Source organism: Thalassophryne amazonica, chromosome 11 (assembly GCF_902500255.1).
Source record: "Thalassophryne amazonica chromosome 11, fThaAma1.1, whole genome shotgun sequence".
NCBI classification, from domain to species: domain Eukaryota; kingdom Metazoa; phylum Chordata; class Actinopteri; order Batrachoidiformes; family Batrachoididae; genus Thalassophryne; species Thalassophryne amazonica.
The window spans coordinates 66,558,556-66,620,499 of NC_047113.1; the positions used below are offsets into that span (position 1 = coordinate 66,558,556).

General features: G+C 41.7%; 2 long non-coding RNA genes across 2 annotated transcripts; one reads left to right on the top strand and one right to left on the bottom strand.

The window, feature by feature from the left end:
• Positions 1-18,162: 18,162 nt before the first annotated feature.
• On the top strand, positions 18,163-37,421 carry LOC117520388. Its single transcript, XR_004563631.1, has 3 exons — positions 18,163-18,174; positions 18,265-18,268; positions 37,355-37,421. It is a non-coding gene; the product is annotated as an uncharacterized LOC117520388 (long non-coding RNA).
• LOC117520387 lies at positions 25,108-47,892 on the bottom strand. Its single transcript, XR_004563630.1, has 4 exons — positions 47,882-47,892; positions 46,247-46,256; positions 32,897-32,901; positions 25,108-25,177 (listed from the first exon to the last, which is right to left on the bottom strand). It is a non-coding gene; the product is annotated as an uncharacterized LOC117520387 (long non-coding RNA).
• Between the last annotated feature and the right edge of the window lie 14,052 nt (positions 47,893-61,944).

The window sequence follows — 61,944 nt, forward strand, 5'->3', positions numbered from 1 at the left end:
TTAAACACGCAAAACTTTATGTTTGTCCGTTTATTTCTGCAAAATCACTCTTTTGCGCGCGTGCTGCTGTTGTCCTTTCATGGACAGCCGCCTCTGTGCTCTTTCTAAGTGGCTTCCTTTCCATCCATGGCTTGCTGGCTTTATTTTTTCCTTGGCTTTAAACACAATCATTTTTACAATGTGAATCCAATTTTAACTTTGTGTTCGTTTATTTCTGCAAAAGCGCTCTTTTGCATGCGTGCTGCTGTTGTCCTTTCATGGACAGCCGCCTCTGTGCTCTTTCTAAGTGGCTCCCTTTCCATCCGTGGCTTGCTGGCTTTATTTTTTCCTCGGCTTTAAACACAATCATTTTTACAACGTGAATGCACTTTTAACTTTGTGTTCGTCCGTTTATTGTTGCAAAAGCGCTCTTTTGCGCGCGGTGCCATTCTGCATACAGAATGAGGTGGCCGTTTTATTATATACACCTGTGGATCATTTTCAAAAAAAAAATATATATATATATATACTCAACAAAAATATAAACGCAACACTTTTGGTTTTGCTCCCATTTTGCATGAGATTAACTCAAAGATCTAAAACTTTTTCCACATACACAATATCACCATTTCCCTCAAATATTGTTCACAAACCAGTCTAAATCTGTGATAGTGAGCACTTCTCCTTTGCTGAGATAATCCATCCCACCTCACAGGTGTGCCATATCAAGATGCTGATTAGACACCATGATTAGTGCACAGGTGTGCCTTAGACTGCCCACAATAAAAGGCCACTCTGAAAGGTGCAGTTTTGTTTTACTGGGGGGGGGAAACCAGTCAGTATCTGGTGTGACCACCATTTGCCTCATGCAGTGCAACACATCTCCTTCGCATCATCCGTGAAGAGAACACCTCTCCAACGTGCCAAACGGCAGCGAATGTGAGCATTTGCCCACTCAAATCGGTTACAACGACGAACTGGAGTCAGGTCGAGACCCAGATGAGGACGACGAGCATGCAGATGAGCTTCCCTGAGACAGTTTCTGACAGTTTGTGCAGAAATTCTTTGGTTATGCAAACCGATTGTTCCAGCAGCTGTCCGAGTGGCTGGTCTCAGACGATCTTGGAGGTGAACATGCTGGATGTGGAGGTCCTGGGCTGGTGTGGTTACACGTGGTCTGCGGTTGTGAGGCTGGTTGGATGTACTGCCAAATTCTCTGAAACGCCTTTGGAGACGGCTTATGGTAGAGAAATGAACATTCAATACACGAGCAACAGCTCTGGTTGACATTCCTGCTGTCAGCATGCCAATTGCACGCTCCCTCAAATCTTGCGACATCTGTGGCATTGTGCTGCGTGATAAAACTGCACCTTTCAGAGTGGCCTTTTATTGTGGGCAGTCTAAGGCACACCTGTGCACTAATCATGGTGTCTAATCAGCATCTTGATATGGCACACCTGTGAGGTGGGATGGATTATCTCAGCAAAGGAGATGTGCTCACTATCACAGATTTAGACTGGTTTGTGAACAACATTTGAGAGAAATGGTGATATTGTATATGTGGAAAAAGTTTTAGATCTTTGAGTTCATCTCATACAAAATGGGAGCAAAACCAAAAGTGTTGTGTTTATATTTTTGTTGAGTGTATATATATATTTCTTTATTTCTTCTGCAGCTTACAAGTTATTATGATACAACTTTTAATTTTGTGTTATGTCTTCAAAATCGGTCTTTTGCACGCTCTCCACCTGTGTTGCCGCACAGCTCCTGCTCTTAGCGGCTCCACTGAAGTTATTATCTTCCATGGCTTTAAACACACATCCACTTTCACGCAGTCACCCAAATTTTAACTTTGTGTTCGTCCAATATTGACTGAAATATCACTCTTTTGTGAGCTGGTGTTCTGCCTAAATGCTCGTTTGAAGCATGATGATGAGTCACTGCGTCAGTGCGCACACACAGCGGAGCTCATGTGATCCATTAACAAGATATTAAATCAACATACTTTTACATACATACAACAGACATCAACATACAGACATACTTTTACAGCAAGGAACTGTTTTATCAAGCTATAAAAAACATTACAAATAATGACCTTAAGCTGTTCAAAATACATTCCACATGGAGCAGGAAAGAGAGGAAAAAAAAAGCGTCCAGATGAAACAGTCCGCTGATTCTAGTAGAAGAGGTGTTTTCAGCATCCAAGGTTTGGCAGAAAATGATTAATCCACTACAAAATAATTATTTTATATAGAGTCCAGCGCACAGAGCAGGTGGAATTGTGTGCGCAAGAGGAGAGCTGTTCCAAAAATAGCCTCTCAGGTCCTGTGAAGGTGCCAGGCGCATGGATAATGGACTTTTTGCAGACTCGTAAGCACCACGCAAATGCCTCTAAGCCGTCGCAGTAACTCAAACACAAATTGCGCCACGCTGTTGCTAAATTTTGAACATCTTGAAATTAGTGACACGCTCAGAGAGGAGCCTCATTAACTGAAGATAATGCCTCTAAGAGCCACTCTGAGCCACTATACTGCCACGATAGCTCACAAAACAAAAAAAACAGGGTGCGTGGCTCCTTCTTCATCCTTCATTATTCAGTGGGACCGCGGCTTAACAGTGTCTCCTTGGTGTCTTCTTTGTTGTCTAATGGTTTATCTGACTGTTATAGGTCTAAACATGATACCATGGCAAGAAAACCGGCACTTTGGTGCTCGCTAGCCGCATACTTGTACTTCTGCTTCAACCTACCTTCATACCTTCTGTCCGTTTACATGTCATGTTTTCTGTTTACATGTTCTAGGCAACATGACATGTAAACGGACAAAGTTATCATTTCAGCAACGCACAGATAGTAGGGCTAATTACCACTGCTGTGCTGTGTGTACTGCACAGCATCAACTAGGGGCAATTCTCTACTGAGTTCCCACAATTTTCCAAAGGACTCGGAACTGCAGAGACAGTGGGTTGTTAAGATCAGGAGAGACCATTTTATCATCACAAGTACTTCCCGAGTGTGTTTGTGACACTTTGTCACTGCTGATTTGATCGAGCCTACCACTTCTGCTGGACGACGACGACTATGACCTGGAGCTGTGGGCCCTCACTGTTACCTCGGTGGCCTTCTTTTTGCCCGATACTTCAATCAAATATACAAATATACAAAAATGGGCATTTTTACAAACATGGTTAACCTGAAACAGGATGGTTATTTGGTTCATGACCAAAAAACAACAGTGAAGTGCTAGCTCCCACCTCAGGCTAACTTCAATTAGCATCAGCGACTTACCTTCAAAACTACAGAGGTAGGACGAAACATAAAACTTGAAACCTTTTTCAAGTTTATTCTGTGGCGTTGTACTTGATGCTCTGATGATACGACGCACATCATTAACGGTGAACTTTGGTAACTCCAAGAGACACCTAGTGAACTTCACGGGCTCAGCCATAACACCAGCACTTCCGAAACCGGAAACAGTGTACCATCCTAGCAACAAACGAAGTGATGCATGCACCGAGGCAATTCATGCTGCCATGACGAAAATGAGGCTCTTTTCATCACAATATCACAAACCAATAGATTAATGTATATTTCGTGCTGCTCAATCACGACTTTCCGTGAGACCAGGTTGCACCCACCACACTATGGCAATGTCTTGACTCCTTGATGGTAATCAGCCAGGCAGATAACTGGTCCATCCCTTGGGAAATCTGCTTTATGGCCAAACTATCATAGCTTATGTTATCACGCAATGTGATAACCATTCATTTGACAAAGTCATTCCAGCAAGCCCAATCATCAATCCTGTTATCACCTTAAGACACGGGTTAGTCCCCGGGTCTCACAACCATACAGTAAGACAGGAAGCAGTATGACCCTAAAGACCTGGACCAAAGTTCTCCTGCAAAGGTATCTGTATTTCCAGACACCTCCAGACAGACATGGGCAGAGGCTTGTACAATACCAAAAATCCCCAAAAGGTATGATAATTTGGCATGGATCTTCATTTCACACAAAGTTACTATGGCAACAGTGGGATTTCTCATTTAACAAAGTATGACAGACACAGAAGACGGACGTAGGATCTCCCTGATCTATCAAATCATATTATCCCAGATCTCCCCTTTCACCACATGTCAGAGTCCTGATGTACGACACAGTTACAAGCTTATCCACTGCAACGCAAATGCTGTTCTGGATGGACCATGACTCTGTTTGAATTACTGGTATTTCTGAAACAAAAACTGTCATTTTGGAGTTTGACAAATATTTTAAAAATTATATTAGTTACAGTAATTTAGTTATTACACATTAGCAATAGTTTGGCTTTGGCCACCATCAGCATCAACAGTGAAACATATTCAGGTCTATACAGCCTGTCTGAACCATAAACTCTTTATAATCTCCAAATGATAAAGAATTTCCATATTGGCTTTGAGGCCCATTGGTGCTGCTGCTCATCCCTGGATTACACAGCATGAAGCGGATCAGAGTCTATGACTCCCCCTGGACGGTGGACTGAGACAATGCAGATTAAGTGTCTTGTCCAAGGACAGACAGGTAGCATGACCAGGACTCGAACGCAGGTCTACATCTCGATTTCCCCAACTCTATCCACTGATCTACCTGAACATATCCCCTCTAACAAGTGATTGCTGCTTAATTGAGTTTTTTTCCTTGGACTCAAGAGAACCATTTGAACCACATTCAGAGTCAACGACGGAGTGTCTTCAAGGCCGAAGTGTCCAGCAGCTTCAATGGGATCAGTCAACTCAACTTTATTTATAGAGCACTTTCAAACAGCCAAAAACTAAAACAAAGTGTTGTACTTGAAGGTCATAAAAACAACAAAGCAACCCAACAACAATAATAACAGCAATAAACAAGCAAAACAACTAAAACAGAGCAAAGTCTCATATTGTGTTAAAAACCAGTGAAAAAAAGTGGGTTTTAAGATTGGTTTTAAAAACAAACAATGAGGAGTCCTGCCTAATGTGCAAAGGTAGACCATTCCAAATTTTTGTAGCTGCAACAGAAAATGCTCGATCCCCTCTGAGCATTCGCTTGGACCTCAGTACCTCAAGGAGCAGATGACCAGCTGACCGGAGGCACCGTGCAGGGGTGTAGGGGTGAAGTAGCTCAGAGAGGTAGGGTGGGGTGAGGACATTTAAAGATTTAAAAACAAAGAATTTTAAAATTAACTCTAAAGTGCACATGCAGCCAGTGGTGGAAGGCCAGGATCGGTGTAACATGCTCCTGCTTTCATACTCCAGTTAGCAGAAGAGCGGCAGCATTCTGAACTAACTGGAGACGTCCAAGGGCAGACTGGCTAACTCCAAAATAAAGTGCATTACAGTAATCCAGTGGAGAGGTAATGAAGAAATGGATTACTGTTTCAAAGTGCTGATGTGTGAGAAAAGGCTTCACCTTAGCAAGCTGCCTAAGATGAAAGAATCTTGACCTAACTACTGCACTAATTTGGCGATCCAATTTAAAAATCTCTGTCCATCTTAAAACCCAAATTAGTAACAGTACTCTTCGCATGAGCTGCCAATGGATCCAAGTCAACAGGGAAGGGGACACCAGACCAGCTAGGGTCATCCAGGCCTTAATATCCTCAAGGCATAACAGCAGAGGTTTGAGAGAAAAGGCCTCACTTTTCCTCAGGGGGACATATAACTGGCTACCATCAGCATAACAATGAAAAGCAACACCATGTTTTCTGAAGACAGACCGTAGCGGAAGCATATACAGGGACAAAAGCAAGGGTCCTAAAATTGAACCCTGTGGGACCCCGTGTAAGACTGGAGCGGAGGAAGATTCACAAACCCCAAAACCAACGTTCATAGTCCTGTCTGCTAAGTAGAACCTGAACCAGTCCAGGGTGCTACCACCAATGGCCACTAGCTGCTGCAGATGATGTAACAAAATACTGTGGTCTACAGTGTCAGAGGCAGCAGTCAAGTCAAGCAAGACAAAACATAGTTGCCACTATCATTTGACATTAAAATGTCATTAAAAAAATTTTAAAAGGACAGTTGCCATGTTATGCAATGTTTTAAAACCAGACTGGAAAACCTCCATGATGTGTTCATCAAGGAAAGTTTTTACTTGTGCATAGACAGTTTTCTCCAGAATTTTAGAGACAAATGGCAGCTTGGAGACTGGCCTGAAATTTGCTAAAACTGGGTTCTCAAGGCCAGGCTTCTTCCAAAGGTTGCATTACCGCATGTTTGAAGCTTACAAGGACAACACCAGAGGACAGGCTGCTATTTATAATAGTCAGACCGGACTGCCTTAAGGTAGAAAAAAAAAAGTCTTTAAAGTAGTGAGGAGGGACCACATCACAAAGGCGAACCTGATGGCTTTGTATGGGCCACCACATCCTCCAACAGTGAGAGTCACAGGTTCAAATCCATTTAAGACCCCTGGGCAAGGAGCAGGGACAGAGGGGTCAAAGGTGGGTGGAGAAATGAGAGCTTTTGCAGAAGCAACTTGCTCAGTGAAAAAGTACAGAAAACTATTACATACATCACTGGATGTTTCCAAACATACAGGATGTGAGACGTTCAGGACAGAGTCAGTTGTTCTGTACAGTACACGAGGGTTCTCGTAGTTTTCTGTAATAATGCTTGACAGATACCCTCTTTTGGATTCCTTAATGTTTTGATAAGAGCACCAGCGGTCCTTTAAAATTTGAAATGAAACCTGCAGCTTGTCCTTCTTCCACCTACAACATTCCCGTCTGGCTGCATGTGTTTTGTCATTAAATCAGGGTTCAGGCCTGGCTTTTGGAGGAGCCACAGAGTCTATCACAGACAGGCAGGACGAATTAAGAACTGGAAAACTTTCATATTTCTGCATGTCAGATGCCGATTCCTTATGGAGCAGGGAGAAAGACAAGAGACAGAGGAAGGAAAATGGAGTGAGAGAGACACGAGAATGATAAACTGAGGACGGAGAGGGCGGGAGAGACAGAGTGGAGATGGAAAATGACAATATAATATGATTTGATTTGTGGAGCAGAATGGTTTCTCAGTGCCCATTTTTTCCATGAGAGGGGGAAGGCGATGAGACGAGGGAGGCACGCAGAGACGGGGCAGAGGGGGTGGGCGGAGTGCGAACAGCGGGGCCGTGGAGTTCATTTAACAGCAGGGCCGTGAAATGGCTTGACAGCTTGCCGTGCAGGTATGAGGCTGTTTTTAGTCCCATTTTGCTTTCTTTCGCTCTCCGAATCGCACTTTTATAATAGCCGTGTTTGTCAGACCTACACAGTACATCGCATGCGGGCTAAAGATTTGGAAAACACAACTCAATAATGACAAAACAAAACCACAACTCATTCATGGCCACAGAATAGCTGCAGGGAAGTAACATTTAAGCTTACAGTTCGAGAAATTCTGCTGCCTTAAACACTGAAGAGAAAGGCAATATCTGTCAGAAGAAACATCAACTCTGACTGGCAGAAAAATAACCAATTCAATTTAGGTGAATTCAGTACAAAAATACCAATGTGGAAAGCCAAACATCTGTGCTCCAAAGTGAACAAGAGACAAAGCGGTGAGAGCGGTGCACGCACCTGATGCTGCACTCTCATTATTTTAAGACACTGAAGGAGTGGTGTAATGAGATCAATGCACCAAACATTGCTAATCTATCCCCACTGGCTGCAGATGTTCATGAAATGCATATTGTGTATTTGCAGTATGCAGTATCACAATCTATCTATAAAGCAAGAAACGTCTGTGTGTGAGTATGTGCCTCGCATATCTTTCTATTTGTCAGATCGACCTCAGCTTTTGAATACGGCCAACACATGGCACGATGATGTGCATCCTTTATTATGAAAATTTTGGGGATTCATTTTCAAAACGTTTATTTTGAAACCTTTATTTTGATTAACATTGTAACATCCATACTTCCAAGATGGCGTGGCTCACTGATGTTACTGGTAGCAAAGTTAAACAACATCAGATAGTTCACGTGTTGCTCACACTCATGCACAAAGTAATCTTAATGCCAGCATCCCAGTAAATGCTTTTACTGTCAGTGTTCCTTGAAACTGAGTTTAACTTAACACTGAGGCAACGTTGGCTAAGATCTGTTTTTTGATGACAGCAACAAATTTCTCACTATTTGTACAACGTTTCAGTAAATGCATAAGCTGAATAAAATATTATATTTTCCCACAATTTGCACAATGTTTCATTAAGTACATAAGCAATGACATTTGGAGTAATATTTACTTGGAAAAAACCCAGTAAAGTTTTTTCACTCAAATTTCAAGTAAATTTTACAAGGGGAACATGCAGATCCTGCTGTGGCAACCTTGAGTGAAAACAAGAGGAACAGCTGAAAAGTTTTACTTTTTATGAATAAAGACAGAGTAAAATTCAATGGGCAAAACTGATGCATAGGGCTGCAAGGGAGGTCTGTGCACTGAAAAAAAATACACACACACACACACACACACACACATATAGATAGATAGATAGATAGATAGATAGATAGATAGATAGATAGATAGATAGATAGATAGATAGATAGATAGATAGATAGATAGATAGATAGATAGATAGATAGATAGATAGATAGATAGATAGATAGATAGATAGATAGATAGATAGATAGATAGATAGATAGATAGATAGATAGATAGATAGATAGAGAGAGAGAGAGAGAGAGAGAGAGAGAGAGAGAGAGAGAGAGAGAGAGAGAGAGTAAAGACAGCATATTTCTGCAGATTTTACCCTAAAGAGTAAGCCATAAATCTCGGGTTGCAGTTTGTTTTCATTCCAGTTGTAAGTGTATCAAGCGTTGAGCCCCGTATCTTGTATTGAACTGAATTGTGAGCTGTGTGAATCAATAAACCCCCACTGTGGAATATGGACTACAACTCTGCTCTGAATCAAAGTGAAGCCATTTTCAGGGTAGGTGCTTCAGCAGAATGACAGTGGTTTTTACTAGGGGCTAAGAAGCAGCCATAATTACCTCTTTCAAGTCCCTGAACCGTCTCAGCGAGCAGCAAAACAACATTACCTGTCAACAAAACTGTCTGCCACCTTCTGTTTCTATCTCAGCCTCTTTTTTTCTCACTTCTCAGTTCAAAGAGCATTAATGGCTGTAAAAGCTGCACTCTAATTTCAGGAATACTCAAAACACTGATACAAGCAAATCTTATGCACCTTGACACTTTGTTTCTTTAGAAACAAACTCGACGAGTTAACTCAACAAGTACGATGTTCGTTCTTTTTTAAGATGGGAAGGCATCACGTCAGCCGTTGGCCACCAGTTGTAAACTTTGGAGATAAAAGAACCTGACAAACAAGCTGATTTGAAGCTACATGTAAATTCAAAATAACATATCAAGAGCAGAGTCGCCCAAACTCTTCCCCTAGACCACCAGCCAAAACAACACCAGCATATGACAAGGTTCAGCCTATTCTCACAAACAAGTTATAATAAAATGTACAATAAAATGATGCACAATTTTTTTGTATATACCAGTTTTTAAATTGCCTTGATAGGCCTAGTAAAACCTGAATCATGAGGGTGTGAGTTTCATGCAGAAATGTGCACCAAGCAGGAGTTTCTCTTCCTTTTTCTCTCCTCTCTCGCTGGAGTACTTGCAAGGAAAAAAACATGACCTCTCCTTTATCATGGATGGAAAAATGCATGACCTAAACCAATCAAAAATTATCATCAACCCACATATTTGGTTGCTGGGGAAAGATGTGAGTGATGGCGCAGAAAGAGAGACAATGGAAATGTGGAGCCAGAGAGTCAGGATTCTGATGAAGTGGATGATCCCTCTCTTGTTTTGGAAGAGGAGCAAGAGGACGAGGAATCACCGATGTGTGCACGGAGTGCTACACAGAGGTCTGCACGGAGGTTCGGACAGCGCACCTCTGCTTCCAGGTCCAGATCTCCGCTGGCACATGCTGCAGAGCCACAAACTGCATGAGAGAGGGTGCTGCCCAGGTAGGTGAAACTGTCGACTGCCTGCAGGTTCTGTCCCTTCACTATGACCGTTCTGTAACGGCATTGAGCGCACATTCATCAGAAAACAGTAGGTCTCTGATGACGCTCTCTGTCACCTTGGTGACAGCCTGGAGGTGCCTGAGGTTGAACAGCCCACCGTCAGTCCTATATCTGAGGCTAATGCCGTCCTGGCAGTCCTGGAAAGTGTCAGTCAGTATGGCGGAGAAAACCATGCTGATTAGCGTAGGGGCAAGAACACAGCCCTATTTTACACCGTTGGTGACTGGGAAGGCTGCTGACCCGTCTCCATCGTACAGAACTTTGACCATCATGCCACAGTGAAACTGTCGCACAATTGTGATGAACATGCTGGGGCAGCCAAACTTCTCCATGATTTTCCACAAGCCTTCTCTGCTGACCATATCAAAGGCCTTCATCAGAATTGCTCCTGGCACTTTTCCTGAAGTTGGCTCGCAGCGAATATCATGTCCACAGTTCCATCTTCGGCACGGAATCCACACTGACTTTCTGGGAGGAGGTCCTGCTCAAGGTGTTGTAATAGATGGTTGAGCAGAACGCGAGCCAGAATTTTTCCTGCAATGGACTGAAGGGAGATGCCTCTATGGTTGTCACACTGCTTGCAGTTGCCTTTCCTCTTGTAGATGTGGACGATACTGGCATCTTAAAACTGTTGGGGGACCACGACTGTGCTCCACAATGACTGGAAGAGCTTGGTCAGTCTTTGCAACAGTACTGGGCCACCTACCTTGTAAATTTCAGCAGGAATAGCGTCCAATCCTGGTGCCTTGCCACAGGAGAGCTGTTGGATGGCATGCGTTGGTTTATATTTGCATTCTACAACCCCAGTTCCAATGAAGTTGGGGCGTTGTGGAAAATGTAAATAAAAACAAAATATGATTTGAAAATCCTCTTCAACCTCTATGTAATTGAATACACCACAAAAAGAAGATATTTAATGTGGAAACTGATAGACTCTGTTGTTTTTGTGCAAATATTTGCTCACTTTGAAATGGATGTCTGCAGCACATTTCAAAAAAGTTGGGACGGGGCAACAAAAGACTGGGAAAGTTGATGAATGCTCAACACCTACATGGAAACAGGTGAGTGTCATGATTGGATATAAAAGGAGCATCGCCAAAAGGCTCAGCCATTCACAAGCAAAGATGGGGCAAGGATCACCACTTTGTGAACTGCATGAAAAAATAGTCCAACAGTTTAAGAACAATGTTTCTCAGCGTTCAACTGCAAGGAATTTAGGGATTCCATCATCTACAGTCCATAATGTAATCACAAGATTCAGAGAATCTGGAGAACTTTCTACACGTAAGCAGCATGGCCGAAAACCAACACTGAATGTCCGTGACCTTCGATCCCTCAGGTGGCACTGCATTAAAAACCAACATCAGTGTGTAAAGGATCTCACCGCGTGGGCTCAGGAACACTTCAGAAAACCATTGTCAGTTAACACGGTTTGTCGCTACAGCTACAAGTGCAAGTTAAAACTCTTCCATGCAAAGCAAAAGCCATACATCAACAACATCCAGAAATATCCCCACCATCTCTGGGCCCGAGCTGATTTGAAATGGACATACGCAAAGTGGAAAAGTGTGCTGTGGTCTGATGAGTCCACATTTCAAATTGTTTTTGGAAATCATGGCCATTGTGTCCTCCGGACAAAAGAGGAAAGAGACCATCCAGATTGTTACCAGCACAAAGTTCAAAAGCCAGCATCTCTGATGGTATGGGGGTGTGTTAGTGCCCACGGCATGGGCAACTTACACATCTGTGATGGCACCATCAATGCTGAAAGGTACATCCAGGTTTTGGAGCAACACATGCTGCCATCCAAGCAACATCTTTTTCAGGGACGTCCCTGCTTATTTCAGTAAGACAATGACAAGCCACATTCTGCACGTGTTACAACAGCGTGGCTTCGTAGTAAGAGTGCGGGTACTAGACTGGCCTGTCTGCAGTCCAGACCTGTCACCCATTGAAACTGTGTGGCGCATTATGAAGAGCAAAATACAACAAAGACCCCGGATTGTTGAACAACTGAAGTCGTACATCAACCAAGAATAGGAAAGAATTCCACCTACAAAGCTTCAACAAAGAGTGTCCTCAGTTCCCAAACGCTTGAGTGTTGTTAGAAGGAAAGGTGATGTAACACAGTGATAAACATACCACTGTCCCAGCTTTTTTGAAACGCGTTACAGGCATCCATTTCAAAATGAGCAAATATTTGCAAGAAAACAAAAAAGTTTATCAGTTTGAACATTAAATATCTTGTCTTTTGTGGTGTATTCAATTGAATATAGGCTGAAGAGGATTTGCAAATCATTGTATTCTATTTTTATTTACATTTTACACAATGTCCCAACTTCATTGGAATTGGGGTTGTAACTTATAAAATTGGTTTGTTAAACATGTTTGTGGTTCACAGTAAAAATATATATATTTTTTTTTTCTACTCAGATTTTATGTTTTTTGTGTGGATTTAGGTCCATTGTGTTATTACAGTATGTAAGAATGAAAGAAAAACTGTAAAGTCACACAGAGGAGGTTGTGCTGAATAAAGCGAGGCAAGGCAAAGTAAACAGTTTTTATGGTAAATTATAAAGGGCAAACCAAAGTAATCAAAACTGCTCATCATACTTTAGATCAAACAGAGTTAAAGTGCACTTTTTGCTCAGAGAATGATTTCTTAAGCTACAATTTTGCACAGTGAGCAAACACACACCTGAGGTAAGACAAGCTTCCCAAGTCTGAATATGAATGAATGAAGGCCGTGCACATTAGTGTGTCTGTGTGCATGCCAGACTCACCAGCAGCTCCTTGTGAGCCTGAATACAGATCAGCAATGTATGTAGAGGCACTGATTCAACTGCTCTTTCTTCACCCGGCCTACAAATAAAACCATAAATATTTAACATTAACCTATGAAATATTAAAATCACGTTCCGCATGTTACAAGAAATCAAATCTGTCAACTCCCCTGGTCTGCCTCCTACGTTCGATTTTCCACAGTAAAACAGCAATTTCATGTCTGCAGAGGAAACGCAGACACATGAGCCAGTGGGAAAAGGACATGAACTGCCAATAAAAAGAAATCAAATGTGATGTCTGTTTTTATGGAGCTAACAGCCAAACATGCTGAAATTGAACTCTGACCATCTGAAACTGTAAAGAAAGACTTTCACCGAAACAAAAGTGCTAGTAAAAGCTGAACCATCCTCATCAGGGCTTTCTGTCCCCCCCCTAGAGAATGTGCTTTGATAACTGATAACAAGCAGAACAAAGTTAACAAAATCAACAAACATTACATACTTACTTTTGTAAAGTCGCTGTTTTTGATGAAAAGATCCATGGTACTGATCAGTGATCAGCACTAGGGTCATCACCAGCATTAAATACAGCAAGGATTAGTTTTATTTTAATTTTTTTAATAACCTGCAGGGCCATTTCCTCACTTTGGTATATGAACCAGAGGAGAACTCATGACAGTACTGTACATATCTCTGCCACCAACCAACAGCCAGCTGATGCTTATAGTGCATATCTCTGGTAACTGCAGTGTCAAATGAGCTGACTATACAAAATTCGCTCTTTTGACGTATCCCATAATCCCTTGCGCACCAGAGAGACACTGCAGTCAAAAAACAGAGAATCCACATGATGACAATTGTAAATGAATATTATACTACAAAAATGTATTTCTTTATGCTTTTCATCACGTTAATAACAGACTGCTGCATGATACCCTGAAAACTTGCTAAAACAATTATAACAAATAATCCGTGTCTGCTACGTTTAATCTGCGTGGAATTTAATAAATGGAAACCGAATTTCAGACATATTATATATATTAGTCTGGAACAAAGAGGGCAAACAGTGTTGTAAAGAACAATAATCAAGACGTTAAAGAGAAAACTTCACTTTCCCCCAGAACAACATGATCAGGAAGCGATTGTACCTCACAGCAGCTCCCACTGAAAATAACAGAGACAGCCTGTGATTCTCACATGTTTACATAAAACAAACGCAATAACAACGTCTAAACCCAGAGAATACAACCCCTGGCAATAATTATGGAATCACCAGCCTCTGAGGATGTTCATTCAGTTGTTTAATTTTGTAGAAAAAAACAGATCACAGACATAACACAAAACTCAAGTCATTTCAAATGGCAACTTTCTGGCTTTAAGAATCACTCTAAGAAATCAGGAAAAATAATTGTGGCAGTCAGTAACGGTTACTTTTTAGACCAAGCAGAGGGAAAAAAATATGGAATCACTCAATTCTGAGGAATAAATTATGGAATCACCCTGTAAATTTTCATCCCCAAAACTAACACCTGCATCAAATCAGATCTGCTCGTTAGTCTGCATCTAAAAAGGAGTGATCACACCTTGGAGAGCTGCTGCACCAAGTGGACTGACATGAATCATGGCTCCAACACGAGAGATGTTGAATTGAAACAAAGAAGAGGATTATCAAACTCTTAAAAGAGGGTAAATCATCACACAATGTTGCAAAAGATGTTGGTTGTTCACAGTCAGCTGTGTCTAAACTCTGGACCAAATACAGACAACATGGGAAGGTTGTTAAAGGCAAACATACTGGTAGACCAAGGAAGACATCAAAGCGTCAAGACAGAAAACTTAAAGCAATGTGTCTCAAAAATCAAAAATGCACAACAAAACAAATGAACGAATGGGAGGAAACTGGAGTCAACGTCTGTGACCGAACTGTAAGAAACCGCCTAAAGGAAATGGGATTTACATACAGAAAAGCTAAACGAAAGCCATCATTAACACCTAAACAGAAAAAAACAAGGTTACAATGGGCTAAGGAAACGCAATCATGGACTGCACTGGGGAGATGACTGTCATTACATCATCAATAAATGCACAAGTTTACGTTGATATTTTGGACACTTTTCTTATCCCATCAATTGAAAGGATGTTTGGGGATGATGAAATCATTTTTTCAAGATGATAATGCATCTTGCCATAGTGCAAAAACTGTGAAAACATTCCTTGCAAAAAGACACATAGGGTCAATGTCATGTCCTGCAAATAGTCCGGATCTTAATCCAATTGAAAATCTTTGGTGAAAGTTGAAGAAAATGGTCCATGACAAGGCTCCAACCTGCAAAGCTGATCTGGCAACATCAATCAGAGAAAGTTGGAGCCAGATTGATGAAGAGTACTGTTTGTCACTCATTAAGTCCATGCCTCAGAGACTGCAAGCTGTTATAAAAGCCAGAGGTGGTGCAACAAAATACTAGTGATGTGTTGGAGTGTTCTTTTGTTTTTCATGATTCCATAATTTTTCCTCAGAATTGAGTGAGTCCATATTTCTGGTGCTGACCGTCTTGCTGTATGGTTGTAAGATTTGGATGCTAACCAGTGACCTAAGGTGACGACTGGATGTCTTTGGTACTAGGTGTCTCCGAGGGATCCTTGGGTACCGCTGGAATGACTTTGTATCAAACAAGCGGTTACTAAGAGATGCTAAGATGAGGTGTACTGCTTGCATTGTAAGGAAGAGTCAGCTATGACATTTTGGCCATGTGGCCTGTTTCTTTGGGCATGATCCAGCACACAGGTGCATGTGTGTTGAGGACCCCAGTAGCAGGAAAAGGCCAAGGAGATGCCCAAGTTAGCCCTGGCTGCAGCAGATAGATGGTTATTCTAGAGATGTGGGAATGGACCGGTTGTCAGCATGGGTGGTTGCCCTCCAAGACCCAAGGCGGTGCCGTGGTTGTGTGGATGCAGCAAAGCACAGCACCAGCACATGCTCCCAGACTTTTCTTTTTCAATGCAGACGAAGTGTCTTGGCCAAGGACAGAGACAGATAGTGTGACAGGAATCGAACCCAGGGGTCATTCCATGCCAAATCACCCAGTTCTGAAAAAAATTCCCAGGTCACCCCTCAGTCCTGACTTGCCAATTAAATATGTTGTTCCTCTGCCAGAGTAATGGTGAAATGCCAAATATTAGGTCCAAATCTTGAAAAGATTTGCAGCTACAGCCCAATCAATAGCTTTTGGATTTTCCACATTTTAAGAAACCGGTGATTTCTACCAAATGTAGACATTAATAACATTGCCTTTTGGGGTGCTGAAAATGGCCTATTTTCATGTTTTCAAAATATTAGCATATTTTTCACAACTCGACGTTTTGCTCCAAAGAGACTGATATATGATTTCACTTCATAGATATGCTCTAACACATCATAAATCATGGTAAAAATAATTTTAAGACCATTTGAGGGATTTTTGAGCAAGCAGATATATGTACAACATGTAAAAATTTGGAATTTCTACCATTTTCAGGGCCTTTTGGAAGGCAAATACACACCAGATATACTAAAACTGACTTTATATTCCCATTCTACACCAAAAATTAGGCTAGGATGTGTAGTTTCAAAGCTGGGAAGCTAATGACAGGCTAGTTATTAATGTCTACATTTGGTAGAAGTCACCATTTTCATAAAATGTGGAAAATCCAACAAATATTGATTAGGGTGTAGCTGCAAAACTTTTCAAGATTTGGACCTAATATTTGGCATTTCACCATTACTTTTGCAGAGGAACAACATATTAAATTGGCAACTCAGGACTGAGTGGTGACCTGGGAGCCCCTGGGTGACTTGAGATGGAATGACCCCCAGGTCAACATACTGGTAGCCAATTTCCTTATCCCGTTGAAGTAATCACTCTACACTGTACTTATAATCAAACACTGAATGCATTGTAAATGTGTGGATAAATGCGTTTGTCCTGTGACTGAGTTCAGTTAGGCTGTGAGAGTATAAAACTCACCATTCTTACAACACTGTTGTTCTACTGTGATGTTAAAGGGGTTGTATCTGGCATAATAATAATAATAATAATAATACATTTTATTTGTTAGGCGCCTTTCAGGGCACCCAAGGTCGCCTTAAAACAATACAACAACAATATAAAATGACATTAAAACAAAGTTAAAAACAGTTAAGGTTAAAATTAAACAGGACAGAGCAGTTATGGTTGTAGTGAGTAGGCTTGTCTAAACAGATGAGTTTTGAGTTTGGATTTGAAGTCAGTGAGTGAAGTGGTATTGTGGAGGTCTGGGGGAGAACGTTCCAGAGCTGAGGAGTAGAGCGACTGAATGCCCTGCTCCCCACAGTGAAGACTGGCGGGGGGGACGGAAAGCTGGAGAGAGGAAGCGGAGCGGAGGGAACGGGCAAGTGAGTTGATGTGGATGAGGTCAGTCAAGTACGGGGGGGGCGAGGTTGTGGATGGCTTTAAATGTGAGGAGCAGAAGTTTGTAGTGGATGCGGTGTGAGATGGGGAGCCAGTGAAGCTACTGGAGAACCGGGGTTATGTGATTTATGGAGGGTGTGTGTGTGATGATGCGAGCGGCAGAATTCTGGACCAGTTGAAGTTTATGAATAGTTTTGTGGGGGAGACCAAACAGGAGGGAATTGCAGTAGTCCAGACGGGAGGTGACGAGGCTGTGGACGAGGATGACGGTGGAGTGAGGACTAAGGAAGGGATGAAGGTGGTGGATGTTTCAGAGGTGAAAGTAAGCGGACCGGACAATGTTATTTATATGTGCAGTGAAGGAGAGGGAGCTGTCAAGGATGACACCCAGACTCTTTACCTGAGGGGAAGGGGAGACAGGGACGCCGTTAATGAAAATGGAGAATGGTTGGGTTTTGTTAAGGGTGGATTTGGTGCCGGTGAGTAGGAATTCAGTTTTATTGCTGTTCAATTTAAGGAGGTTTGAGGTAAACCAGGAGTTGATTTCAGAGAGGCAGTTGGTTAGGGATGATGGTGGAAGAGTGGTGTTGGGTTTACTGGAAATATAGAACTGGGTGTCATCCGCATAGCAGTGGAAATTTATTCAATGCTTTCTGAAGATGTGGCCAAGGGGGAGTAAGTAGATAATGAACAGGAGGGGGCCTAGGACAGAACCCTGAGGAACACCAGAAGTGAGGGGAAAGGGGTGTGAGGTGAAAGATTTTAGCTGGATAAACTGAGTGCAGTCCGAGAGGTAAGAATGGAACCAGGTAAGGGGTGTGCGCGTAATGCCAATGGAGGCAAGACGGTCCAGAAGGATGGGGTGTGAGATGGTGTCAAAGGCTGAACTGAGATCTAGCAGAAGGAGGATGGATAGTGAACCAGAGTCAGCAGAAAGGAGCAAGTCGTTGGTAATTTTAAGAAGAACAGTTTCAGTACTATGGAGGGAATCAAAGCCAGATTGAAATTTTTCATACAAGTTATTGGAGGAAAGGTGGGTTTGTAGTTGAGTGGCAACAGATTTTTCAATAAGTTTTGAGATGAAAGGAAGATTTGAAATGGGGCGAAAATTATTGAGATCAGACAGATCGGAACCAGGTTTTTTAAGGACAGGAGTGACAGCGGCAGTCTTGAGTGAAGGTGGTACAGTTCCAGAGGTGAGGGAGGCATGGATTATGGTAGTGATGAGAGGGGACAACACAGGAAGAGAAGCTTTAACAAGGACAGTGGGGAGTGGGTCAAGTTGACAGGAAGAAGATTTAGATTTTTGAATAAGTGTGGCGATTTGATTGACTGTAAATGTAGAGAATAGATGGGACAGGGCAGGAGGACATGGGAGGGGTGGGTGTGGAGCAGAAAGGGGGGAGAGTTGCTGGTGGATGTGTTGGATTTTCGTGGTGAAAAATGAAGCCAGGGTATTGCAAAAGTCAGTACAATAAAGATGAAATGGTAAGTCCGGGGGTTTTGTGATGTGTGAGAGGAGTGAAAAAAGTGCTCTAGGATTTCCTTCATTTGCGCAGATTAAACCAGAGTAGTATTTGGATTTAGCTATAGATATGGAATCCTTGTAGTGGATGATATGGGCTGAGTACATTTCCTTATGAATGGTGAGTCCAGTTTTGCAATAAAGTCTTTCCAGCTGACGGCCTTTAGTGTTTATATGTCTGAGAGTGGAGGTGAACCAAGGTGCAGTATGGGTGAAAGAGACTGAGCGGGTTTTGAGTGGAGCCAAAGTGTTAAGAATGTTATGGAGATGGGTGTTGTAGTGTGTAAGAAACTCATCTGTTGTAGAAAGACTATCAGCACTGGGGATGTTATTAATGTGAGAATTTAAATTGTCCAGGTTAATATCCTTGATGTTACGGAAGTAAATAGTACGTGGAGGGTTGGATTTTGAAAAAGACAATGTGATACTGAATGATAGGAGCAGATGGTCAGTAAAAGGGAGTTTTTACAGTCCATAGGAGCAAGTCCTGAGCAGCAGATTAAATCAAGAATATGATCTTTGTTGTGTGTGGGAAAGTTGACAAACTGTTGAAGTCCAAAACTGTCCAAACAGGATGTAAAGTCTTTTGTGAGAGAGTTATTAGCATTGTCCATATGAATATTGAAGTCACCCAGTAGTATGATATTAGGTGAGATTGTGGATAAGTGGGTGAGAAAGGCAGAGATGTCAGTGATAAAATCCTTGTTTGGTTTTGATGGTCGGTACAGAGTTGCGATGATGGTGGGAACAGGTCCAGAGAGCTGGCAGACGGTGGCCTCGAATGAGTGACAGGCAGGAACATTCATGGGCGCCACCCTCCAGGTCTCCCGGTAGATCATCGCAAGACCGCCCCCTCTGCCGGTCCCACGAGGTTCAGTGAGGTAAACAAACCCCGCTGGAGTAGCATCATTGAGAGCAGAGAAGTCATTTGGCTGTTGCCAGGTCTCAGTCAGGCACAAGATGTCGAACTTACAGTCCCTTAGGAGATCTTGGACGAGATGGCCCTTACTCGTGAGAGAGCGGATGTTTAAGAGGCCAATGTTGACTGTAGAGCTGCTGAGACTGGGTGCCCCGTTAGCCGACCGCGGGACGCAGGTCAGCACAGCTGGATTAGCCCGGCGTCCAGTGTTCTTCGGCAGTCGGCATGCGGTGGACCAAAATGAGTTTATTGAACTGGAGTTGTCATACTGGAAGTGTCGCCGTGAGCCCCGGTGTGTGCTTCTCCGCCAGGGAAGGTAAAGGATGTCCGGGTGTTGAAGCAGAGCAGGCGCTGGTGAATCATGTGGATTAAAATGAAGTTTGAACTGAGTGGCTGTATATTGAAAAAGTGCTGATGTCTGGTGGATAACAGACAGGATGAACCAGCAAAGTACGAGCCACACACAGCAGATCCACATAGCTAGGCTGGGTTGCAGCAGGAGATGGTTTCTTGTAGCAGGTAAGCTAATCACTCAGTTGCACGCTCCAGTGACAGTTTTACATACTAAGCATGATGAATAGATGGGTTGATAGCCCACACATAAATCATACTTTCAATGTCCAGAAAATGTACATTTAAGCATTAAACCCACTGAGCAGCGGCAGCCAAAGCGCGCCAGCGTTCACTCAACCGGAACCGGAACTATTAAAAGATTAATAGTCAGATCAGCGCATCACTCAATTTACCTAGTTATTAAAATCCATGTTTTTGCGAAGATGTTTATTTACCTGGTTAATTCATACAAACACAGGGAAGAAGCTATTATGGCTCCTTCATGGATTATGAGACAGGAGCGTGACCTTTATCTCAAGGTGAACATTGGTGACGATGCCGCAGTCCATCACTACGCTATTCCCTATGATGTTACACACAGGGCACTGCGCAAACACCCATACTGACATAGCATCTGGTCATGATTCTAGCAAATATTATCCCCACCCCCCCGGGGGATTCGGCCAAGAAAATGTGATAATTTCACTTTTTCCAAATGCAGATGAACGAACACAGTGAATACCACATTGTGTAATAAATGCAATCTCTTCACAATTGTGTCTCACAATTTTAAAAAAAAAATCACAATTACGAGGTCTGTCCGTAAAGTATAGGTCCTTTTTATTTTTTTCAAAAACTATATGGATTTCATTCATATGTTTTTACGTCAGACATGCTTGAACCCTCGTGCGCATGCGTGAGTTTTTCCACGCCTGTCGGTGACATCATTCGCCTGTGAGCACTCCTTGTGGGAGGAGTCGTCCAGCCCCTCGTCGGAATTCCTTTGTCTGAGAAGTTGCTGAGAGACTGGCGCTTTGTTTGATCAAAATTTTTTCTAAACCTGTGAGACACATCGAAGTGGACATGGTTCGAAAAATTAAGCTGGTTTTCAGTGAAAATTTTAACAGCTGATGAGAGATTTTGAGGTGATTCTGTCGCTTTAAGGACTTTTCACGGTGCGAGACGTCATGCAGCGCTCTCAGGCGGCGTCATCAGCCTGTTTCAAGCTTAAAACCTCCACATTTCAGGCTCTATTGATCCAGGACGTCGTGAGAGAACAGAGACGTTTCAGAAGAAGTCGGTTTCAGCATTTTATCCGGATATTCCACTGTTAAAGGAGATTTTTTTAATGAAAGACGTGCGGACGGGTCCGCGCGTCGGGACGCAGCCGACGCAGCGCGGCGGCACAGGAAAAACACCTCTGTGTTGATAACCATTTGTTAAAATCCAGTTGGCTTTTGATGGCTTTCAGTGGAGTGAGTATATGAGAAATTGTTTATCAGCTGGAGATGTTCCAACTTGTCCTCAAGGCTTCCAACAGAGGTGTTTTTCCTGTGGCGGAGCGTCGCGGCGGCTGCGAGCCGACGCTGCAATCCGCCCGCACGTCTTTCATTAAAAAAATCTCCTTTAACAGTGGAATATCCAGATAAAATGCTGAAACCGACTTCTTCTGAAACTTCTCTGTTCTCTCACGACGTCCTGGATCAACAGAGCCTGAAATGTGGAGGTTTTAAGCTTGAAACAGGCTGATGACGCTGCCTGAGAGCGCTGCGCAACGTCTCGCACCGTGAAAAGTCCTTAATGCGACAGAATCACCTCAAAATCTCTCATCAGCTGTTAAAATTTTCACTGAAGACCAGCTTAATTTTTCGAACCATGTCCACTTCGATGTGTCTCACAGGTTTAGAAAAAATTTTGATCAAACAAAGCGCCAGTCTCTCAGCAACTTCTCAGACAAAGGAATTCCGACGAGGGGCTGGACGACTCATCCCACAACGAGTGCTCACAGGCAAATGACGTCACCGACAGGCGTGGAAAAACTCACGCATGCGCACGAGGGTTCAAGCATGTCTGACGTAAAAACATATGAATGAAATCCATATAGTTTTTGAAAAAAATAAAAAGGACCTATACTTTACGGACAGACCTCGTACACCGAGTTTCTCTTTCTGTCAGTAGAGTTCTTGCTGCTCAGATTCTTACACAGATCCTGAAAGAGCCGATCCCTCAAAAAGTAGAGCCGTTCCTATCAAATATATCCTATTAAATTGAGATTGCAATATGTAGACCTGGGTTTGAATACCGGTCACACTACCTGTCTGTGTCCTTGGACAAAACACTATCTACATCGTCTCAGTCCAGCCTGCTGTAAATGGGTACCAGGCTTCTTGGGGAAGTAACCTGCTTCAGACTGACGTCCCATCCAGGGATTATCAGACTCTTATTGGCTTCACACTATAGAGTCCGGGGATAAGCACCAGCACCAATGGCCATAACAGACAATACAGGACTCAGTGTAAATGGACAATGTGACAAGTGATTCAAATACAACTGGAAACAACCACCATAACTTCAGGCCAAAAGAAAAGGGGGAAAAGAGAGGAAGAAAAATCAAGATGATTCATTACCAAGTGTCATTTTTAGCAACTGTAGAGATTCACCATTGTGAAGCAGGTACAATAAATGTGATGCAAAGAGACATTCATAAATATTTATACACCGATACAGATCAGGTATTAAATCCTGAACCTTTGTGTCCTGGCTCTTTAGGGTTTTTTTCCACTGCAGGGATTGGATTCTGACTATGATACTACCAGTCTTCGAGGGACTACGACAATCCTAGCTGCAGGCATAGAACCTGCTTCAGTTTCCACCAGGCTGGATTTCCTCCGATTTCTATGTAAATATGGAACAGGGATGCAGAATGGGGTTATCCATTTCTGTTCAAGGTATAAAAAGTAGAACACTCTTATTGCATCTTGCAAGTTCCAGTTACTGAGTCAACTAAAAGCCCCATAATGACCAAATTGCATTTAAGCCAAACACTATTAGAGTTCTGACACAGTAAACATAAATACAGGCCATTATAAGCAACGTAACTGTATATATAATCAGCCACTTTATTTGACATCAATGATCTTCGCTTTAGATGAAAGAAAGTCACTTTCTGCCTCCCAGTTCGATCTGCTTGAACTACAGAATTGTTTCAGCTCCACATCACAACACAAGTCACCACAAGATGCTACATGCAAATTAAGCCACCTTGACACTAGCGTGAATTTGATCCCCACAGGAAGCTCGTCATAAATGGTTGTAAACTGAAAATTTTGAAATGTTCAAAATTTCTGGCACTCAAATTTTGTGCCACTTATGTGAACTAGTTGGCAACATTGTGCAGCCTATTCACAAACACTACGTGTCACTGCATGTCAATACATATTGCGTGCAGGGCCTCGCATAGTTTACGCACAGTTTACAATGAGTTTACTAACTGGCACGATGAATTGCGTGCCAGTACGGGGATCAAATTTGTGCAAGTGTCAAGGTGGCTTAAAAAGTTTAAACCTGACCCAGCCCTTGACAAGCACATTGGCAACAGGGATTAAGGACACTTACCACTCAACCGCCAGCTGTGTTATTCTTTACATTTACATTTTGGATAAAATGTGGTTTTCTGACAAAAGTTAAATACAACTCCTTGTCTACTAAACAAGAAGGCCAGTTTCTTTCATGTAAAGTTCTAGATGGCTCTGTATATTATAACGTTGATCTGCAGTGACCCCCGTCAGATTATTTGATCCAGTGGCAGATATCAAGTCATTAGAACTCCAGAGCCTTGAAAGATTGAGGCTATCACCTTGCCAACGGGTGCCACCTACCTGCAGTTCTGAAGAGGTGTTACCATGGCATTAGCATTGCTTGTGTGAACAAAGTTATTTCAGACTCTCACTGATTCACAGCAGACACAAACTCAGTCTCCAATATATAAGGCAGATACGGACATGGAGGCTAAGACCCGAGGGCTGTAGCATCTGTTTGTTTTTTGGTGGGGTTTTTTGGTGTTGGACAGTGAAATGTACTCACTGCAGAGCTGGCTTCCATTATACTCACCCCTATAACCTCACATGGGTCACAGCACCTTGGTGATGGGAGCAATTTTAGATGCACTGATCTGCAGTGGATACAAACTCATGATCTCCAGTACATATAGTGGGCACTCTGACAAGGATACTGAGGCCAAAGGCATCTAGGATCCATCACTGGAATGTCTCGCTGTGTCTGAGGTGAGGGGTTACTCACTGCATAGCGTAATACCCCTGGCTTCCTTTACATTTAGACTTTTTGTATGAAAAATTTCATTTAAAAAAAGTGTTTGTGGTGGTGGTGGGGGGTCTACCTTGGAAACCAAACAGACTTGTTCCTGAAGCTTCCACTACACACACAACGCCATGTCACAAAGTTGGGACAATACAGAAAATGCAAAATAAAATCCCACGCAGCTTTGTTTCATTGCAGACAGTATGAACCAGTGATATATCATGGTTTGTGTGCACAACTTCATTTCATTTATTAATATAAAAATATCCATTCCTGTATTCCAGGCCTGCAACATATTCCAAAAACAATGTTGGACAAAAAACATACACTTTGCAATGTTGCCTTCTCTGTTGTCTTCTCAACACTGAAAAGAATTTTTTCAGTATTGAGGATACCAAACAAGTATTTCAGGTGTTATTTTATGACATTGGTCCTGCAAATACGTCTGATGCTCTGAAGACCTGACCTGGAATTGGAAGTAGTTTTTGAAAACACTGATGTCTGCATATGTGAATAAAGGGTCTCAGGGGGTTAAGCTGTGCAACAGTGCAGGCTCAGCATTGTTACAATTTTTCATTTTAATATTCCCCACACATTCTCTATTGGGGACAGCCCGGGATGGCAGGCAGGCCAGTCCACTAAACATATCCTTTTCTGATGCAGCCATGCCTTTGGAATGTGTGCACAATGTGATTTTGCATTGGCTCAGAAAAAATACATGAATATTCCTGGACATTCCCAAAGTAATCCCTTGGAAGCCCTGTGGTTATATCAGCTATTGATGATGCAGTGTCATCTGAGGGATCGTAGATCATGAGTGTTCAGCTTAGGCTTGTGCCTTTGCCCTTTACACTCTGAAATTCCTCCAGATTCCTTCAATCATTGAATGATATTATACACTGAAGAACATTGTTTTTAAATATTTTAATTTTCTCACGCATTGCTTGACAAACTGGAGAGTCTCTGTCCATCTTTGCTCCTCAAAGACTCAGCCTTTTGTGGATGCTGCTTTTGTACCAAATCATGATGACAATCACCTGTACAAATATCATCATCATCATTAGTATTATGCTTCATTACTAGCTCTGAATTACCCATGTCCCCTTTTTGTTTGTTGCAAACCTGAAATACAGGAAGGGATGCATGTTAAATGAAATGACGCTGACCACACAAAACATAAAATATCTTACTGCTTACCTCATACAGTCTGCAATGAAATAGAAGTCAAACTAAATACAAGAATCACTGCAGGGTTGTTGTTGTTTTTGTTTATTTTTAAAAATTTTCCATACCATCCAGCCCATCCAGTCTACATGTGTTTTGTGGACTTGGAGAAGGTGTATGATTGGGTACCCCGGGAGATACTGTGGGAGGTATGGAGGAGGGGGTCCCTTCTCAGGGCCATTAAATCTCTGTACTCACAAAGCGAGAGCTGTGTTGGAGTTCTCTGCAGTAGGTCAGTTTCATTTCTGGTAAGGTTTGGCCTCCGCCAGGGCTGCACCTTGTCACCAGTCCTGTTTTTGATATTCATGGACAGAATATCGAGGAGTAGTCAGGGGAGGAGGGTCTTGAGTTTGGTGGACTAATCGCTGCTTTTTGCAGATGATGTGGTCCTGTTGGCTTCATCTGCCTGTGACCAACACTCACCGGGTCAGTTCGCAGTAGAGTGTAGAATGGTTGGGATGAGGATCAGCACCCCTAAATCTGAGGCCATGGTTCCCAGCAGGAAACAGATGGATTGCCTACTCCGGGTAGGGAATGAGGTATTTCCCCAAGTGAAGAAGTTCAAGTACCTTGGGGTCTTGTTCACGACTGAAGGAGCAATGGAGCGGGAGATTGGCCAGAGAATTGGCAAGGGCGGTGTTGCATTCTCTTTACTGTACTGTTGTGCCAAAATGTGAAGCTCTCGATCTACTGGTCAATCTTCCTTCCTACTCTCACCTATGGTCATGAGGGTTGGGTCATGACAGAAAGAACTAGATTGTGAGTACAAGGGGCCAAAATGGGTTTCCTCAGGGGCGTGGCTGGTGTCTCCCTTAAAGATAGGGTTTATCATCTGCAGGAAACTCCTGTGGGATGAAACCACTGGGGAAAACCCAGGACTAGGTAGAGATTATATCTCCACACTGGCCTGGGAACGCCTAGGTCCCACATTCAGAGGTGGTTAATGTGGCCCAGGAAAGGGAAGTTTGGGGTCCCCTGATGGAGCTGTTTCCGGATGAGTGTTGATCCCGGATGAGTGGTTGAACATGAGTGAGTGTCATGCTAAATTATTCCTACATCCTGCACAATGCAGCTGCAAAAACTCTACAGAAGTGAAAATATTCAGTGAATAAATGGTTGCCATGTCCAACAGTGTTTAAGACAGGGTTCAACTGCTTATAACTGCTATTTGTGCTAATCTCAATGGCATTTCCTGCATTTTACATCATTTAACACATCTTTGTTAATATTGCAAATATGATAACGTATCCGAGTCTTAAGATATTATCTGATGGAAATCCCCGCAGTAATCTGAAAGCCCTAAAGACCAAACAAGATGTCGAGAGTGATGGACAAGGAAACGCTATAATTAAAGCGTTATCACAAACACCATGTGTCAGTAAGTTAGCGAGACAAAACGTGCAGAATGCTGACAGACGCATGCTGAGTGTTGATAGGAGAAACATCGACTCAAGAAAACAGATTCATTAAAACACTGAAAATTTGCTGTCAGCTGTAAAAACGTATAGTAGAGTGGAGGAGAGGTGAGAGTGGAACCTCCTGAGGTCATTATTAGAATGATGTATTATGTCAGATAAATAAAGAGATGTGTAGTCTAGAGTTGGGAATTTATTGACGACTGAAAAACCTGAGTAAAGGAACATGGGTGTGAATTTAATTGTGCAACCTCTGTAGCTGACAGACAATCTAAAACCGTACAGAGGACTCCCTGCTCTCACATTCTTAATAAGTTCGCTCGACGTGGGTGGATCGTTCTCACCAAGGACAAAAGCATCAAGCTGTGCTTCATGAATCTAATAATATCCGCTTATTTATTTTGTACATCGCAGGTGCCGCCATCGAGATACTCAATTCGTGGTTTGATGAAAATGGACACTTTATTTTTGTGGAAGTGTTGCCTTATGGAATACATCCTTCATAGTGACATCCTGCAATGATATGATTAGTTTACAGTTTAAGATGATCCCCCTGTGGTTTCATAGTTCAGCCCAAACATCATCTTCCAAACAGAAGCAACAATATAAGCCTGTTTCTCCACTGGCAGAGAAAGCTCTGTATCCTCCAGCAATATTCTGCTCTGGTTTTATTTAAGACATCAGTAATAAAGAATCGTTGCTATGTGTTTTCCCCCAAATCCTGACCTCCAAATTCCTGACACCACATCAAATATGTTGGGGTGGGGGTGGAGAAAATACTGGATTTCTGTCACATCAGCACTGCTAGCACAGACAAAGGGGAATCGCCACTGGCCAAGCTAGAGGGAACATATTTTAATACGGATGTCACCTTGCTACACAACACTGAAGTATCAAAACTTCTGCTGTATTTTCTTTTTCTTTTTTCTTTTTCCCTGTAAAAGTAACTAGCTCCATGTGGGAATGGAGTGCCTAGTATTTCTTTTCAGTCCCAATTTGGCATTACAGAGGCGGTAGCTCACTGGGATGGGAGTTAGGCTTCCAGTACACCTGGAATCAATTCTCAGTCATGCTTTATCCTTGGCCAAAACATCTGCATTTTCCCAGTCCACCCAACTGAAAATTGGGGCCAACCTTGGCAAGGGAAGTAACCAACTTTGGACTGGTGTCTTTGCAGTAAGGCATCGTAGACTCTCATTTGGGTCATTCTACGGACTTTGGGGATAAGCACCATCAGTGAGCCTACATACGATATTGAACTTCTGCAATTATAATGGTGTAATGATACATTAACATTTTAAAGCAACAACTTTGCAATGGGAAAGCCTGATACAATATTGTTCTCCCCTGCCACCACCTCACAGTCTACAATTTCTTTCCTACATCAGATGTAATCAACCTGTGTGCAGAGTCTTGAACTCTTATGTCACCCTGTGCTTCTTCTTCTTAAAATGAGTATTTGACAGCCATTTCCACCCCTTTAGCAAAATCTACTATCTCCCCTTCTACATTCCTCTCCGTGATACCATATCGACCAATTACTTCCTCATCACCTGTGTTCCCTTCACCAACATGCATTTTGAAGTCCTCTCCAATCAATGCTTTTTCATCCTTGGTACCCCCTCAACCAACTCACTCTAGAAATCTTCCTCCATTTCACACTCTACCTGTGGTGCATATGCACTGATGACAGTCATCATCACCCTGTCAATGTCCAACTTCACACTCACCCTGTCAGATGCTTGCTTCACCTTTAACAAACCCTTCCTTCAGAAGGACCCCAACACCATTTCTCCTTGCATCTTCAACATTTCAACCCAACTCCAATGCTCTTACCCTTACTTGCCTTCTACTCTTGAAGACACAGTATGTTCACCTTTCTCCTCTCCATTATATCAACCAACTCTCTCCCTTTGCTAGTCATACTGCCAACATTCAATATTTCAACTCTCACTTCTAAACTTTTAGATTTCCTCCTCTCTAGCTCCTTCCGGATATTGCTGACGGCATCCTGTTGGGACAACAGCACCAGTGGCAGTTGTTAACTCAGGCCTCATCTGATCCAGTAGGAAATCTGATTTGTTGTCTAATGTGTTTGGTTTCCCAAAACTTTACACCAAATCCTACTCATTTATTGTACATTTGACCAACACTCTGAATGCAGTGGCTTACGCAGATATTGTGGCTGATATCTGGCAAAATTTACAGTGTTATAGTACATTGGGAACCTGCAGTCAGGATGCACTGGCTATATCAACCCGATCTCATGCCAGTTTGTGATGGCATCATGCAAAGTGATTTAATCATATTAGTTCATGATATTGTCACAGAATGCCTCACATTTACGTGAGGATGTCACAAGATTTGGGGTGACGTGGGGGGGTGGGGGGGTGCAGAAGCATTTTGGTTCGGGTTAGTTTAAAAAAAAAATCATGAACAAAACTTGACCGTGTCATGAAAATGTGATCCATTTTGTGATGGTATCACAAAAAAGCATGAGACTGCGCTGGATACACTGTGGCTGAGTTTGTTGCCAGGCAGAATTCTCGCCATAAATATAAAATATAACGCAATGCTAAAATATCCTCGGCCATATGATGATAGAAATAGGAAACAGAATGTGACCTTTTGACCTCTTAAAATAGGTCAAGGTTAGCCATAATTGAAGTTGTCCAAGGTCTGTGTCCCAAGAATGTTCCCTGTGAATTTGAAGACTCTGGCAGTAATAGAAATGGACGTATGCTGATCACAGACAGACGGACGGACAGACGGATGCAAAGTCTTTGCAAGACCTGATGGCCATATTTTGGCCTCGGGTAAAAATTGGCTTTACTAAGTGAGCACATTTATTTTATTTTTTTCCCCATCTCAAAGAAAATAACTTTTATAGCATCTTTAATAAGCACATAACTTATTTGGATGCTGAAGCAAATAAATGTTCCAGTATGTTCAAGAACCTGCAGAAGAGCTAAACTAATGCTTCAGCTCATGCGTCATAAAACTTACCACATGGTGTTACGGTTTTAGCTGCAAGTCAATTACTGAAATTATGCTGATTATTTTAATATATGTAGCAATTATTCTTGATGGGTTGCCAGAGCTTACATGAGAAACAAGCCTGTTTTCTCGGCATACGAGTGGAAAACTCAAATTTCATCTTCAAGAAAGTAATTAACTGCATTGTGATTTTTTTTTTTTTTTTTTTTTGGCAATCTCACTGAACGTAAAATTATATAGTTCAAAGACTATCAACTAGTGTATAACAGAATGTGACTACATAACCAACTGATCTGCAAATACCAAAATCTGCAAATAAATTAATATAAATCTAATAAAATACACAAAGATAATAAATAGCGAACTGAAACGCACGCAAACATGGGGACAACATGCAAAATCCACACAGAAAGGTCACGGGTGCACTGCAAAAAAATGTCCCTCAAAATAAGACAATCTGAAATCAAGTCAAATTGTCTTACATTAAGCAAAATAATAATAATAATAATCTGCCAATGGGGTAAGAAAAATTAGTATAGAAGTATCTAAACCAGCAAAATGTCAAGGCTCTAAATCATCAAAACGTAAAACTAGACAAAATTCTTATTTTAAGATTAGCCTCCTTTGCTTGAATGATTTAAAATCCATTTGGATGATCTGAAATCGATTGCCTTTCCTTGTTACTGGTTAAATAGGGGAAACCGGGGCACGGTGAATCACGAGACATAGTGAATCAGTAGCTATATCTGCAAAACTACATATATATTTGCAGCAGTTTTGCCATATTTTTATGCATAAAGACACCCCCCCTTATAAATTAGTGTTTTGTTTTTGGATATATTAAGGGTAAAACTAAGTGGCAAGTGAAGTCAGTTTGTTTCCTATCAAATTTTTCCTATCAAAAGAAAAGTAAATTTTATGGATGTCAGTGTGTTTGTAATTATTTATCACAACAGAGGAAAGGCGGCCCAAAGAATTGTTATTAGTTGGAAGACTACCCCGTCCAACTGATGAGCATGTGTTATGTCTTCTCCAGACCATCAGCTATTTGATAACATGACTCATGTGTGTCACATGCACCCAGGGCACAGTGAATCGGGGCACAGTCTAGAAAGTGTTTTACTAAGCCCCAGTATCAAGTGGATGACAAATATTACTTGTTGAAGCTTATACATTTAATTTCCCATGAATTATTTCTATAATTTGTGTATATAAACAACTGTTTTCAAGTTTGAACAGAAATTAGTTGTATTTATAATAGTTTCTAAAGGACTTATATCACTATATAAGACACTCACACATTACATTGCTAGATTATAGTTTGTATATGCATCATAATCTTGAAGAAATCTTTATAATCACGTGTTTTTTCATTATGTTCTAAGTTGATTCACTGTGCCCCATGAATTAGTGTCTGGGGTACAGTGAATCAAAAATGTTTTAATCAATTTTAAACACCTGTAATTTACATTTGGGGAAACATAAATAACACAGCCTTATAAACAATAACTTCTGTATTAAATCCACAATAGAATGATATAAACCTATGCATAATGTGTTTATTCTGCCACAAAACATTTCTGATCCACTGTGACCCGGCTTCCCCTACAGTTTGATATTAGCTGGAAAAAAGTGAGATACATTTTTGTGAAGACATTTTTTTCTTGTGTAAAAACATAATAATAAAAATACTTGACAAGATTATTTTTCTATTTAGACAAAAATTAAGTCAAATTTTCTTTCAACAAGTCTATTTTCTTAGATTTCAGTTTTTGCAGTGTGTGAATTCTTAACCATGTGCAACATATAATTTCAATTCAATTCAATTTGTTTTTTATATAGCGCCAAATCACAACAAACAGTTGCCCCAAGGCGCTTTATATTGTAAGGCAAGGCCATACAATAATTATGTAAAACCCCAACGGTCAAAACGACCCCCTGTGAGCAAGCACTTGGCTACAGTGGGAAGGAAAAACTCCCTTTTAACAGGAAGAAACCTCCAGCAGAACCAGGCTCAGGGAGGGGCAGTCTTCTGCTGGGACTGGTTGGGGCTGAGGGAGAGAACCAGGAAAAAGACATGCTGTGGAGGGGAGCAGAGATCGATCACTAATGATTAAATGCAGAGTGGTGCATACAGAGCAAAAAGAGAAAGAAACAGTGCATCATGGGAACCCCCCAGCAGTCTACGTCTATAGCAGCATAACTAAGGGATGGTTCAGGGTCACCCGATCCAGCCCTAACTATAAGCTTTAGCAAAAAGGAAAGTTTTAAGCCTAATCTTAAAAGTAGAGAGGGTGTCTGTCTCCCTGATCTGAATTGGGAGCTGGTTCCACAGGAGAGGAGCCTGAAAGCTGAAGGCTCTGCCTCCCATTCTACTCTTACAAACCCTAGGAACTACAAGTAAGCCTGCAGTCTGAGAGCGAAGCGCTCTATTGGGGTGATATGGTACTACGAGGTCCCTAAGATAAGATGGGACCTGATTATTCAAAACCTTATAAGTAAGAAGAAGAATTTTAAATTCTATTCTAGAATTAACAGGAAGCCAATGAAGAGAGGCCAATATGGGTGAGATATGCTCTCTCCTTCTAGTCCCCATCAGTACTCTAGCTGCAGCATTTTGAATTAACTGAAGGCTTTTCAGGGAACTTTTAGGACAACCTGATAATAATGAATTACAATAGTCCAGCCTAGAGGAAATAAATGCATGAATTAGTTTTTCAGCATCACTCTGAGACAAGACCTTTCTGATTTTAGAGATATTGCGTAAATGCAAAAAAGCAGTCCTACATATTTGTTTAATATGCGCTTTGAATGACATATCCTGATCAAAAATGACTCCAAGATTTCTCACAGTATTACTAGAGGCCAGGGCAATGCCATCCAGAGTAAGGATCTGGTTAGACACCATGTTTCTAAGATTTGTGGGGCCAAGTACAATAACTTCAGTTTTATCTGAGTTTAAAAGCAGGAAATTAGAGGTCATCCATGTCTTTATGTCTGTAAGACAATCCTGCAGTTTAGCTAATTGGTGTGTGTCCTCTGGCTTCATGGATAGATAAAGCTGGGTATCATCTGCGTAACAATGAAAATTTAAGCAATACCGTCTAATAATACTACCTAAGGGAAGCATGTATAAAGTGAATAAAATTGGTCCTAGCACAGAACCTTGTGGAACTCCATAATTAACCCTAGTCTGTGAAGAAGATTCCCCATGTACATGAACAAATTGTAATCTATTAGACAAATATGATTCAAACCACCGCAGCGCAGTGCCTTTAATACCTATGGCATGCTCTAATCTCTGTAATAAAATTTTATGGTCAACAGTATCAAAAGCAGCACTGAGGTCTAACAGAACAAGCACAGAGATGAGTCCACTGTCCGAGGCCATAAGAAGATTATTTGTAACCTTCACTAATGCTGTTTCTGTACTATGATGAATTCTAAAACCTGACTGAAACTCTTCAAATAGACCATTCCTCTGCAGATGATCAGTTAGCTGTTTTACAACTACCCTTTCAAGAATTTTTGAGAGAAAAGGAAGGTTGGAGATTGGCCTATAATTAGCTAAGATAGCTGGGTCAAGTGATGGCTTTTTAAGTAATGGTTTAATTACTGCCACCTTAAAAGCCTGTGGTACATAGCCAACTAACAAAGATAGATTGATCATATTTAAGATCAATCTATCTTTAAGATATTTTTATAGAGCAACAGACTCTTTTTCCAGGCTAAGTGAAGATCTTCTAAATTAGTGAGATGCCATTTCCTCTCCAACTTACGGGTTATCTGCTTTAAGCTACGAGTTTCTGAGTTATACCACGGAGTCAGGCACTTCTGATTTAAAGCTCTCTTTTTCAGAGGAGCTACAGCATCCAAAGTTGTCTTCAATGAGGATGTAAAACTATTGATGAGATACTCTATCTCACTTACAGAGTTTAGGTAGCTACTCTGCACTGTGTTGGTATATGGCATTAGAGAACATAAAGAAGGAATCATATCCTTAAACCTAGTTACAGCGCTTTCTGAAAGACTTCTAGTGTAATGAAACTTATTCCCCACTGCTGGGTAGTCCATCAGAGTAAATGTAAATGTTATTAAGAAATGATCAGACAGAAGGGAGTTTTCAGGGAATACTGTTAAGTCTTCTATTTCCATACCATAAGTCAGAACAAGATCTAAGATATGATTAAAGTGGTGGGTGGACTCATTTACTTTTTGAGCAAAGCCAATAGAGTCTAATAATAGATTAAATGCAGTGTTGAGGCTGTCATTCTCAGCATCTGTGTGGATGTTAAAATCGCCCACTATAATTATCTTATCTGAGCTAAGCACTAAGTCAGACAAAAGGTCTGAAAATTCACAGAGAAACTCACAGTAACGACCAGGTGGACGATAGATAATAACAAATAAAACTCGTTTTTGGGACTTCCAATTTGGATGGACAAGACTAAGAGTCAAGCTTTCAAATGAATTAAAGCTCTGTCTGGGTTTTTGATTAATTAATAAGCTGGAATGGAAGACTGCTGCTAATCCTCCGCCCCGGCCCGTGCTACGAGCGTTCTGACAGTTAGTGTGACTCGGGGGTGTTGACTCATTTAAACTAACATATTCATCCTGCTGTAACCAGGTTTCTGTAAGGCAGAATAAATCAATATGTTGATCAATTATTATATCATTTACCAACAGGGACTTAGAAGAGAGAGACCTAATGTTTAATAGACCACATTTAACTGTTTTAGTCTGTGGTGCAGTTGAAGGTGCTATATTATTTTTTCTTTTTGAATTTTTATGCTTAAATAGATTTTTGCTGGTTATTGGTAGTCTGGGAGCAGGCACCGTCTCTACGGGGATGGGGTAATGAGGGGATGGCAGGGGGAGAGAAGCTGCAGAGAGGAGTGTAAGACTACAACTCTGCTTCCTGGTCCCAACCCTGGATAGTCACGGTTTGGAGGATTTAAGAAAATTGGCCAGATTTCTAGAAATGAGAGCTGCTCCATCCAAAGTGGGATGGGTGCCATCTCTCCTAACAAGACCAGGTTTTCCCCAGAAGCTTTGCCAATTATCTATGAAGCCCACCTCATTTTTTGGACACCACTCAGACAGCCAGCAATTCAGGGAGAACATGCGGCTAAACATGTCACTCCCGGTCCGATTGGGGAGGGGCCCAGAGAAAACTACAGAGTCCGACATTGTTTTTGCAAAGTTACACACCGATTTAATGTTAATTTTAGTGACCTCCGGGTGTCATTACTGCCGACGTGAATTACAATCTTACCAAATTTACGCTTAGCCTTAGCCAGCAGTTTCAAATTTCCTTCAGTGTCGCCTGCTCTGGCCCCCGGAAGACAATTGACTATGGTTGCTGGTGTCGCTAACTTCACATTTCTCAAAACAGAGTCGCCAATAACCAGAGTTTGATCCTCGGCGGGTGTGTCGCCGAGTGGGGAAAAACGGTTAGAAATGTGAACGGGTTGGCGGTGTACACGGGGCTTCTGTTTAGGGCTACGCTTCCTCCTCACAGTCACCCAGTCGGCCTGCTTTCCTGGCTGCTCGGGATCTGCCAGAGGGAAACTAACGGCGGCTAAGCTACCTTGGTCCGCACCGACTACAGGGGCCTGACTAGCTGTAGAATTTTCCACGGTGCGGAGCCGAGTCTCCAATTCGCCCAGCCTGGCCTCCAAAGCTACGAATAAGCTACACTTATTACAAGTACCATTACTGCTAAAGGAGGCCGAGGAATAACTAAACATTTCACACCCAGAGCAGAAAAGTGCGGGAGAGACAGGAGAAGCCGCCATGCTAAATCGGCTAAGAGCTAGTAGCTACGCTAAGCTAGCGGATTCCTAAAAACACGCAAAGTGAATAATGTGTAAATAATTTAGAGGTGATTCAGCAGAAGGAGTGCTTTAGTTAAGGCACGTAAAGATTACACTGGGAAACAAATCATAATCTAGATAACTAGATCAATCTAACTGCGCAGATTAAACAGCTAACAGATACAGAAAAACACCGCTGTGCTCCGGAACAGGAAGTGATACAATACCGCAGTGAGAGCCAACCACCAGATTGGCTCTCACTTTGATTACAACCAAATTCCTCCATTTTCTGAACCTGTTTACTACAGTTCAGGGTCATGTGGGGGCTGTAGCCTATCCCAATGGACAGTGGGTGAAAGGCCACCAATCTACTGTAAGGCCAAAAAATATGCTGTGTACTAGTTAAGGGGCAACATCCTCTTAATGCTGCACATGTTAAACATGACAACTAGATTATCCCAGTTTAAAGGCTGTTTGGAATGTGACCGCCGTATACAGCAGCCTATCCACCAAAAACAAATGGTCCAATAGCTGTGAAGCAGCATTAACATTCAACTCCGCTTCACAGGGTTGTTCCTGGCGATTACTGCAGACAGATTAGACAAGAATAAAAACACTTCATCACTTTGCAGCTCCGTGCTGCCGTGATGAAATGGCACAGCTCTTTACCTCCCCGGTGATTTTCCACAATAATCCTGCAAAAACAGTGTGTGCACTTTTTGATTTTGGGGGGAGTCCAACAGTGTTTGACTGAGCTGTAAGAGAACTGTGGATGAATGTGTTCAGGAAAATCTGTTCATGCTGAGACTGATGTGGAAATTACAAGGAACATCTGGTGATCATCCAGTTGAAAGGCCAATATTGGGAGAAGATATTGAACTCACACCACTGATCTACTTCATTTATTCTATTTAGATTTTATCTTCCGTTATTTTGACGTCTTTCCAAGGAATATTTTAACAGTGACACAATGAATGGCTTCAGGCTATTATTAGACGATAATCCGGGGAACAAATGAGGAGTCAGCATTCTCAATTTATCTTTCAGTCAAATCCCTGCTCTGCTCATCTGATTTTTCTGCCAAGTCTCAATTCTAACTGGCAATGCTGCAGAGGAATGTAATACATCCATCAATTTGCAGAAGCTTTCTTTCATAATTGTCTTTTTGTGACAGATTACAGGAATCGCATTTAGTGCACAAACCAGATCACAGAAATACATCAAATGTGCAGACTGATACAAGGATTTGATTTTCAGTAGCTGACATGATCTGCTCCGAGTCGTCAAGGACAAGTTTGGTTTTTAAGAATTAAGCCAAGGTACATTTCTTACCAGCTATTCTGTGCACAAAAATATTTACGCCTACTGTCAGTGCTGATTTGTTTGCTCACCAGAAAACCTCTCCAGACTTTTCACGACAAAGATGAAAATGACGATAAAGAAGAAATAGATGAAGGTGACAAAAAGGAGCCTTTGTCATTGTACAACAAAATTTGTCCTGTGCATTAAATAAGAATGTTTTTTGATTGTGGGGGGGAAACCTGTGCAGGCATGCAAACTTGACACAGAAAGTGCAGGAAGCAATCCCACGACCTTCTTGCTGTGAGGCACCAGTGCTATCCACCAAGCCATCGTGCTGCCCATATCCATTCAAAATTGTTTTGCACATCACTGTAAAAGGGAAGAACAGCTAACATTCTGATTGGATGATATTATAGGACTACAACACGCCCACAAATAATACACTGGATAAACCCCACCCCTTTGTGTCCTACAGACACACATGCATTCAGTTTACTCATCCGCATGATAGCGTCTTGGACTTGTACATGCACCAAATGGGGTTACCTTCTGCATTTTAGACCATGCACCAAAGATCATCAAGATGGAGCCCATTAAGTTATATCGTTTGTTTATATTTCCCATTTGACTAGTCTTGTGTGCTCACACTCATCTTCAACCCTTTACTCCAATTAAGGGTGGCGGGGGGCGGATCCTATCACAGCAGTCCAAAATGCTATTAATGGGGGTGGGGGGAGTCAAGACTTATAACACCACACCCATAGTCTATATCAGCAGAAAACAATGACCCTACCTACGTTTTAAGACTGGTAAAGGGCTGACATCAACAGATATATAGACGAGCTCTCTCCAGTAGTTCAGATCTGTGGCCAAAATTGGCCAAAATTACTGGATCGATATTAGAAATTTGTTTTGTTGATGTTTTACTAGACAGTTAGCAAAGTACATCTGAGAGACGTGTTTATGAGCAGATAAGTTGTTTTGAGACGGGGGGAAGAAGTGGTATTGTGCAATCCATAATAGTCAACAAAAATAAATAAAAAATAAACCTCCACTTATTTGGCCATATTTCCACAGATATTGTTCCTTCACAGTATACAGTGGATTTTTTTTTTTTTTTTTTTTTTTTTAACTCCGATGATGGTTGCCCCATTCACTTTCATTCCTTGGTTCCCAAATTATTTCCATTTCTCAAGGTGAGTAGAGCATTCAAAGACTCAATTTCTGTAACTGTAGCAAAGTCAACTCATCCTTGCAATCTCATCAAAATCAAATCATGCACATATCCGATATTACCTAATAAATTCATTAGCAGAGCACATTATTTAATTGTATTCGCGATGTAAAGCAGTGGCTGTCCCAAAACTTCCTTTACCTGAATGATGGTAAAACTGAGATCATGGTGTTTGAGCGCACTGGCATAGCAAATGTGGTAACACCAAATTTTGGTGCTTTGGTTGACTATGTAAAACCAGCTGTCAAGAATTTGGGAGTGATATTTGACAGCTGTTTGAGGTTTGATCAACAGATAAACTCTGTTGTCAAAGCTAGTTTTTTCCAACTTTGCCTTTTGGCTAAAATAAAGCACTTTCTCAGTAGACGTGATCTTGAGACAGCCATTCATGCTTTCATCAGCTCCAGACTTGATTATTGTAATGCACTTTATTCGGGCATTAATCAGTCGTCTCTTGCACGTCTCCAGTTGGTGCAGAATGCTGCTGCTCGTCTTTTAACAAACACTTTTAGACATGAGCATATTACGCCCGTCCTGTACTCACTCCACTGGCTTCCAGTTCATTTTAGAATTGATTTTAAAATTTTAGTGTTTGTTTTTAAAGCTATTTATGGCCTTGCGCACTTTGCGCACCTACAGTAGGACATTAAGGGCGTCTGGCCAGCTTTACTTAGATGTTCCGAGGTCAAGATATAAACGCTGGGGTGATCATGCTTTTGCGGTAGCCGGCCTCAGACTGTGGAACGAGCTACCTCTTGAGTTACGTACTATTCCTGACCTAGCACTTTTTAAATCTAAGTTAAAGACTTATTTATTTAAACTGGCTTTTAACACTTAGTGGAGAGGTGACGTTCTGTTTTTTATGTGCTGTTTTAAAATTTTATTCTATATGTGTTTTATTTTTGTGAATTTGTGCTTTTACTGTTTAGCACTTTGGACACCAGTCAGTGCTGTAAAGCGCTTTATAAATAAATGTTGATTGATTGATTGATTGATTGACATCTCCTCACAATCTGAGCTAGCAATCTGCTAATTCTCGAGGTCGAAAATTCTATGGTAACGGAATTACAACAGCAGCAAAATCTGGACATATGGCATCTAACCATGACAGATTAGCTCAGATTGTAATTCTGTTACCGTAGAATTGCCCAGGTCGGCGCCCATGTGACGTGGTGAAGTGACCAATCCGAAGGCCGCTTGGTGACAACACACTCGGGCTATATGATGTTCTATTGAAATCAGCCGGTTATTGTCATTGCCTCGAACGCTGAGGTTTATACACTAAGATGACCTGAAATGAACCATTGCACATTCAGTTGACTTTACTGACAAGTCTGACCCCTTTGAAAAGTGACCAAATTACATGTATTTGTATTGACCTCAGTGATGTTTTCACCAAGAAAAACCGCACCTTGAAGTTAAATGCTCGGATGACGAACCTTGAGAATAATGCAGCCACTACCCATAAAATGCAAATTTCTTGAAGGCTGAAGTAAATTTGTTTTTAGAACTGTTTATACTTTGGCAGAATGATTCACAGTCTTGTGGCATGATGTGTAGCATTAATATTTGCTGCCTTAAGCTATTATATGTGGGCTACATTAGCCAAATATCCAATGTAGATCTAGTTAATAAGTTAGTTATCTGAAGGGAATGTACATATTTGCTATCCTGCGTCTTACAACTGACTGATAGATTTTCTCTTCTGTGAAAGATTTGACAGTGAGGAAAATGTTTTGGGAAACTGTGTAGCTAACCAGCGGGATAACCAGAGTCACAACGCACATTAGTGGAAACACTGTGGATTTGGTTCCCGCACGTGGTTTTGCTCTCATGAATATTGACATCTTGCCTCTTACATCGGTGGTCTCTGACCACTCACTTATCAGGTTTACATTTATGCTGCCGCGTTTAGAGGAGCAACAACCTTGTCTATTACTGCAGCGACATATTAAACCTGTTCCTAAATGTTTTAAAGCTGCAGTTATTAAACCATTACTTAAGAAACCTAATCTTGACCCTAGTGTATTGAAAAACTATCGGCAGATATCAAATCTATCATTTTTCTCTAAAATTCTGGAAAAAGTGGTGTCACAGCAGCTTGTAGACTATCTTACTGAGAATAATCTCTATGAGCCACTACAGTCTGCTTTTAAAAAATATTATTCCACAGAGACGGCTCTCACTAAAGTGGTGAATGGCCTCCTCCGAGCAATGGACTCTGACACCACTATGTTTTTGGTGCTGTTAGATCTTAGTGCTGTGGTTGACATCATACCTGTTCAGTCATTCTCACTGTTTTTTGTATAATAACACTACTTCTAAGCTTAGTGACATGAAATTCGGGGTTGTCCCTTTATGTAGCACCCCTTGGGCATATACTGCAGCATTTTGGGATTGACTTTCATTGTTATGCTGATGATACTGCTGATTGGTCCAGCAAGACATCGGCATCAGTTTGACCAGCTGGCACTTAGTTTAGGTTTGTGTGTTACACATCACACGGACAAAGTGGGGAACCCTGGGGTAATTTTTGATCCTACGTTGTCCTTTGACCTCCACATTGGAGACATTAGGAGGACTGCTTTCTTCCATCTGCAAAATATAGTGAAAATTCGTCCCATCCTGTCTATAGCTGATGCCGAGACTCTGATACATGTATTCATCTCTTCCAGATTGGACTACTGCAATGCTATATTTTCTGGTTTATCGCAGTCCAGCATTAGGGGTCTCCAATTGGTTCAAAATGCTGGTGCCAGACTTTTGACATGAAGCAGAAGGTTTGACCACATTACACCCGTTATGGCATCCCTTCATTGGCTTCCTGTCTCTCTGAGATCGGATTTTAAGGTGTTGTTACTGGCCTATAAAATTGTTCACAGACTGGCACCTCCCTACCTGGCTGACCTGGTTGAGCCCTACGTGCCGGCTCAAGCCTTGCGTTCACAGGGTGCAGGACTGCTGTGTGTTCCGAGGATGAATAAAAAGTCTGTGGGTCACAGAGCGTTTTCTTATCTCTGTGGAATAATCTCCCGGCGCAGATATGCCAGTCGGACTCTGGAGATTTTTAAGTCTATTTGAAGACCCATCGTTTTTCTCTGCTTTATCATTTGTATTTTATGTTATTGTGTGTGTTTAATTCTTTTTATTTTTTTTATGTTTGTATTCTTTTAATGTGCTTTTTAATCTTTAATTCATTTTGTTCTGTTTTTCCAAGTTGAGGCAACCCTGTTGTGAATTGGCGCTATATAAATTAATAAATTTGATTTTGGACATTTTACAGATGTAATGCTGTAGGACCTAGAGAAAAGGGATGTAGTAGCACATAATTCCACAAAGTTAGCTATATAAAGTAAAATAAATTAGATTAGATGGAATTTTATTGATCCTTTGGGAAGACTCCCTCAGGGACATTGAGGTTCCAGCAGTATTGTATTGCAGCATACAGGATAAGAAGCACACATATTATCAAAAGTGAAAGTTAAAAAGAAAAACAGTTTACAAATATATATATAAATACACAATATAAATACCAGACATACCGATCAAGGTGAGTCTGATTCTGTTTTTGAGCTTCAGAGATGTGCAGGACCATAGTACGATGAGGTAGAGTGGTCACTCAGGTACCCATTTACTGCTGGGGCATGAGGTGTCAATCCCAACTGGGACTCAAACCAGTGGCTTTCTGCACAGAAAGCCATCACGCCCCCACGGGGAGAAATAACACCAATATAAAAAGAGAGAAACAGACAGTGACACAGTCAAGTGCACTACTTGTGGGTGAAGTGAAATCTTTGGTCCTCACTGCTTGGCTTTGCCTCCATTGAGAAATTGTTCAACTAATCATTCAGTTCATAAGATATGTCAGAAAGCTGTGTTTGAAATGCTTATCTCAATTTCACAGAGCACAAGAATATAGCTTCTCATTACTCATCCAAAATGTGTTCATTTACAACCAGTCATGAACAATTTCTCAAATTTGCCAACAGAAGTCAAATTCAAACAACATCTCCATTGAAATAGATCCATTAAACACTTCAAAAACAGTCTTAACAGAACAGACAAACCAGTTGAAGGTATCGTATTTTCCAGAGAATAATCATGGATTATTTATTTTTATTTGTTTTACACTTGTTGGGAGGTCCTGGGACTGTGGTATGACATATATGAAAAGTCATGTTTGTTATTAATACTAATAGTTATGACTATAGGACTTTCCCATGAATCAAAGCACTAAACATAAAATTGAATAAGAATTATAATAAAACTACCCTACAACAATGCATAAAAAAATCCTAAATTAAAAAGCTAATAATACAGAAACAAGGTGTGACTTATATATTCCAACTTGTGTGTGTGTATATTTTAATGCGTGAAGATTTTTATACATATAAATATATATAAAACAAAAACAGGTGTGACTTGTACACCTGAAAATACAGTACATTTTCCATGAGCTACCTCAAAATCCAGATTAAACCATACATCTTGGTTAGAAGCATTCGGCAGATAGACAATAGACAAGCTTAATAAAAGGTGTAAACAGCACATTTCAGAAAATGTAACAAGCTGAAGGTAAACTGGGTAAATGGCAACCAAATTACTGATTCTTTGTCAGTCAACATCTTGAGGAAACACTTGGGGTACATTCATTAACAGTTAATGTAATAAACATGAACCAACAGTAAATTAAGTATTTACTATGCTTACTAACCATTCATTAATCACATTTATGTTAACCAACATTGCAATTTATACATTAATAAATTGTAAAGGCATTGAACACTATTAATGAATGAATAAACACATGTAACACTGTTAGATAATGTTCATGACTGCATTAACTGTCACTTAATGTACCCTTACTGTAAAGCATTACCAGTCCTTAAATATACCTTGAGCATTAAGCAGCTCAGTTTCTGCAAGTTTGCAGCTGTTGGGATGTAGAAGGTGAAGAAAAAAGTAATGTACCATGATACACAATGGGATGGAATTCATAAAAATGTTTATAAAATAAGCTATGAAACAAACTGAGCATATGTTCACTGCACCACACTCATGTGAACACTCCATGAAAAGCTCATAAAATGAAACAAAGAATCATTTAGTTTTCATAGGCCATGGATGTTTTCAAGTCAAAACGTAGGTGTTAATAAGGTTTTAGGGATCAAGTGTAAGGTAGCTGGAAAATGGGGCTGCAGAGGTTTTCCCAGGCTTTATGCCAACAGACTACAATCTCATTTATTCGGTTTCTGTACCCACTTCTTCCAATCTATACCCATATACTCCAATCAAGAGCAACTGGGGGTGCTGAAGGTTATCCTAGCAGTCATAGGGCGAAAGGTGGGGTACATCCTACACAGGACACCAAGCTATTGCAGGCCCACATATAGACAAAAACTCAGCCACACCTACGGACAATATAAAGTTCCCAGTTCACCGAACCTACTTGTTTTTGTAAGTGTGAGGAAGCCAAAGCATCCCGAGGGAACTCGTGCAAACATGCAAACTCCACACAGAAAGGACCAGGCAGGAAGCCATCCCCCTTCCTTCTTGCTAACCACTGCTAGCAATTAAGCCACCATGCTACCTAGACTCATTTATGCACAACTTTAAATACAATTATAGACTGATCCTTCTTTCGGCAATCAGCATTCATTTCATCCATATTCGTGTCCATTTTCTAAAAGCTTGCAAATATGAAAGAAATGGAGCAATACCACTGGAAATCGCGGGGGCAGTGTATGCAAAGATCAAGTGAGACACATCCCTTGGAAAAAGCACATAAAGTAGTCAACAATAGTAGAATACTCTGACAGGATCTCACACATACGAGGGCTGTCCATAAAGTATAGGTCCTTTTTATTTTTTCAAAAACTATATGGATTTCATTCATATGTTTTTACGTCAGACATGCTTGAACCCTCGTGCGCATGCGTGAGTTTTTCCACGCCTGTCGGTGACGTCATTCGCCTGTGAGCACTCCTTGTGGGAGGAGTCGTCCAGCCCCTCGTCGGAATTCCTTTGTCTGAGAAGTTGCTGAGAGACTGGCGCTTTGTTTGATCAAAATTTTTTCTAAACCTGTGAGACACATCGAAGTGGACACGGTTCGAAAAATTAAGCTGGTTTTCAGTGAAAATTTTAACGGCTGATGAGAGATTTTGAGGTGATACTGTCGCTTTAAGGACTTCCCACGGAGCGAGACGTCATGCAGCGCTCTCAGGCGCCATCATCAGCCTGTTTCGAGATGAAAACCTCCACATTTCAGGCTCTATTGATCCAGGACGTCATGAGAGAACAGAGACGTTTCAGAAGAAGTCGGTTTCAGCATTTTATCCGGATATTCCACTGTTAAAGGAGATTTTTTTAATGAAAGACGTGCGGACGGGTCCGCGCGTCGGGACACAGCCGGCGCGGTGCGGCGGCACAGGAAAAACACCTCCGTGTTGATAACCATTTGTAAAATCCAGGCGGCTTTTGATGGCTTTCAGTGGAGTGAGTATATGAGAAATTGTTTAACAGCAGGACATGTTCCAACTTGTCCTTAAGGCTTCCAACAGAGGTGTTTTTCCTGTGGCGGAGCGTCGCGGCGGCTGCGAGCCGATGCTGCAATCCGCCCGCACGTCTTTCATTAAAAAAATCTCCTTTAACAGTGGAATATCCGGATAAAATGCTGAAACCGACTTCTTCTGAAACTTCTCTGTTCTCTCACGACGTCCTGGATCAATAGAGCCTGAAATGTGGAGGTTTTCAGCTTGAAACAGGCTGACGACGGCGCCTGGGAGCGCTGCACGACGTCTCGCACCGTGGGAAGTCCTTAAAGCGACAATATTACCTCAAAATCTCTCATCAGCCGTTAAAATTTTCACGGAAAACCAGCTTAATTTTTCGAACCATGTCCACTTCGATGTGTCTCACAGGTTTAGAAAAAAGTTTGATCAAACAAAGCGCCAGTCTCTCAGCAACTTCTCCGACAAAGGAATTCCGACGAGGGGCTGGACGACTCCTCCCACAAGGAGTGCTCACAGGCGAATGACGTCACCGACAGGCGTGGAAAAACTCACGCATGCGCACGAGGGTTCAAGCATGTCTGACGTTAAAACATATGAATGAAATCCATATAGTTGTTGAAAAAAATTAAAAGGACCTATACTTTATGGACAGACCTCGTACACTCACCCTTGGCTCTACTTTTCTTGGGATACTTTTCTTGGGAGACTTCTTCTATTGGAGTAGGCGGGACTTTAACAGATGGTGCAGGAAATGGTCAGAATTTCAGCAGGAGCTGGAAGAATATAGTCCCACGCAGGGCTCTAGTTAAGACCCTAAATGTAAGAAGGCCCCATTTTGTTCAGATGTACTTAAAAGAAGGTCTTACATTTAGAACAATACACTATGTGAACTTGAGTAGCATACCGTCAATTTGACCATCTAACACAGCCTAGGCTCCTGTGTCATACATCACACTGACAAAGTGAGGAACCTTGGGGTAATTTTTGATCCTCCGTTGTCCTTTGACCTCCACATTAGAGATATGACAACTGCTTTCTTCCAACTGTGAAATATAGTGAAGCTTCGTCCCATCCTGTCTATGGCTGATGCAGAGACCCTGATTCATGCATTTGTCTCTTCTAGATTGGACTACTGCAACGTTCTGTTTTCTGGTTTACTGCAGTCCAGCATTAGGGGTCTCCAATTGGATAAAAATGCTGATGCCAGACTTTTGACGGGAAGCAGAAAGTTTGACCACATTCTGGCATCTCTTCACTGGCTTCCTGTCTCTGAGTTCAGATTTTAAGGTTCTGCTATTAACCTCTTGACTTAGCTGACCTAATTAAACCCTACATACCAGCCCGGGCTCTGCGTTCTCAGGGTGCAGGCCTACTTTGTGTCCCTAGGGCAGGGGTGGCCAAGTTCGGTCCTCGAGAGCCACCTTCCTGACACTCTTAGTTGTCTCCCTGCTCCAACACACCTGAATCCAATGAAAGGCTCATTAAAAGTCTGCTAACGAGTCCTTCATTGGATTCAGATGTGTTGGAGCAGGTAGACAACTAAGAGTGTCAGGAAGGTGGCTCTTGAGGACCGAACTTGGCCACCCCTGCCCTAGGGTGAATAAAAGGTCTGTGGGTCATAGAGCTTTCTCTTATCATGCCCCTGTTCTGTGGAATGATCTCCCTGCATCAATAAAACACTCAGATTCTGTGGAGACTTTCAAGTCCAGACTTAAGATGCACTTATTTTCCCTTTCGTATGGATAGTATACTGGCATAGTATAGTTCTACGTGTTTTACTCAATTCATTTTATTAGTAAGCAGAGCAGGCCATGGCCTCAACTTTATCTAAAGTCTGGGTCTTTAAGTGAAACTTGGGGCTAGTAGCTGGGGATCACCTTAGTATTTTGTGTTTTTCTTGTTGCTTAATGCTGACAAATTATGCCATAATTGTTGTCTTTGTGATGCCTGATTCTGTTTGTTTTCTCTCTGAGGTGCAGCTCCATCCAGAAGTGGGAGTGGGCGTCTTCTTCTGCAAGCCTCCCATCCTGGACACCAGCATGGACTCCAAAAATTTCCTGTATATTTCTATTGTCAAGTGTGTCAGTAGCATGGCCCAAGCAGAGGGTCACCCCTTTGAGTCTGGTCTGCTTGAGGTTTTTTCTTCAAATCATCAGAGGGAGTTTTTCCTCACCAATGTCACCTGTGTGCTTGCTCTAGGGGTTGGTAAGGTTAGAAATTGCTTGTGTGAAGTGCCTTGAGGCAGCTTTGTTGTGATTTAGCACTATACGAGGGCTGTCAAAGTATAGGTCCTTTTTATTTTTTTCAAAAACTATATGGATTTCATTCATATGTTTTTACGTCAGACATGCTTGAACCCTCGTGCGCATGCGTGAGTTTTTCCACGCCTGTCGGTGACGTCATTCGCCTGTGAGCACTCTTTGTGGGAGGAGTCGTCCAGCCCCTCGTCGGAATTCCTTTGTCTGAGAAGTTGCTGAGAGACTGGCGCTTTGTTTGATCAAAATTTTTTCTAAACCTGTGAGACACATCGAAGTGGACACGGTTCGAAAAATTAAGCTGGTTTTCCGTGAAAATTTTAACGGCTGATGAGAGATTTTGAGGTAATACTGTCGCTTTAAGGACTTCCCACGGTGCGAGACGTCATGCAGCGCTCCCAGGCGCCGTCGTCAGCCTGTTTCAAGCTGAAAACCTCCACATTTCAGGCTCTATTGATCCAGGACGTCGTGAGAGAACAGAGAAGTTTCAGAAGAAGTCGGTTTCAGCATTTTATCCGGATATTCCACTGTTAAAGATTTTTTTTAATGAAAGACGTGCGGACAGGTCCGCGCGTTGGGACGCAGCCGGCGCGGTGCGGCGGCACAGGAAAAAACACCTCCGTGTTGATAACCATTTGTAAAATCCAGGTGGCTTTTGATGGCTTTCAGTGGAGTGAGTATATGAGAAATTGTTTAACAGCTGGACATGTTCCAACTTGTCCTTAAGGCTTCCAACAGAGGTGTTTTTCCTGTGGCGGAGCGTCGCGGCGTCTGCGAGCCGACGCTGCAATCCGCCCGCACGTCTTTCATTAAAAAAAAATCTCCTTTAACAGTGGAATATCCAGATAAAATGCTGAAACCGACTTCTTCTGAAACTTCTCTGTTCTCTCACGATGACCTGGATCAATAGAGCCTGAAATGTGGAGGTTTTCAGCTTGAAACAGGCTGACGACGGCGCCTGGGAGCGCTGCACGACGTCTCGCACCGTGGGAAGTCCTTAAAGCGACAGTATTACCTCAAAATCTCTCATCAGCCGTTAAAATTTTCACGGAAAACCAGCTTAATTTTTCGAACCATGTCCACTTCGATGTGTCTCACAGGTTTAGAAAAAATTTTGATCAAAGCGCCAGTCTCTCAGCAACTTCTCAGACAAAGGAATTCCGACGAGGGGCTGGACGACTCCTCCCACAAGGAGTGCTCACAGGCGAATGACGTCACCGACAGGCGTGGAAAAACTCACGCATGCGCACGAGGGTTCAAGCATGTCTGACGTAAAAACATATGAATGAAATCCATATAGTTTTTGAAAAAATAAAAAGGACCTATACTTTATTGACAAACCTCGTATAAATTAAATAAATGAATAAATTGAATTCTATCATCATGTTTCATTTTAAAGAAGAGGGTCTGGAATGCCAACAAAGAATGTATGAAGATACATGAGCAGTGAGGGTTACACGGTGAAGATTTACACCCATGAATGGAGCACAAGTGAGGCTCTAGAGGAGGACACTCAATAAGAATGCCCACCTCCAGGCTTCCGTTTGTTATACAAACAGCATCTTGCAGAAGGTAATCACTGCTTGCAGGAAACATTTTTCTAAGTTGCAACAGCTCTGGTGTTTTATCGACTTGCTACATTTTTTAACTTCATTTTCGAGAAAACACTAACACATCTTAATTAAAGAGTTCTTTTTAATTAAGTCTCTTCATTAAACGTCTGCTGTTTCTTGGGTGGCTGCAGGATAGAAGAAAGTAGATGAGGAAAACAAGCACAGTGTTGAATTCCAAAGTTGCGCATCGGCAGCCAGCCCTTTTAACCCCAACTGTCTTTCAGCACATTATTTCTGCACAGTCACCTCCTGAGATAAAGTCCTGAGACAGCCTGGACAGCACAAAGGAATGATACAGCTGTCTGTGGATTTGCACCATCTCTTGGACTGGTATTACAAGTTTATTAGTCTGTCCTGTAGCCACCCTTGGAAAACTAGCCAAGGCCCTCTTTATCATACAAACCATTTTTCACTGCTCACCGCACCTCTATGTGTACAGTGCTGCTCTGCCCTATGAAGAATTGATTTAAAAAATTCAAATGTGCTCCATTCTCAGCTGTCAGGTGGTAAAAAGAATAGTTGAGTAGTCCGTTGCTTGAGATACGAGGTCACTGTTGCAATCTAGTGTAATTTTTCATTTTCACATGCATTGACCTCAGTAAGAATAATCTAAGATAGACAGACCTTTGCCTTTGTGATCACTATAGTATTACTGTAATATGGGTTTGGAGTGGAGGACTTGGACTGCGTTATCACTGCAGTATAAATGCATTATAGATGGAGTCAGGGCTCGTACAGTGATACCTACTGTAGTATTAATGCAATACAGATTCAGAATCAGGAACTTTCATCATGCCCTCTACAAGCAATTAATCACACATGCAGGATTTGGGTTTAATCTTTTTTTTTTTTTTTGCAACTGTCAGTAATTCCTTTGGGGACTATGAGCTACAGTGAAGCCCCACTGAAAATTAAATTAAGTGACATTTCAAATATGCTCTTCAGCTATATTTGAAGGCATGCAACAACAACATAACGCAGAATTATTCGTCAAGGCCCGTCCAGCATCTTCATGAGTGGCCTGTTCAGATTGATCCAAACTGCATTTGGCCATTTGAATTTGTGACCCCACAAAGCGACATCAGTGATCATGAGAAACAAATTTAAGGTAAGTGCCATGAAACTTCCCACCTTTAAACCTAGAATAATTATGTTTTCTTTTCTTTTTTCCCCTAATCATTCATTTCCATTTTTACCCGAGGCCATCAAATATGGCCATTGGGTATTGCTTTGCGTCCATCCGTCCATCTGTACTCAGCATAAGTTCAGTTCTCTTCCTGCCAGAGTCTTCAAATCAACAGGGAACATTGTTGGGACACAGACCTTGGACAAGATCAAAGCTGGCTAACCTTGACCTACTTTAAAATGTATTTTAAGAGGTTAAAAACTCATTCTGTTTTGATCTGTTTCTTTTTTTTTTTTTTTTTTTTTTTTTTTGAGTGGTGGGGGTGACAGCCAATCAGAGTAGAGTTACACGTGATGTCAGTCCCCGGTCTCTCCAAAACCGCTTCCTTTTGTGTCTTTATATACATGTTTCCCATATAGTATGTAAAAGCAAGAGAGAAATAAGCAAAAAATTAGCGTGCATGCTAACGCCCCGTAACTCAAAGCTAATGTCCGCTCTTGTCAAAAGCAGAGTCTGACCACCTCAGCCTGTTCCTCTGTTTAAGAAGATGGTTGTGTTATTTCAGTTTTGTCTGCAGCTGCTTGCAATACTCCCCACCCAACAGTTGGTGGCAGTAGTGCACGAAGTTGGGTTATGAGCTGCGGACTGAAAGGAGTAGTGGAAGAAGTGTGTGAGCCGGCTGGAGTGCAAAATGTTAGCGCGTTCTGCTGTGTTGAAAAGAGATATAAAGTTTGTTTTCAGTGAGTTAATATGCCTGTTCAGCCTCTGTACAACTGTTAAGACACCACATTAACATAATGTACAGGAAGACGCCGTTAAAACAAATACTGCTTATGATGATTTGAGGGGCTTTATTGAACATGTACAAATTGTACGTAACACAATAAGATCTTAAACAACTGCAAATTATAAAGACTACAATGATCATATGATCGAGGGTATTTTAGAATTACCTTATTTTTATTGTTATAGCCATTACATTGACATTATTATTATAGAATAGAAATACTTTATTCATCCCAAGCTGGGAAATTTCTTTGCAGTAGCAGCATTTACACTTAGACAGTGCACCCTTGTTCCCACTATTAATAGTAGAATAAAATAAGGAATAAAATAGAAATAAATATATAAAAGGGGTGGTAATGGTATAGTGGTTAAGCATTGGGCTTGAGACCAGTTGATCCTCTTTTCAAACCCCAGCCTGACTGGAAAATCACTAAGGGCCCTTGGCCAAAGTCCTTAATCCCCGAGTTGCTCCCGGTGTGTAGTGAGTACCTTGTATGGCAGCACCCTGACATCGGTGTGAATGGGTGAATGTGAGGCATCATTGTAAAGCATTTTGAGCTTTTGATTCAGATGAAAAAGAGCTATATAAATTCAGTCAATTTACCAGAATAATTTATCATTATTATTATTAGTGGTGGTAGTAGAAGCAGAAGTAGTATAGCACGTTCAGTTATCCACTTCAAATCAAAGTACTTGAACCATTTCAATTACATTGCAGTTTTAAAATTGTAAATAAAGAAATCAGAAAACAAATTAACCTACAAAATACAAAAGACATACCTACAGAAAACATGACATAAAAACACATTTTTGTGTTTAAGTGAAACTTTATTCCCAATTATTGATAATGGTGGCAAAAAATATGAAAATTAAACAAGTTTAAAACATTCTTTAAATAAAAAATAGAATAAAGACATTATCTGTGTCCCAGGTCGACGACCCGGTGATGAGCTATAAAACATTGTCATTGTCTAAATGAAAGGAAGGGAAATGATTTATCTTCTCTACATAATCCTGAGCACCTACATCATTAGTTACAATAAAATGGTAATGTATCGTGTGTCTTCAAGGGAAAGTCGTTTGTCAAACGTTCATTTGAAGATGACAAGAATCTGCATACACTGCAACTATGTTCTAAAACAGCAAGAATATTATTCTGAAGACTACTTCAAGAGTTCAGCATCTGGACTAAAACAACTCAATTCACATTTTCTGACTGACTCTGCGTATGCACGTGAATGTAAACAGAAAACATTTGAATCTACAAACTGAGCAAAAATAATTTATTAAAATTCAGCCATCAGTGCTACAGGAAGAAATATGATTTTTGAACGACATTCAGAACTGTTGGTTATGAGCGAAATAATACAATCATTGTTAAACCTCAAATAAAACCTTTTTTCTAAAAATTGCAGCAGCCTAGGCAAAAGAAATGTAGTTTTTAAATTTAAAGTATTTATACATTTTTGTAACTTGGCAGGAGTGGTGGCCAAGTGGTTAGCATGTTTGGATGTTCTACCAGTCTGTGGTAGCCAGCATCCTTTTTTACACCATGGTGTGCTGGGGGGAGCAGCACATCCAAGAAGGACACATCCAGGCTGGACCAACTGATCAGGCAGACTGGCTCCATGGTTGGCATGAAGCTGAACTCTGACGGTGACAGAACAGAGAACACTGGACAAACTGCTGGACATTGTGGATGATGCCAATCACCCTCTGCACACCGTCATCAGCAACCAGAGGAGCCTCTTCATTCACAAACTGCTCCTTCCCAAGTGCAGGACCAACAGACTGAAAAACTCCTTTGTCCCTCAGGCCATCAGGCTGGACATCTCACTCAGGGGGAGGAGGAGTAACAGGAAGACAGGGGACAGGAAGGAGAGGAACAGTAGTGGTCAGTAGGGAGCAGTATTTCTGGTATTTATATTTATACATTGTTTTTTATTTTCACTTTTGATACTCTGTGTGCTTCTTACCCTGTGTGCTGCTATACAATGTTGCTGGAACCTCAATCTCCTTGAGGGAATCTTCCAAAGGGATTAATAAAGTTCTGTCTAATCTAAGCTTGGATCTGCTGTGGCGACTCCGAGTGATATCAAGGGAGCAGCTGAAAGGACTTAATATACATTTTTATAACTTACATGTATTAAAAAATAATGTAGAGCAAGTATCTGAGTGAAGTTGGGTGTCCAATATGTAGACCTGAGTTTAATTCCCACTCACACTCCCTGTATGTGTCCTATCTTACTGTACGGTTGTGAGAGTCTGATGCAGGTAAGCAACTAAGTGTCTCTTGGGAGGATTGTTGGGTACAGTTAGAATGACTGTGTCAAATGAATGGTTCCTTAAATAGACGTTGATGAGGCTAATGCATCATGAGTGACACAGTTGTGAGTTTCTGTAGGCATGATCCATTACAGAGGACAACTACAGCTGGAAAACTGGACATCCACACATGACCTGGCTGTGATAGATAGATAACTACTTCAGCAGTTGAGGGACAGCCCAGTGGTTTTCCTGGGTGGTTTCCAGACCACTAAAACCTCACTCCCTGACACTAGAGTCCTTGAGTTTTAGCCTCCTTGTTAGAGAGTGCGCTGCCCATGCCTGTGGTCATGACGGAGTCCAGATGACGTGGGTTTTATTTGCGTCTTTCCATTCATTTCAAACATTTTTGCGCAGATGTTCATATGAAAATAGTATTTCTTACTCATGTGAAGAGTTGCTTGAAATAGTCTAGTTGTACAAGATTTGCACAGATAATGTCATCTGCACTGTGCAGACTCAGGTTTCACACAGAGCGGTACCAGCAAATGCTGAATTTGGTCTTCCAGCTTCCTTTACCAATTTGTGGACTGAAAATTGGAGGTGTTCTGCTTTTCACAAGACAGCAGGTGGCGAATTTTGTGTGTGCCAAATTTATTAATCCAATAGCACAAATTATCACGCACACAAATTTGTTTTTGGCAATACCTGTGCAAGAACGCTTTCTGGCTAGCGCCTATTATTTTGGTGCCGCACTCTAAAGCGCTGCTGATAATTGCATATTTTATGTGCTGTGATTGGCACAGACTCTGGCAGTGTGGACGAAGGTTAAACTACTTGGGCTTGAAAGAACAGATCATAGCTGTGAGAAATGTCCTCAGAGACCTTTGAAGACTTTATAAAAGATAATGTGCCGTCGCATTAAAAATCCCCGGCTTACCAGCAAATGGCCTCTGGGCTGAATGCATGTGGTTTAGCGAAGCTAAAAAAGGGAGGAGCGGCCACAGATGCTGCGGCAGCCTCAGACTGGATCCACTTCATCATCCAGCCACTGGTGTCCCATTTGAAATCGCTCACCGGAAATGAGCAGCGATGATAAGACGCATATCGCCGCTCCCACTGTTACGTCTGTTAGATGTACGGCCACATTATCTGTTACCGTCTGTAAATTCCAATTATCTCCCTCTGTCAGGTAATGCTGCCTGTGCACGTCTGAATGGACATGCACATACAGAGACACAAGGCACGATGGGCAAAAAAAAAAAAACAAAATAATCCCATCCTTGAATCTAATCTCAACTGCCTCAGCTGTAGACAAACTAGACTCCAGTGTAATTAAAGCTGATTGAGCATGATGTACACGCCACGGGCAAGATAAAATAAACATGATTATGTTAGACAAATACTGAGGTCAATATTTTTGAAGGCTCGGAAATTAATAATACATTTCATATGATAAACACTCGCACCACGCTGCAAGCACTGAATACTAAACAGATCTCTGCGCCAAGAGAGGATACAGGCCACCTGCTGTTATCGATTCTCCCGCTTTGGTAATTGCTGAAAATACGTGTCTTAAGGCATTTCTTTGGAAAAAAAAAATAAGGGCACAGTATTGTTTTTGATTCTGCAGTCACTGATTTTCTTTTTCCTCACCATCCTATTTTCGAGAGTGCGTTTCACCTGCAAAGTGTCTTTATAAAAAACAAACAGCTGAAAATGTTTTGAATTAATGCAGCGGGGAGATAAAAATGTTTACCTCTACATCAGCGCCTTTTGAAGGAGCTGTGTTGTGCACACATTTGCAGCAGGTATAGATCAGGGGCCTCACTTATGAATGCATGCACGCACATCGTCACATACACGTTACTAACCCTAACCCCCAGAGATCACCAACTCTGCATGCTTTCTATTCCTGCTGCAACCACAGCTCATTAGCCAAGTCTGGGGTTTCCTTGATTGGCTGAGCACACCTGAATTAGTTAGTTCAGAGTGGGAGGAGTATCGCTAGTGGGAAAACATGCAAGTCAGGTGATCTCCAAGAGCAGGTTTAGTGACACCCACCATAGGCTGTCCATATAGACTGCCCAAAGCTGCCGCTGTTACATCAATGATAGCGCTTTTGAGGAACAGGACTGAAGCTCAGGTGGGTTGGTTTCAGATGTTACCATCACAGCAGTGCCTGACTCCTCCCAACTGCCAGCCAACCCACAAATGGGTAATTGGGTGGAGTGTGGACAAGACTGCGGGTAAAATGAAGCTCAAGCGCACCCAACTGTCTTGGATTGACCAATTTGGCTAAGGCTAACAGGCCAGTAACCTTGGTTTGGGTGATTAAAGCATATTTTTGTGGACTAGGCACTGGTACGTTTAACTGGTGGCTTTTGTACAGGATAGGAGAGCAGCTCAGTGGATAAGAATCTGCCTGGTCATACCCACAGCCAGCTATTTTGGGGGTAATTTTTAGTTCAACTTTTTTAAAAAATGGTACCGGTTTGTTCCTCGTGTCATGAGGATTCAGAATATATATAGTTTTTAGGGTTACATATTATAGTTTGGGAGTTTATCCCGGACAGACAGAAAGACAGACAGAAGTGGCAGCATGAAAAGCACATGTACAACACTGTATGGTCTTACATAAAAGGCTATTTTGGGGGTAATTTTCAGTTCAACTTTTAACAAAAATGGTACCAGTTTGTTTCCCATGTCATGAGGATTCAGAATATATAGTTTTTAGGGCTACATATTATAGTTTGGGTGGGGTGAAATTAGAATTGACCACTTAATAGTTTTTTACTCAGGCTTTCTTGATGACATCATCAGGATGGGGGGGTGGAAGCTGAATTCTGTAATAGATAAAGAGAATAGAATAAAGTATTGAATTATTGGTTGCCCAGTAAACATAAAAGATAAATATATAAAGAGAATAGATTAAAGCATTAAATTATTGGTTGCCCAGAATTTGGCAGTACATCCAACCAGCCTCACAACCGCAGACCACGTGTAACCACACCAGCCCAGGACCTCCACATCCAGCGTGTTCACCTCCAAGATCGTCTGAGACCAGCCACTCGGACAGCTGCTGAAACAATCGGTTTGCATAACCAAAGAATTTCTGCACAAACTGTCAGAAACCGTCTCAGGGAAGCTCATCTGCATGCTCGTCGTCCTTATCGGGGTCTCGACCTGACTCCAGTTCGTCGTCGTAACCAGCTTGAGTGGGCAAATGCTCACATTCGCTGGCGTTTGGCACATTGGAGAGGTGTTCTCTTCACGGATGAATCCCGGTTCACGCTGTCCAGGGCAGATGGCAGACAGCGTGTGTGGCGTCGTGTGGGTGAGCAGTTTTCTGATGTCAATGTTGTGGATCGAGTGGCTCATGGTGGCGGTGGGGTTATGGTATGGGCAGGCGTCTGTTATGGACGAAGAACACAGGTGCATTTTATTGATGGCATTTTGAATGCACAGAGATACCGTGATGAGATCCTGAGGCCCATTGTTGTGCCATACATCTAAGAACATCACCTCATGTTGCAGCAGGATAATGCACGGCCCCATGTTGCAAGGATCTGTACACAATTCTTGGAAGCTGAAAATGTCCCAGTTCTTGCATGGCCGGCATACTCACCGGACATGTCACCCATTGAGCATGTTGGGGATGCTCTGGACCGGCGTATACGACAGCGTGTACCAGTTCCTGTCAATATCCAGCAACTTCGCACAGCCATTGAAGAGGAGTGGACCAACATTCCACAGGCCACAATTGACAACCTGATCAACTCTATGCGAAGGAGATGTGTTGCACTGCATGAGGCAAATGGTGGTCACACCAGATACTGACTGGTATCCCCCCCAATAAAACAAAACTGCACCTTTCAGAGTGGCCTTTTATTGTGGACAGTCTAAGGCACACCTGTGCACTAATCATGGTGTCTAATCAGCATCTTGATATGGCACACCTGTGAGGTGGGATGGATTATCTCAGCAAAGGAGAAGTGCTCACTATCACAGATTTAGACTGGTTTGTGAACAATATTTGAGGGAAATGGTGATATTGTGTATGTGGAAAAAGTTTTAGATCTTTGAGTTCATCTCATACAAAATGGGAGCAAAACCAAAAGTGTTGCGTTTATATTTTTGTTGAGTGTATATAGTTTTTAGGGCTACATATTATAGTTTGGGAGTTTATCCTGGACAGAGACAGACAGACAGAATTAGCCCTTTATGTATATAGATGTAGGTTAGAAATTGTATGTTTTACCATTACAGTGCTGTCAACATTTAAATATGAGGTCAAGAAAGATGTCTATTTTAAAACAAGTATTTATGTTCATTGAAGTCAAGAAAGTGAGTATTGGAAAAACGGGTTATTTTCATGTTGAGGTGGATGAAAATTAACTCAAAGTAACTAGTAATCTAAATTAGTTACTTTTATTGAGTAATTTAAATTGAGTAATCAAATCAGTAAATAAATTACTTTTTCAAAGTAACTGTGGCAACATTCTCAAAGCAACCACATCCATAACTATTAAGAACAAGTTATAGAAAATCCCCCCCCCCCTCCCCCCACAACCACCACCTGAACAGTTATAACTGTTGAGACAATCCATTTTTCACCATATTTCCGCTCTACATTTTAACATGAAGGTCTTTGGGGACTGACAGACACAAATGACCATTCAGTGAGCTGCAGATTTTAGCACGCGCGGGTTTGCTTCACGTTTCAGCACTGGAGGATGCTGCTTGGTTTTCACATTTTGAGTGCAAGTTAGAGTTAGAATGTTAAGCAGAAATGCACCACATACAGAATAATGGAGACGAATGCAAAATAATTTGCCGTAATAACGTAAACACAAGCGACAGACTCTGTGGGTGTTTCACACAGGCTGGAGACCACCTCAGTGGGCGTGTCTAACAGAACAAACAGGAGTCCGAATATAGAAGAAATATAAACTGAGCTGTTTGAGGCCCAGTTCTCACATACATGTGTGCACACACACACACACACACACACACACGTGTGAAATTTCAGGATTTTCACTTTGTCACCCTGAGCATATTTAACTGTAAATGTGTCCCAAGAGCAGATTTTGCTCAAAATGAGCCCTTTTAAAAAAGAAACGGCTGTCTGAAGTTCTAGTAACAATGCACACGGTGTTCTGCAGTTCTTGTAATCTACAAGATCTGGGACACACTGTTTACAGAGATTTCCACCTGAGAAGGAAAGAAAATAATGTCTTGCTCATTGTGAGAAGCTTATCGCAGGTGCTCTGCTGTGTCATCCTCTAAAATTAGCATGTGCTGGCTGAGCACTATCTGCTGAAGATAATAAAAAAAAACTGTGGGGGGGGGGGGAGAATGGGGAATCAAGCTGCAGTATTAATCTCACAATGTGGATGGTTAAAAAATATGAAAAACAAAAGGAAGAGAGAAAGAAAATAAACTGAGAATGGGGTATGTGGCATGAAGAGAGGACAAGATAGTCTGAACAGTGAGCTGGTCTTTTTGAGGCTGAAATGGGGCTGCCACTCTCACCTGCAACAGCTGCAGACTGAGGCAGGTGGACAGTCTGCTACAAGCTTCAAGTTCCGAAGCTGTGTGCAGATCTCCAGTGCATGCACAGCGGCACATGTCCAGTGCATGCAAAGTGGTCCATGCACTGGATGTGCTGCATGCACGTCCAGTACACAAAGTATTGCATGTTGCATCAGCAAGAAGAGACTTTGTTTATAGTGCTCTGAATAGATCATTTGGGATCCCCCCCCCACCTGCACTCACTTTCTCTTCTTGCTCAGGTTGGTGCCACATCAAACTGCTATTTATTTCTGAGGTGAAAATTCAGTTCGCTCACAACATAAATGCCTCAATCTGTGTGATAAGCCGCAGGCAGGAAGAGCTGACTTGTGGTAGCGTTTTAGCTTGAAGCGGTCCTATTGTGTACCTCTTCACCACACCAATAGGTCAGCTTTAAAAGACAAATACTCAAGTTTAAAAAACAATGGGTGGCATTTTTAGGTTAAAAAACTTGTTTCAGTGCCTACCGCTTCAAACATAAGGAGGTGCCTACATGGCACTTCATCCACCAGCGGTGATAATCTGGGCGTGATCCAATCAAGACAGGAGAAGCTTTTTTCGAGATAAAGCTGCCATAAAAAATGAATCAGCATTTGCAATAAACAGTGGCTCCTGAATCATTCATGGGCCATGTAATGGAAAAAGATGACAGAAGGAATGACGAGGGATTATGTTGTTGTTTATCTTAATGTAACTGGAAATCGTGAGACCTGGACCAGGATTTTTTTTTCAGGAGAGGATTAAACTGGAACTAAATATGGTCATTGTGTTTTGAGCATCTCAAAACATTCCGATTTAAAGCTACAGCCTGTAGGATTTAGTGCCATCTTGTGGCGAGGTCGCACATTGCATTACATCATTATGATTTTGTTTCCTTTCATGTCTTTGCTTCCTTGGTGACAGTCTCTTGGTACAAGTGATATGTAGGAGCTTCTATTCCACAAAAAAATGGTGGGGGGTTATCAAACTTGTTAGCCTGCACTAGCAACTAAGGATGAACGAGTACACCACTATCTGTATCTGTTCAACCATCTAAATTATCTGTATCGTATCTGTACTCGTAGTGGGCGGGGCCTAAACAGGAAGTGGGTGTGGTTTAACTCAAAATGGGTTGGGCTTAAATCAGTACATTATTTTAAGTCTGAAAATGATATCAGAAATTCCTATATTTATTGTTGATTTGAAAACTATTTACAGAACAGCCTCAAAATTGAGATTCAAATCAATGTTTTGGATCACAAACGTAAGATAACTATACTCAACAAAAATATAAACGCAACACTTTTGGTTTTGCTCCCATTTTGTATGAGATGAACTCAAAGATCTAAAACTTTTTCCACATACACAATATCACCATTTCCCTCAAATATTGTTCACAAACCAGTCTAAATCTGTGATAGTGAGCACTTCTCCTTTGCTGAGATAATCCATCCCACCTCACAGGTGTGCCATATCAAGATGCTGATTAGACACCATGATTAGTGCACAGGTGTGCCTTAGACTGTCCACAATAAAAGGCCACTCTGAAAGCTGCAGTTTTATCACACAGCACAATGCCACAGATGTCGCAAGATTTGAGGGAGCGTGCAATTGGCATGCTGACAGCAGGAATGTCAACCAGAGCTGTTGCTCATGTATTGAATGTTCATTTCTCTACCATAAGCCATCTCCAAAGGCGTTTCAGAGAATTTGGCAGTACATCCAACCAGCCTCACAACCGCAGACCACGTGTAACCACACCAGCCCAGGACCTCCACATCCAGCATGTTCACCTCCAAGATTGTCTGAGACCAGCCACTCGGACAGCTGCTGACACAATCGGTTTGCATAACCAAAGAATTTCTGCACAAACTGTCAGAAACCGTCTCAGGGAAGCTCATCTGCATGCTCGTCGTCCTCATCGGGGTCTCGACCTGACTCCAGTTCGTCGTCGTAACTGACTTGAGTGGGCATATGCTCACATTCGCTGGCGTTTGGCACGTTGGAGAGGTGTTCTCTTCACGGATGAATCCCGGTTCACACTGTTCAGGGCAGATGGCAGACAGCGTGTGTGGCGTCGTGTGGGTGAGCGGTTTTCTGATGTCAATGTCGTGGATCGAGTGGCCCATGGTGGCGGTGGGGTTATGGTATGGGCAGGCATCTGTTATGGACGAAGAACACAGGTGCATTTTATTGATGGCATTTTGAATGCACAGAGATACTGTGACGAGATCCTGAGGCCCATTGTTGTGCCATACATCCAAGAACATCACCTCATGTTGCAGCAGGATAATGCACGGCCCCATGTTGCAAGGATCTGTACACAATTCTTGGAAGCTGAAAATGTCCCAGTTCTTGCATGGCTGGCATACTCACCGGACATGTCACCCATTGAGCATGTTTGGGATGCTCTGCACCGGCGTATACAACAGCGTGTACCAGTTCCTGCCAATATCCAGCAACTTCGCACAGCCATTGAAGAGGAGTGGACCAACATTCCACAGGCCAGAGTTGACAACCTGATTAACTCTATGCGAAGGAGATGTGTTGCACTGCATGAGGCAAATGGTGGTCACACCAGATACTGACTGGTATCCCCCCCAATATAACAAAACTGCACCTTTCAGAGTGGCCTTTTATTGTGGACAGTCTAAGGCACACCTGTGCACTAATCATGGTGTCTAATCAGCATCTTGATATGGCACACCTGTGAGGTGGGATGGATTATCTCAGCAAAGGAGAAGTGCTCACTATCACAGATTTAGACTGGTTTGTGAACAATATTTGAGGGAAATGGTGATATTGTGTATGTGGAAAAAGTTTTAGATCTTTGAGTTCATCTCACACAAAATGGGAGCAAAACCAAAAGTGTTGCGTTTATATTTTTGTTGAGTGTATTTACAGAACATTTTTTTATGAACTCAGAACGTGAATAATCTTAAATGTATGAATGAATAACAGAACAGCCTCAAAATTGACATTCAATGTACACTCAACAAAAATATAAACGCAACACTTTTGGTTTTGCTCCCATTTTGTATGAGATGAACTCAAAGATCTAAAACTTTTTCCACATACACAATATCACCATTTCCCTCAAATATTGTTCACAAACCAGTCTAAATCTGTGATAGTGAGCACTTCTCCTTTGCTGAGATAATCCATCCCACCTCACTCTCACCTGCACAACCGCCTCGACATGTTTGAGTTCCGGAACTGCAACACGTCTGCTTTCCACCGCATCTTCACTTTTTCTTTGCATTTTCACTTTGTTTGCCATGTAATTTGCCCAAACACTCAGAGAAAGTGCCATGTTTCTGATGGGGATAGATGAGTGAATGGGCGATGAGGCTGACCCGGAAGTATATTTTTTGCATCATATGTGCTTTCATTTAACCATTCAACCACTGAATCCCCAGGGGTTGATTTAGAGACTTTCAAAACCAAATTGTTTTCTGAAATAGTTGTTCGATAGACTGGAACCACATTCAACTAATGAATGTCATTCAGATGTGTACTGA